This window comes from Antechinus flavipes, chromosome 3 (assembly GCF_016432865.1).
Source record: "Antechinus flavipes isolate AdamAnt ecotype Samford, QLD, Australia chromosome 3, AdamAnt_v2, whole genome shotgun sequence".
Taxonomy (NCBI): Eukaryota; Metazoa; Chordata; class Mammalia; order Dasyuromorphia; family Dasyuridae; genus Antechinus; species Antechinus flavipes.
The window spans coordinates 5,520,204-5,592,292 of NC_067400.1; the positions used below are offsets into that span (position 1 = coordinate 5,520,204).

A 72,089-nucleotide genomic window follows, 5' to 3' on the forward strand; every position below is an offset into this window, starting at 1 on the left:
CCATTACCACAGTGAAATATATTTTTTTTCCTTTGTCCTCATTTATCTCCCCATTTAAACTCACTCCTAAACTTCATTGCTCATTCTCTAAGAGATTATAGGAGATGTTTGCTTTTATTGTTAACCTCTGAATTGACTAGGCTATATACCATATCCCCTTCTATCATCTTTTGTTGTTCCTTTTATTTTGTCTTCCACCCTACTATCGATTCCCACAACAAAAATAAAACAAAATACTGATTTATTAAAATGTAGAGTTTTGTGAGTTTTGAGGCCATGATTATTCAGGCCTGTTCCTCCACTATCACTTTTATGAACTTTTTCCCTTTTTTTTCTCCTTGTGCATATTTAGAAATAACTCTCTTAATATTATTTTATGTTGTTTTTGTCATCTATCATTTGCAAATCTCATAGATGTAGTTTTTTTTTTTTGGCTTATTTTCCCTTTTATTTAAGAGATAATTTGTTTCATTCTTAGTCCTTTCCTTTGTTGTTTTATTTATTAATTATCCTATATTTATATTTTCTGACATGCTTACAAAGCATTCATTTGTTCAATTCTTATTTTCTTTGTAAGATTGATTTAAAAGCTTCTTTTTTACTGTATACCCATCATTTTCACTAATGATTAGCGTAAGATGTTTTGAACATGTCACTTCTGCTTCTATCTTGAGACCTTTTTAATTTATTGTAGCACATTATTCCCTTCTTTCCTGTGGTTTCAGTGGATACAGAATAGTCTTGCATTAATCAATTCATCTCCTCTTAATATTTGTAGTTTTCTTGATCCATTATATAATTTGTTGCTCATTATTGGAATTACTAAGCTTAACCAAGATGTTTCTTGAAGTTTCTTGACATTTACCAAATGATTTTTTTTCAGTAGGCAATATATAGATTATTTCAATACAATTCCTCCCATCCAATCAGTAATTTGACAGCTTCCTTTTATTATTTCTTGCAAATTAATCTTCATTTTCCTCAGTTTCCTCCAACATAATTTGGAGAAAATAATAGTGTTGTAGTGAGGTCAAAATTAATTTATACCTATAAAGTGCTTAGTGCAATTCTTAGAATAGAGTAGCCTCTGAATAAATGAATTTTTCTTTCCTATCTTATAGAACTTAGGGTTTTAGACTTTGGTTCTTTGGGGAGACACAATCTTAAAATCATTTTTATTTATTCTATCATTAAGGTCAATAAGTTCTACTCATTTAGAGTATATTTTGTTTTTAAATATTATTGCTTTTATTTCTCTTATTCCTATAAGTATATTAACTAGCATTTATTAAATTCATATTTCTCTAGGCACTGTACTATGTTTTGAGGATGTAAGAAAAGTCAAAAAGCCATCCTAAATTTCATGGAGCTTGTTGTGTAATAGGGGAGAAATCATGCAAATAACTATGGAGAAACAAAACTGTTGAGGAAGAATGGAGGTAGCCTCAAAGGGAAGGCCATGAAATTAACAACATCTGAAAAAAAAAATCTTAGTGAAGAAGGTGAGACTCTAGGTGACATTTGCAAGAAGCCAGGAAGTAGAGGCAATTTTGTGAGAGAGAATTTTAGATATGGGAGATGGAGAGAAAAATCTTTAAGTCAAGAGATGGAGTGAAAAAAAAAAAAAACAAACAGTAAAGATTCCAGTCACAAAACTTCAGAATAGTGGGACTGAGTATAAGATTGGAAAGGTAGTAAAAGACCAGTTTGTGAAAGGCTTTACAAGTCAAACAATGAATTTTGTATTTGATCCTGGAGGTAATAGGGAAGAAGAATTTATAGAATTTAGTAGTGACATAGTAAATTCTTCATTTTAGGAAAATCTTGATAACTGAGTAGTAGATAGATTGGACTAAGGAGAAAAAACATCAGGATTTAGCAATAGTCCACCTTGGAGAAGAAATCATTATCTTATAGATATATCTTCCTCTTCTAAAATCACCTATTATTAAATTACATCACTATCCTCACAGTCACTTAGATTTACAATCTTGGCTTAATTTTAACTCCGTGCTTTCATATTCACCCTGTTATTAAGTATAATTCTATTTATTTTCACATCTATATCTATCTACCTATCTATATCCCCTCTCTGATCAAGACACCTTACCATGAATCTTTTTCCACTCAAAGCCTTCCTCTACACAGCTGGCAATGTGATTTTCCTACATCATAGCATTTATTAAGTCAGTAAAATCCAAATGCTACTTGAATCAAATATCATGTTGCTGTGAAGATAAATGATGCCTTCACTTCTTTGTCTTAACAAGGCCCCTGTTTAAATGAAAAGGGGGGGATCAGACAGAACACTTCAATCTCCCCATTGTTTATTATTGTTCAGTGATTTTTCCACCATGTTTAGCTCTTTATGATCCCATTTTGAGGTTTTTTGAGCAAGGATATTCAAGTTCTTTTTCCATTCCCTTTTTCAGAATATTTTACAAATGTGGAAATTGAGGCAAACATAGATAACTTACTTGCTCAGTGTCCCACAGTAGTAAATATCCATTTTGGATTTGGTCTAATGAAGAGAGTCTTCCTGACTCCAGGCCTAGCATTCTATCTACTACACAATACCATCTAGCTTCTAAAAACTATAATTCCAAATTGGAACTCTCTGTGCATCCTCCCATTGAATCTGAGCCACACTTGATGTTTAGATTCAACAATAGCCCCTTGGTGGCAACTTCAACTGCTTTGTGGGATGAGGAACTTTTGGGGGGTGCTCTGGGCTGGGTCTGACTAAGCCTAGTCTCCTGATAGTGTAGATTTGATATTGGAGACATAGGTCAACAGCTCAGATGCAATCATGGAAAAATTCTGGAGCCAACACTACTCCCTTCTCACAGTTACCCTTCAACCAAGCATGAGAGAGTACTCAGAACATCTTGGGGCTCTATTATCTTAAGACATTAGGCTACCCGGCTGATTTCAAGTCTCTTGAGCCATCCAATATTAAGGAATACATGTTGATACATTGGGATGAAAGAAAAGATAGTCTAATTTGCATGGAGGTGATACTATTAAATCTTCTATGTGGACCATCCAGGGAATATGCTCACCATTTACCAAGTTGGGCCAGTTAGCCAAATGGTTTCCACGTTATAATAGCAATGGCAATAACTACAACTATGACCACTACCACAATCACAATGATTGTGACCACCACAACCAAAGTGGCAACCACTGACACGACCACCACCATTACAACACCCAGGAAAGCAACAGATATAATAAACAACTCTAATGCCACAGCAAGTACCACAAATGAAACAATGACAATCACATCTCCTCTCGTTATAAGATTCATAACAAGTACAACCATCACTCCTATTTCTACACTATCTTGAGGTTTTCAAACCATGTATAAATATATAAAGACCATTTGCTTCTAAGACAGCTTAATGTGCTTGGTGCCATATTACTCCATTTCACAGAGGATGGAGCTATCTTTCAAATGAACTTTTGGAAAGAATTCTGTGGAAATGGGAGGCTTCCAGGATTTTTGACAAGCAAAATCTTGTGAATATGGAAATGTAGGTGTAAATAAATATTGATGTTTTTGGAAGGGCTAACATTCTTTATGATCACACAAATTTAGGGTCTTGAATTTTAAAAGTTAAACTCACTTAATTCTACTCATTTGACACCATTTATGTGTCTACATATAAATGACTACATTTATGACAGATCTTCTTTCTTTGCTTCTCTCTCTCTCTCTCTCTCTCTCACACACACACACACACACACACACAGCCCACATCTATCTCTAGGATTCAGTTTTCATATCTATAAACTATGGATTGTGAGATCTTTTGTTTGTGGTTGACTAATGGTCCCAAGGATCCAGGTCTTTAGTTTTTGTCCAGATTAGAAGAATTACCTTCTAACTCTCCAATTAATCTTTAGAAGGACAGCATTATGTGTCTTGGGATGAAAAATGATAGATTTCAATATTGTTTATAGTGATATCCCAAAGGAAAAGGCAGCTCACTGTTTTAACAAGTTACTCAGGATGTTGACCTTCCCACAGAGGGGTCATGGCCAGCTCTGGATGCCTAAGGTGACATGAAGTCCTTTCAGAAAGGAAGAGGTCAGTGCTCATAACCTCAGGGCTACTTCCAGAATTCTTCAGATTTTCTCTCTCTTCCTAAGAGCAGAGATGGGGAATATTCCAATAAATTTTCAAAACTGACATTTTTTGAAAGTGCACATTAATCATCAGCCACATCCTTTTTTGGATATTAATTCCCATTCACCTTCAATCTTAGCTACCCTTGCATTTATTCTTACATCTCCCTTCGTGCTGTTGTTGATACATGGGGATGAAAGAAAAAATAGGCTTAGTCTGACTCATGACCATACACATTCAGAAAATTAACTTATTCTATGCTCATGATAACTTTGGCCCATAAACTAAATATATCATTTTAATCCTCTCTCCCTTCCAAACTTATTTCTTTGAAATAAATTAAAATAATAGGAGGAAAGTTCCACATGTGTCTAATTTAAGATTTCAACACATGGTAAATAATGTTAGATTTGGAGACAGGAAGTCTTGGATTTAATCTTGCTTCAAGTCACTTGGTGACCCTGAGTAATTTGCTTTGTCAGCTCTTTATTGACAAATAGCAAATGACAAATTTTTAGTAGCTATCACTTCCTAAGAGATATTTTGTGACATATGTGTGTGTTTGTGCATGTATGTATTGGGGAGAGACATTGAAAGACATTAGGAGAATATAAATATAGTGTGTATGTGTGTGTATATATATATATATATATATATATATATATATATATATATCCTATAAAGTTTTCAAAGACATATATATATACATATACACACCCACACAAACTCATATATAAACATGTGTATCTGTGTGTGTATGTCTTTGAAAACTTTATAGGATATTATTTACAGGTGTAGATAGGGATAATGTGAATCTGGGATTTCCATGCAAAGAATAAACTACTTGACCATGTGAACACAGTCAGTATGTGACAGGCTGAGGACATGAAAGTCTTCCAGATCTGAAGACTGGTAAAATTTATGTGTAAAGTATTTTGTAGTTTTGCTCATATAGTTCCTAACTTTCCCTTGGCAGATAGATTCCCAAATATTTTATACTATCGGCAGTTACTGTAAATGGAATTTCTTTTTATAACTCTTGCTGTTAGATTGTTAGTGATGTATAAAAATGTTGATGTTTCTGTGGATTTATTTTGTATCCTGAAACTTTGCTAAAGTTGTGGATTATTTCTAATAGCTTTTTAGTAGATTCTCTGGGGTTCTCTAAGTATATCATCATATCATCTGCAAAGAGTGTTCATTTGGTTTCCTCATTACCTACTTTAGTTACTTTAATCTTTTTTTTTTCATCTCTTATTGCCAAAGTTAGTGTTTCTAATACAATATTGAATAGTAATGGTGATAGAGGGCAACCTTGTTTCACTCCTGATCTTATTGGGAATGGTTTCAGTTTTTCACCATTACATATGATGTTCATTCTTGGTTTTAAACAGATGCTACTGACTATTATAAGGAAAAGCCCATTTATTCCTATATTCTTTAATAGGAATGATTTTTCTGCATCTATTGAGATGATCATATGGTTTTTGTTAATTTGGTTATTGATATAGTCAATTATGCTAATAGTTTTCCTAATATTGAACCAGATCTGCATTGAATTCAAATCTTGCTTCAGTCATTAATTAGCTGTTTGATCCAAGGTGAGTCATCTAATATTAGCCTGCTTCAATTCCCTTACCTGTAAAATGGGGAAATAATAAGGCTTACATCCCAAAGCTGTGAAAATAAAATAATTTTTGTAACAAATTTCATAAACCTTAAAACAATAAATATTATCATTGTTTTCTTTTTTGACTACACCAGTCTGACTCTCAAAAGGACCATACAAATGTCTATTTTTTCTTATATCAATCTTGTTAATTTATGTTGGCAGTTCCCATTATGATGCCAAATTAATGATGAATAAGAAAACTAATGAAGTGGAAGTTTTTTATTTGTTATTGAAGGTCAAATCAGAGCCCTGGAGCTGGAAGGGTTTTTAGAGATCCTGTGATTGAGAGCTTTTTTTTTTCTTTTTTCTTGAAGAAGAAACTGATTCTCAGAGGAGTAAAATGCTCTGTCCAATGTGATGCAGATAGAACTCACCTGAACGGAGGCTCAAAACCATATCTTCTGATTTCAATTCTAGACTCCTCATAAGGAGTAATTGCCAGAGCTAGATCTATAAAGCCTAGAGCTGGGATGGAGCTTAGAGATCACTATACCAATCCTATTGATATACAGGTGATCTGAAGCACAGTCAAAGTCTCCCACCATCTCACTGGGAGGGCCCCTCTGCTCCCCAAAAAGAATTGATTGATGACTTGCTATGTAACATGCACCATGAAAAGCACTAGGGATATAAAAACCAAAGCAAAGAAAGCCTCTTCCATTCAGAGGTCAACTTATACATCCATAACAGAATACAGAATACAGTGGAGAGCAAGGAAGAGTTCTGTCAGTTTGTAGGCTCAGTGAGGGAAGCGAAAGGAGGTATACCATCTCTACAGAATAGGACAAACCTGAATTAATGGTGATTAATGGCACCCAAACTATGGGGAGGGGAAGGTTTGTGTGGCTGTCCTGAGGAGGGAATGAACTGAGTAGACCTTTCATGGAACAGAGGCTTATGTGTGTGTATTACACATACACACACACACACACACACACACACACACACACACACACACTCACACACGTGTAAGCTCCTTTTGTGTCTGTTTTGCCATCCTCAGCACCGAGTACCCATTTAGTCTGCCGCATTGGGGCTTAATCAATAACTGTCAAATGAATAAATATCTGCACTTGCAATGGCTCCTGCCTGTCACTCAGTGTGAAGAGGAAGGACACCATTTCTCAGTTAGTCTAGGGTCTTCCCAGCTGCAAAGCAGTGGCAAACAGTGACATTTTCCTGGTTTTTGTGCTCTTGGACATTGTTGTGCTGCCTCCTGGACTGTTTTCGGTTCAGCCTAGCAATTAGCACCCACATCCCCGGCCACTTCTCCAAACCATGCACATTTCAATTAGCTGAGCATAACCTTGCGTTTAGAATTACGAGATGAGACCATCCTCAATGGTCCCGCTGCTTCTTCAGGTAAAAGCTTACCAGACACTGGCCCAGGGCGTGGAAAGAATCTGCTTTTTGGGAATTAAATGCAGACATTTTATTCTCCTTAGACATGGTGCTTCGCTTACCAAAAAGGGGAATGGTAGAGGATTAAAACAAAAGAAGGGAACTGAGATTATCTTTTATGCCCAAAATTTAGCAAAGCCAGTTCTAAGAGAGATCCAAAGTATGACCATGCAAACTAGAGGGTTATAGGGCAGGAGAAGCTGGGGAGCCCAGGGGACAATGGGCTGGACTTGGAGGCAAGAAGAACGGAGTTGAAATCTTAGACTTGTGTTACTTGTATGAACTAGTTGAAGGTAAAGAGGATTTATCCTCCTTAAGTTTCAATTTCTTCATCTGCAAAATGGGAATAATAATAGCAAAAACCTCTCAGAGTTGTTGTGAAGACATACTTTATAAATGATGGCTGTTAAATCACTTATAGTAGAGAGCATGGAAGATTGGGCACCATGTGTAGACAAGCCCATGTATCTAGAAGGGGTTCTTCTTTTCTTGTGGCTTGAACAGAGAAAGCACAGATATCTCTTGTCTTTGCAGCCCCCCATCCTTTTTCAAGAGAGATTTCTATTCCTGCTGGGGTAGGGGAACAAAAGATTGGCACCAGGGACTATAATTCTGCTCTCTGCAGACACAGGGGGACCAGGTTAGAATTAGATTGATCTGCTCCCGTCAGTATTATTCACCTGGGGATATGATGGAGTGCCATCCAATTTTGATTACTTTGTAATTTCAGGGGGAGAAGTCAGGGAGGAGGCTTCAAGTTCTATATATCTAAGGCTTGAAACCATTCTACCTAATACCAATTCTATAACAAACATGTAGCCAATGGCAAATCAACCCATTTACCCAAATCAGAGCAAAAAAAAAAACATAAGGAAAAGTAAATGTAGGCAAACATGTATCAGTCTACACAGAGTAAAGGATTTCTCCCATTGGGAACAAGATAATCCAGCTCAACTAAGAGAGGGCTCAGGATCAGGTCCAAGGGATTACTCCCTAACTCTATTAAGGAGCATGTTGAGGTTAGACAAGATGAAGATGACCCAGGCCTTTTACCTCTTCCTAGAGTCTTGTCCTTCTTCAACCTTAAGGGGATTGACTTCCATCTTTTCTCTGAAAGTGGAAGTCAAGAGCACCTCAATGACCAATCTGCAAAGGAAGGCAGAACGGAAGCTCTCTCCCACCCTTCCTGAATGAGTTAATCATTTCCTATAAGGAGAACATACTATACCAATAGATTTTGAGACAGATTCTGTATCTGTATGTTTAAATTCAGCTTCCTTTGCAAAACTCTACACATTATCCATTTTAAAATATTCTGAGATCAGTAGGCTTCACCAAATTACCAAAAGGGGCAAAGACACACACACATACTAAAGGAAAAAAAAATCCCTTTGTAATTTAATCTTTCCCCATTTAAAAGATAAGGAAAGTGAACGCCAGAGAGTTGCCCAGATTTATGTAGTTATTAAACATTTCTATAGTCCATACACATAACTTGGAAATCAGAACTCTGTTTGAAATTCTGTCCACGTGGTAGGGAATTTACAGTTCTGCTAAGATAAAATCCACAGGCCTTCTTGTTGTTGTCTCCCCACATAAATCTGTGTCTCTACGATGATTTTTTTAAAACTAGCAAACATAGAATAAATCTAGATTCTATTTCTGTCTAGGCTCCTAGCAAAGAATGCCATCTCCAAATCCCATTAATGGAATTCTGAGGCAATCCAGTGCCCTTACAGGTCAGAGGAGGAGAAACACATCATCCTCCCCCTATCAGAAAAGCCAAAACAAAAGCAGCCTCTTTCCCCAGCTTTCCCTCTCCCCAGTCAAGTAACTCAAAGTCAGAGGAGCTTGAACCTTTTCCTAAGGTACAAATGGGAGTCAAGAAGGTCCCCCAAAACCTTTCATTTCTCAGGGTCAATTTCTTCCCTTGTAAAGTGAAATGCCCTGAGAACTCTTTCTTTTCCAAATTTCTAAGAGCAATACTGAGATTTACATGTGTATGTTCATAAGGGAATCAAGAGGACCAATAACTTCACTTAAATAAGCCCTGAAATTTAAGAGAAATGAATGTTCACAAGTTGCAAAGAGTCAAGGAGGCCATTAATCAGCTTTGCCTTTTATTTATTTATTTTTTTGGTATTCCCAGTTTTTCACACTTTCCGTCATTTAGTAGGCACTTAATAAATTTTTGATTGACAATTGATGAAGGACATTGAACATAGGTCATGAAGGAACCTTATGGGAATGAGCCACATTTAGGTTGGAGGAGAGAATATTGTATAGCAGAGTATGCTAGTCGCTTTCAAATTTTTGTATCTAACTCCTAACTAGCCCAGTTCATAGTTGGTTTTTAATAAGTGTTTGTTGCCAATTTTGAAGAGATATCAGAAGCGAAAGGTTTTTAATTTATTCCATTTGACCTCCAGAAGCTGAAGATCAGATGATGGATAAAGACTGAAAAGGATGATGCCAGGAAAAAGCTTCCTAACAGTTGAAACTGCCGCAGTGAGGATGGGTTTTCTGGGTGGAGAGACGGGGGTCTGAATGGGAGAAGCAAGAAGGGTGGTCATTCTGTCTCAAATCTCTGATGGTTTCAAGGGCAAATATGTTGGTTGAGGGCAAAGAAGTTGGTTCCTCACTGAAACTGCTTTCATTTGTTTAATAAACCCTGTGACTGAGGAAATGAAGTTCTTGCATTTCAAATCCCAGAACTTGCTCTCTTTCCCCCTTTTCTTCACTAGTCAGCGGAGCTTTTTGGATCTCATTTTTTTCTCCCCAATGGAAAAATTTTTATCGATTCTAATCAAAGTATTTCTTTGTCATCTAACATAGGGCAATCATTTCATAAAGGGAGAGCCACTTCCTAATGCTAAATATATGATGTTTATATACTATTAACAAATATATAACATTCATACATAATATAATAACAAATATATAATGTTAAATATGTAATAAATACGATAATTAAAAACATCCAGCATAAAGACTTGAGAAAGTTAAGAATATGAGCCTACTTCCTCAAGGCTCAAACGAGGGCCTGGACTCGTCAGGGTTATTTCACCAATTTTTGTGACCTGGATCTTTTTGGGAATCAGACTAGTGAAACCTGTGGACACAGAGGGCTGGGTTTCTTGCTTCTTGCCTTTGCCTGCATTCCTGGTGACATTGTTCTAAAAGTCCTTGGATGTCAGGTCACATATTAGTACTTCATGCATGTTTACAAAATGGATTGAAGTAACAGGAAATCTAAAGGAAAGGCTGTTTCTGTACCTAGGAAGACCAATTTCCTGAGCTGACCCTCACCTATGGCCTCTCCCTTGCCCTCCTTTGTTCTATGAGAGAAATCACTCCTCCACTCTGTTGGGGAAGAAAGACCCTGACATACACCTGACCAAGAGAAATTAATGTAAATATATGTATGTAAGAGATATGATATATGTGTATGTATATTTAGGATATATATTTTATTTATATATACAGAATATTTTATGTATATTTAGGATATACATTTATTTAGGATAGTTAAACACATTTAAGATATATATATATATATATATATATATATACACACACACATATGTGTACTATACATATTTAGGAAAAATACATGTTTCTATACATAGAAATAACAACACACATGCATATATGTATACTTATATATACATATACACAGATCTGTATACATGTGTGCACATGTATGTGTATATGTGTATGTGTGTATACCACAACATTTTATTTTTTCTTGGCTCCCCAACACTAAATAGAGAAAAGAAAGAAAGAGGTACAGAAAATTGAAACATGTACAAAAAAAATCAGTGTGCCATTTTGTTAGTAAAGAAACATTCTAGTTTGTTCCTAAAATTATTCTGTTTGATAAACTTATTTAAGACATCCAAAACTCTTCAGCTCCCCGAGGTGGACCCGCTTTGTGCTAGAGCAATTCTTCCACTCCTCCGTATCCTATCATCTCGGGGCCATTCCTCTCAAGCTTGCCAATCTCTTTCAATTCAGTATAACAAGGATTTATTAAACAACTAAAATGTACAAATAAGACACTTTACCAGAGGCTGGGATAACAAAAATGAATCACTTTGTGTCCTCTAGAAACTGCATTCTAAACTTAAATTGAGGTAGGGAGGGATGAAATCAAGGGCCTCCTGGTAAATGCTTAACAACAGTTTCTCTGAAAAAATGAATGCAAAATAGACTTTTCCATTTTGTTAGCATCACTACTATTTTCTCCACCTATTTTTGAATTATAGATTATCAACCACACAACAACTCAGATCCTGATTTTTATTCTTTATTTGTGAGAAATGGAAGTTTACACTGAAATTTAGCAATTTTCTTTCTGGAATCAATGAGCAATGCACCCCTGGTTGGAATAAAATATTAACCCAGGTATGGAAATTAAGAACGTTGACATATAACACACAATTATTTCAAGAGAGAGAGAGAGTGTATAGAACTTGAAAGATCAGGATATGACTTATATTGAAATTGAAGAGCAAGGGAGGACATTTTGGAACCAAGGGCAAATGTCCTGTGCAAAAGTTCAGATGGGGAAGGTGGGAAGATGGCATGTTCTAAACAGAAGACAGCTAGTAGGTCAGTGTCTGGAAAGGTCAATGTATTTAGGACTAGTGTGTCAAAACAACACACAAAAAACTCAACTCCAAAAAGGCTGGTGGGAGGCTAAAGGAGATGTTAAGTGATAAGCTATGAATGGACATTCTATGTGAAAAATAGAGGGAAGTCACTAAAGACTTTCTTTCAGGGGAGACCACTGTGGTCAGATATTTGTTTTAGTAGAATTCAACAGGGTGTTAGGTCATTATCAGGGGAGCAGGGTGAGTTCCAGAGCAGAGAAACTGGAGACCAGTAGATCAAGTAGGACCCAATTGCAATAGTCCAGACCATATTTAGTAAAAGCTTGAATTTGGGCCAGGGCTTTGTGAGCTTCTGAGAAGTTAAGTAGTGAGAGATAGTGGAGAGAAGAGATCAAGTGGATTTGGCAGGGAATGAAAGAGAGAGGAAAAAGCCTTAAGGTTTCTTTCAACGTTCAAGGTCAGAAGTGCTGATTATTTAAAGGATGGTAGTGCCTATGGTAAGAAAAGGGGAACTTTGAAGGAGAAATGGGTCTGAGGAGAAATACGAGATGACTTCTGAATCTGAGAAACTGATGGGACAGTTCCCTGTATTGTCTAGTCATGGAGTAGACAACATGTCAAATAGATTTCCATGTCTTTTTATTTTATTTTGAATTTCCTAAATGAGCATTCTCATTAAACATGAAATAGAATATGTTTTCTGTATATGTAATATAAGCAATCATCGGTCATGTTTTGCAACCCATTCAAGTAAGCTTACTCTTCATGTTCCCATTTTTCTTTGGATAAAGTACAATTTTGATTCTCCTGAGAGGTGATATTCTATGATACATAGCACAACTCCAAGAGATTGGGAAAGATCACAGATGTTATTATTACTAGATGTTATTATTGGGGGAAAGGAGGGAAAGAGAGAGATAGAGAGAAAGAGAGAGAAAGAGAGAGACTTTTATTTTACCAGCCTTAATTGGATTTCTTCTCAGAAATGGCAAACTTCATAGAATCCCCAACAGGGCACTGGAGCCTGCACAAGAAGTTGTGAATTTTCCATTATTAGTTGGCCATGATAGTTAGGAAAGGTCTGTGCGGGAGGCCAATGAGCAGCCCCTTAGTGGGCTCAGTGCTCCAATTTGTTCTCACTATATAAAATGAGTTGTCTATTCTAATCTAACTTTCCATTCAAATGCAGGAGCAATGCTACCATCGCTTTCCATGCTGTCTTTTAATCTCAACTTTCAGAGATTCAACACAGCAGGAATCAGCAGGCAACGAAATTCTTCTAATTCCTAAGAATGTCTCTAAAAGTACACCATTTTACATTCTTCTCTTTCTACTTTAAGGTAGTCTTTGAATTCGGGCATTTGAGTTTTAGATCCCTTCTTCTTCAGTATCAAGTGGACTCATAATGAGAGTACCAGGATCTGTTCATTGTTCTGTGGCCTTGGTCAACAAAGGCAAGTTAAGAAATAATAACTGCTTGACAAAGCAGGTTTTTGCTTTATTATTTTTAGAGAGATCACGTGTCTCCAGAAGGCAGAAAACATTATCACAAAATGAAGAGCTCCTTTATCATTTGTGATATGGCACAACAATAGAGTTTCATAACCATATTTCATGACAAAAGTTTAGTGCTAACTGTTCTCTGAGTTTCATTAATTCCATTTTTCTCATTCTTGAACAAATTGAATGTATGTAGTTCATACTTCAATTAGGGTTAATGTAAGTAAAAGCAACGACGACCATGACAACAAAACTTCCTAACAAAGAAAGCTATTTCAAATGAAACTGAAAGGTGAGAAACTCTAACTCATCAAGATCCCTGAGCTGCAAAGCCCCTTGTTACATGTGTTTTCTCTGAGCTTTTCCTTCCGTAGCTTAATAAGTATGAGAGTTTCTTTTCAACTTTAGGGAAAAAGTGTGATACTGAAAGAACCAGCATGACTTTACCAAACACAAGTCATGCACACTGAATTCATTTACCTTTTTTCTGACAATTTCTAAACGTAAATCAGGGAAATGTCAAAAACATGAGCTAATTGTATTTCAGAAACTCATTTGACAAAAACACTTCTTCCATCACATCTTTGTGGCCAACATAGAGATATGTGGCTTGGATAATAATACAATTAGTGGATTCAGACCTAATTAAGTGACCCATTCCAAAAATGGGTTAATATTACATGGGCAGGGGAATTCTAGTGAAAAGATCCAATAATGTATCATTAGCCTTTGAATGTTAATTTTTTTTCTTTGTTAGAGAGAATATGAACATACCTAGCAAGATCCTGAAATTTGCATTTTACACAAAACTGAGAATAATACCTAACAACCATGGGGACATAGATTCAAAATTACCTTCACAGCTTATACCAAAGTCACAGTTTTGATATTTATATACATGTTATTAGTGGAGTTGTGGACTGATTCACTGCTTCTGGACAGCGATTTGAAACTGTGTCCAAAAGGCCATAAAACTGAGCATACCTTCTGATCCAGCAATACTACAACTATATCTGCATCCCAAAGAGATCATAAAAGAGGGAAAGGACCCACATGTACAAACAATTTTGTGGCAGGACTTTTTATTGCAGCAAAAAATTGGAAATCATCAGAAATGTCCTCAGTTAGGGAACGACTGAACAAATGGCGGCATATAATGTAATGGGATATTATTTTTTTAAAAGAAAGGATAAACAGGTGATTTCATAAAAGCTTGGGAAGATTAGAATGTACTGAAGCTAAGGGAAGTGAGCAGAACCAAGAGAACGTTTTACATAGTAAAAGCAAGTTTGTGTGTTGGTCAACTATGATAGACTTGACTCTTCTCAGAAATAGTGATCCAAGACCAGTGATTCCAAAAGACCTAGGATGGAAAATGCTATCCATATCCAAAGAAAGAAATATGGAGATTGAATCCATATTGAGGCATACTATTTTTACTTTCCCCCCCTTTCTCATGCTTTTTCTTTTTTGTTCTGATTTTTCTTTCACAGTATGACTAATATGAAAATGTTTAAAATGATTATACACACATAACATAACAGATTGCTTGAGTGTCTTGGGGAGGGGAGAGGAAATGAAAGGTAGGAGAAAAAATGGGAACTCAAAATCTTACAAAAGTGAATAAAACTATCATTGCATTCAATTGGAAAAAATAAAATACTATTAAGTGAAAAATACTTAGGCACATAATTTATCTTGAACTTAACCATAAATTATGACATGTAGAGATATTTTTCCCTTTTTGCATATGAGAAAATTTCAAAAGATGCAGAATTCCTTCAGGCCTCCCTCAGTGGTATAAATCATGACCATCCACCAAGCCTCAGCAGAGAGACCATCTGAATTGGGATGGCCTAGAACCTGGTCATACTTAGTAATAAATTCTAATAGAAATAGGATCTATTTATCTGTATATAAGGGTCTCTGCCTGCCCTGTATTGACACTTTTAAAATGTGACATTTTTGTTTTATTATATTTTTATTTGTTTTGTTAAAAATATTATTTCATTTTAGTTCAATTTGGGCTACACTCAGGAGTACTGAGGGGTCTCTGTTTGAAACCTTTGGTCCATAAAGTGCCATAATGTAAGCAGGATACATATCAAGAAAATAAATAAAGAGAAATAATAAAAAATAATGATTATGGATTGTTAGATATAATGGGTCATGTGAAACAGTAGCCAATCAGAGCAGCAAGGACCTAAGGGCAGAGATCTTTGGAAGTCCCCAAGTGCTTTTCTTTCATGTTTTTACCTAGTGGTCCATTGGCTGCCTCTTTGTGTCTAACCCATTATCCATTCATGAAATTCCTTTAAAGCAAAGCTTCTTACAGGGTAGTTTAAAATTCCCTGTGGGGTCATGTAACTGAATGTGAGGGTCATGAAATTATGATTTTTATATCAGTAAAGGTTTGATTTTCTATACCTCTATGCCTGGAGACACACAAAAATGTCTCTGGTAAAAAGAGATTGCAAGTATTAAAAGTTTAAGAAGCCCTGCTTTAAAGTATTTGCTCAAAGTACACATGATTAACTCAAAAATCATTTTAGATATTTTCATCATTTCTACCTATTTGATAAATGCAATGGTGCCTTAGAAGAATTCATTGTTTTTCCCAGAGGTTGGTCATTTTTTCCCCTTGATTTTTGGGTAGTATCTTCTGTAATCATTCAATCAATATAATTTTTTGGTACCTTGTTTCCTTTGAGATACACTTGGGGATGTTGTTTGGACAGCCTGTAGTCATGATGCCGTGTCAGGGCAAATCAGTATCTAAGGGAGAACTTCTGGATTGAGCTGAAAATAGTTTCTAAAACATTCTTTCTCAGATACTTCTTGTCTGGCATCCAAAAATGAAATTCTGGATGACTTCAGAGCATTTATTAGAATTCAGAATTTTCTATCCATTCAAATGATGGCTATGCAAGGTTCTATCAGGGATGTTGTTAAGGGTTTTGTTGTTGCTTGTTTGTATAGGTTTTAGCATATAGCAAATCTTGTCCCTTACAATTTGAGTATTCAGCAATAGTTGCATTTAGAAGGAGATGTTACGTTCCATTTCCTATGGTCAGTTTCTCTGATGAAGTTGTATTAGAGGCATGTGTCCCTACAACAGAAGGTGTATTGGCAATAGAAGAAGAATGTCGCAAGTTCATGCTATTTTCCTTGTATTTATCCTAGCTCTCCTTTTAAAACCCAGTCCTTTCCCAAATATGTTTTTCTTCTGATGACTTACCTCTCTGAATCCACTCTCCCTTCTATCAGTACCTCCCCCTCTCCTCTTATTCCTTTCCTCTACTGCTTTCCTGTAGGGTAAGTTAGATTTCTAGCTATGCTGAGTGTATTTATTAGTCCTTCTTTGAGCTAATTCTAGTGGCAGTAAATATCATGTTCTCCAGCCTACCACCCCCATCTACTGCTGTTATGTCAACGTTATTTACCCTATTCTACCTGTCCCTTTTTCCTTCTCTCAGTGAATCAATTTTTCTCACTCATTAATTTTTTTTAGATTAGCATCCCATTATATTCCATTCAAACTTAGCTTTCTGTCTAGGTATATTCCTTCTAACTGACCTAATAATGAGAGATTTTTTGGCATTACAAGTATCATTTTTTTCTGCCATTCTGTAGGAATGTAAATGGACTATCTTTATTGAATCATTTATAATTTCTGTTTCCTTTTTAGTTTTTTTACTTCTTTTGAGTTGTAATTAGAAGTCACATTTTTGTTCAGCTCTGGTCTTTTCATCAGCAATGCTTAAAAGTCCACTATTTCATTGAATATCCTCCCTTCTCTGTCCCTCTCCCCCCCCCCCAGAAAAGGATTATATTCATTTATATTGAGAGATGATTCTCCATTGTAATGCTAGCTCTTTTATGCTCCAGAATATTGCACTCTGAGTCCTTGATCATTTATTGTAGAAATTGTTAAATCTTGTATTATCCATGATATTTGAATTGTTTCTTTTTGGTAGTTTGAAGTATTTTCTCCTTGATTTGGGAGCTCTGGAATTTGACTATAATATTCCAGAAAATTTTCATTCTGGGATCTCTTTCAAGATTAGGTCAATTCTTTCAACTTCTATTTTATCCTCTGGTTCTAGAATGTTAGGGTAGTTTTCCTTTTAAAATTTATTGAAAGATGTTTGGGCTCTCTTTTTTTTTTCATTTTTTAAAAATCATGGCTTTTAGACAGCCCTATAATTTTTAAATGATCTCTCCTGGATTTATTTCCAGGTCATTTTTTCTCCAGTGAGTTATTTCACATTTTCTTTTTTCCCCTTTCTTTTCGATTTGTTTCATTGTTTCTGGATGTCTCATAAAATCATTAGCTTCCACTTGCCAAAGTCTAAGTTTTAAGGAATTATTGCCTTCAGCTTGGTTTTGAACTTTCTTTTCCATTTGGTCAATTTTACTTTTTTGAGGAGCTATTCTTTTCAGTGCATTTTTGCACCTCTTTTTCTATTTGGTCTATTTTTAAAGTGTTATTTTCTTAATATTTTATGCTTCCTTTACTAAGCTGTTGATTTTTCATAATTTTATTGCAACATTCTCATTTCTCTTCCAAATTTTTCCTCTATCTCTCTTTATTTAAAAAAATCCTTTTTGAGATCTTTCATGACCCAAAACTAATTCATATTTTTCTCTGAGACTTTAGGTGGACTAATTTTGATTTTGTTGTCGTCCGAGTTTCTGTTTGTCTGTATCATAACTTTCTGGGATCAGGATCTTTCTCTGTTCTTTGTTTATTCCCCATCCTCCAGTTTATTTCTTGACTTTTCAACTTTGCTAAAGTAGAACTCTGCTTTTGGAGTGTAAGGGGAACTGTCTCAAGCTTCAGGCATTTTTATGCAACAGTTTTCAGAGATAATTTGGGGGAGTTGTAAGTTTTCTGTTTTTTTTCAATGTAGCATGATCTAATTAGGGGTGGGAAACATCTGGCTTGTGGGCCTGAAAAATCATTTGGAAAGACAACTACAGGCAATGATGAGCTGAAAGCTAGGTACAACTACTTGCCACTGCTTGAGTTCTTTAAGTTGATGTTATAATTATCCAAATGGTCCTTAGCAGAGAAAAACTTTCCTTATCCTGACTAAGGAGAGATATGTTTACTGCTTTCTGGGCTTGTGTTATGGTCTATGAGCTACCACAAGCACTCTTTTCTGTCCTGTAACTGGGACTAGAATCCCAGTTTCCCTATGGCTGCAAGCTCTGGTGTACAATTTTTCCTTCTTATTCTGATACCACTCAGGACTGATCATCAGTGCAAAGCACCAGAGTCCTGTCCCCAATGCCAACAAAGTGACTCTGTAATTTCCTTCTGACCAGTTACCTGACCTGCTTATTATCTGTAGGCTTAAAGGTCCAATAACTACCTTTAGTGCCACTCATTCAGATGCTGCCAAGGTTTATTACTGGCTTGGTGGGCCACAGTCTGGTCTGTGCCAGACTGCAATATACTCTCACCCTAGTGGCCTTTTTCTGCCAAACTTCCAAGTTACCTTGGGATAAAAACAAAAACGGTTAAACTACATCCTTCTGTGGACCTGTGAATTCTACCACTCCAGAATTTCTTTTGAGGCATAATATAAAGTTTTTGGAGGAGTTTGAGGGAGTGCTTAGATGAGTCCCTGCCCTCCCTGCTCCCAATCATGGCTCCACTCTCCACATCTCTAACTTACCCCCTCCTTCCAATCAGCACAAATTCATGAACTACTTTCTGGATGTAATGTTGTGTGCTAGAGAGAGAATATGAAAATCAAAACAAAGCTTTCTAATCTCAATGAGTGTAGTTCTACCAGGAGGCAGAGGAGTTCCTCCAGGAAGAAATGGACATCTTTTGCCAAGGTTCCCATTTCACTTTTAGCAGTCTGAAGTCTCATCTAAAACAATATCCTATCCACTTTGCCATAGATTAATAGTTAACAATTAGATTGTTTTTTTTTTTCTGTTTGTTTTTGTGTGGGGCACTGGAGTAGAAAGGGAAAGCTAAAAAAAACCCAATATTTCCTTTAAGAAAAAAAAAACAAGATAAAAAAATGCATTTCTCATGGGAAAAGGCGTATATACTGCAGCTGTGGAAAGAAGACCAAGTGAATGGCTCTCTTCTCTGTGGCATTGAGGCAAGCTAATGGGTAAATAGAAAAAGTGTTCTCCAGGGGAGAAATGAAATCACATTCCATATGCCAGCCTATTTGCCCCTCCAGATCACTTTTGCCTACAACTATAGTCTGTTTGCAGGTCAAGTTACTACCTATTTTATCTTTGCCCTGCTGGGAGATAGTACCTAGATTCAGCAGCTCCTCTGTTATTAGTCCCCTTTTTATACTACCTTCTTAAATCACAATACAAAAGGCAGTTTTTAAATGAACCCTTTTGTTCATAGGGGAGAAACCATCATATAGGACCCAATCAACAAAGAAAAGTATGTCAAGTCTGTTACTATATTTAAAATCTAGAATTTTATCACTACATAGGTATTGTGAAAATTGGAGGTGGTTCATAAACTATTGATTTTTTCTCCATTTTCACTGTTGATTTAACAAAATTAGGCAGGTAATGTATAGAGGAGGTGTTGAATTAAAAGATGTGTCTATATCTTGTTTCTCTTTTATTCAGTCTTAGGAGTTTTCAGTTATACAATTATGGGAGTAGTTCACTACTTGTTGGGTGAATATTAGTTATGATTCAAGTGGCCAAAAAGCTTGTTGCTTCTAAGATATAAGCTGGGGTTGGGGGGTGGGGGAAAGAGACAGATTATTGTGGAAAATTTCTTCTGTCCTGTGTTTCTACCAGAAAGCACAAAAGGAATTGGCTGCTATCTTCCATTTCTTACTACTGGCCAAGGTGTTTTATAGCAAATATTCCAAATAGTAGGAGAGTCAGGAAGAGAATGATAATCAGGGCAGCAAATAAATTGAAGGAAGACGACTTTTAAAAGTAGGGAAAATGAATAGTTATAGATTTCTAAGTGAAATAATTCTTGCAATAGATAGTAAAGTTGCAAAGAGGAGCAAAACCCAAGGAAACCAGTGGAGTGATTGTCCCAGAAGAGATACTGTTCTACCTACGTAACATGGCACTATAAGAAAGGAAAGGCTATATCAAGGCCTTAGTAACAAAATGGTGAGCTGCCTTGGCCATTTGAGCCTCACATGTGGCTACTGTTTCCTTTTATGCCATATGTATTTGTTGGAGAGTAACAGTACCCATTTATGGACAGGAGGCTATATCTATTAGCTACTTTTTATTTTTCTATGCCACCTTTAATAGATGTTTCTATTGGCTGACCATTCCAGAGTGGAAGTACTCATTTCAAGAACATTAGTAGGGGTTTCAGAGTACAGATCTATCCACAATGTTTTCTGAATCTGTGGTTAGTCACACCATTGGAGGACACAAGAAGAGATTCTATTTAAATAAATTTCCTGGAGCAGCTCGATGGCACAGTGGATAGAGCACTGACTCTGAAGTCAAGAAGACCTGAGTTCAAAGACACTATGTGACCCTGGGCAAGTCACTTAACCCCAAATGCCTCAGAAAAAAAAAAAAATCCTTCTCTCAGTGCCAGAATTATCATATGTAAAAAGGGGCAGATTAGTTCATCTCTTAGGTTCTTTTTGTTCTAAATTTGTAATTTTATAAATTAATTTTAAATAAATTTCATTCATTTCTGGTATCAAATCTTACATGGCTTATTCTTATTCCTGACTTGTTTTTCAATGTCTTTGATCCCAAACCTTTCAATTTCAATTTCAATTTCAAGGTTATGCTACCCAGTATCCTTCTATGCCAACTCAACCCGGGCAAGTCACTTACACCCAATTGTCCCCCTCCCCAAACAAATTGTGCTATATAAGTCTTAGCCATTACTAGTTTAGAATTAGAGGCTTCAAGATGAAATGGAGGACTAAATGTTCTCTGAATCCTCTTTCATCTCAAAAGCTATAATCCTATACGAATAACGGCTGCCATATATTGACAGAGTGTGTCACATTTATCTCCATTTCGTGGTTAAGGAAAATGAATTTCTAAGTAGCTTGCTGGAGGTCACAAACCTATCACATTTTCTAGGCAGGATTTGAACTCAGACCTTAGTTTTTTTTTTTTTTTTCCATGACTCAAAGTCCCTGCTTCTATCCATGTACTCTAACCATGTACAAGGTGGCAACCTCTTCTCCTTTCATTTATTTATTTATTTTTAATTTTAAAATGATTGAATCTCCTTCATGTCTCCCTTCTTGATGAAACTGTTTGAGATGAGTATTTTTTCCCTCCTTTAATCAGGATTCCTTAAAGAAAAGAAAAGGAGTTTATCAATCTCCAGACAATTTTCTTTTGCCCTCTTGGAAAGATGCACTTTTTTTTTTCTTTTACCAATTAGATTAAAAGCAAATATGTTCTCTTATCTTCCACCCCATTCCTAAAGTACAGGAATATACTTAAGATAGTGTCTTAAGACAGCCTTGAATCCCTTTTCTTTGGTAACATGTGCCTGAAAATCACTTTCCATTTATCAAAGGAGTCTAAGTGTGATCCCTGAAGGCTGAAGAATTCAGAATTATACCTGGAAAATCTTTTTCCTTCTACTTCATTACTGCACTCCCCTTTTAGTGGGATCAGTCAGCGTCTTCAGTAATGGGAACATGTTTGTGGACTGTTTCAGGACCGAGCATGGAGAGGATCAGTTTGATCCTGTAAATTGGAAGCGGACATCTCGGTCCCTACTCTGGTTGCTTCCAGAGTTCGGGGCTTACTTGTTTTGAGCCGGGCAGGGACACTGCTTCTCCCTCTCTTTTTCTAATTTGTCACTTTCCTGCCCTCCTGTCTGGGCAGATCTGAAGACCCCCTCCTGGAAAAACTTGGAAAGAGGTTTCTCCCGGCGTTGTGTGTTTGCAGCTTAGCTCCTGCATGTGGACATGGATGAGGGGATGAATGAGAAAGGCCGAATTTATTAAGATTTATTAATTTGGGGACGCAAAGGCAAAGTCCTGTCCTCAGAGAACTTGCCTTCTGCTAAAGAGAAAGCTCACCCAGGGCAGTGCTAGCCACAGAAGGGCGCTTTGGACGAGAATGTTGGAAGCGAGAGTGGGTCCAAGAGGTAAAAACCTGAACAAAGAGGGGGTGGGGGAGAAGGGCCCTGGGCTTCCCCAGGTCCCCTGGGGCTGTGGGGTGAACAGTCCATGAGCAGATATTGCCTCGAGTTAAGAACACTCGCTTTAGTGCAATGGAAAATGGAAAAGAGAAGGGAATCCCTTTCCCTTTCTTTTCAGGTCTGGACATCCTCTGGTCAGGGAGGTCCAGGAGGGGATGCTTCCTCAGAGAGAGGTCGGATCCCACGTCTCAGTTTCCCCTTACAACCTTAACATAAAACAACCTTTGACGCACATCCCAAGCATATGCATAAGAGTGTCTGTGCTAGTCACTCCTACCCAGCGGTAGTGACTTGGAACATGAGCCTTCCACTTTCCGGCCTCAGTTTCCTCGTCTTTCCCGGAGGGGGTGGGATTAATTCTGACCAGATCTAAAGCAGAGGACGTTCCAGGGCTGCAGGGCACGGCAGCCGGAGTTGTGGCTGCTCCAAGCTGCTCAGCCTTCTCCACGCGGCTCCCTCCCTCCGCTTGGCCACTCCCCGGCAGCCAGCGCCTTTTCCACTTTCCCGGCTGCTCTCTCCCGATGGCTCGCGCCCCTTTCCCCCATCTCTGGCCTTGACTGTTCCATCCAGGCTCTTCCCAGGTGGGCTCCCCGGCTCAGTGAGGAGCGACAGAAGAGGTTTGCTTAGTTCTCTGGGAACCTGGAATCCGGCTCCGCGCAGTGCGCTCCGTGGCTTTCGGGTCCGCGCCGACGGGAGGGGCACGGTGGGGGCGCAGCTGACTGACCGGAGCGCCCATTTTGAAGCGCCTCCGAGCGGCCGTCATTCCGCCGCTGGGCAGCCTTGCCTGGGACTTGGCCTTGGTCCTGAGCGGCTCCTTTCCCCGTGTGTGCACGGGCCACAGTGACCCTCGAGTAGCCGGCTGCCAGGCTGTGCCCTCACGTCACAAGTTTGACAGCTTCGCACCAAATCAGATCGCTGCGTTTCCAGAGAGCCCCGAGGCGTCACTGGGAGCTCCTGGGGATTAGAACTCGCCTCCCCAGGCTCGCCCCCTCCCAGCGATTTAAAGCTCTTCTGTCGGGCCGGACTGGGGAAAGTGCGCTCCGGGCTGCGGCTCCTGCGGCCCCAGCCTGCAAGATGGTAAGTGGGGAGCGGGGAGGCAGACGCCTTGGCTCTGGGCCGGGAGAGAAGCCGGAGCTCGCGGACTCCTTGAAGCGAGGAGGCAGGCGTTCTCGGGCACCTGCGGCTTCCATCCCAGGGGCGCTCGCTCCCCTCTTCCTTTTGGCCACCTGGCTTTTTCCTTCCTCTGAAGCTTGCCTGCCCTCCCTGCCCAGATCAGCTGGCTCCCTGCTCCCAGGATTTCTTCGACCTCCAGTGCCTCCTGCCTTCCCCCACCTCTCCTACTTTGGTTTGTAGCTCGCTGCGCATCCCAGCAGAGCTGGAGTCTGCTGAGGGCTTTTCCTGGCGCTTCCAGGTATGGGTTAGATAAGGAGGGAGGCTCTTCTCAGCCCAGGAGTGAGCTTGCAGCCGGTGTTCTTGCAGAAAAAAGTCTTTCAAAAACTTGGCTGAAGTTCCTGGGGCTGCGGCATCCAAGCAGGGTTCGCTTCCAGACGGGAACCTTTTGCAACGAGTGGCAGAGAAAGTGAGCAAGGATGAGCGTCCTTAACTCCTCGCTTCTCCCTGTTCCGTGTCCTCCTTGCTTATATTTTGCCTAAGGAAATTCGAACGTGGTGAGAAGCAGAAGCTCTTTCTCGGCTCTAACCTGCAAAGATAGGTGACTTCTGGAAGTTTAACCATTTTCCAATAGAGACTATGAGTTCCTGACCCATTTACCCAGACAGGCTGAGCTCCCGCTAGCCTTGTTTTGCCTTGCTCTGTGGATGGCTCTAGCTGATAGAGAAGGGCTCCGTGAAGAAGGGGGCTTCCTTAGGTTAGCCTTGGAGGAAGTGCTGAATGATAGACAGGTGTGCTGGAGGACTGAGATCCCAGAGTGAGGGATTAGGACTGGGAGTTTTCACTGGGTCTATTTTACATCCAAATGGAACTGCACATGGAAACTGGAGTCAGGAGTTATTGAGTTATTGATATTATATACCAGTATTATAATGATATAATAATAATATGTTATTATATAGTTACTGAGATGCAGCTGAGAGAACTCACTATGCAAGTTAACACTTAATTTCATTACAACATGCATGTATGAATGTCTGTGTGCAAGTGTCAATCGGCAGGTGCAAAAACAGCCATTTCCAATGCAAGAATTAAGGTCGCAGCCAACTCAGTCCTTGAGTATGGGAACAATATTCCTCAATTGGACAAGTTGGTCATGAACTGCCTGTGGGGAAACAAAAAGAGCACATTCTATAAATCCCTAGTTCTTGTTCTTGTTATTGTTGGGGGATTTCCATCTCGGGCCAATCAAGAAATGTTTCATTTCTTGGGGTCACTCCATCTATTGTGGAATCCTCAGACCAAATGGGCAAGGAAGACAAGACTGCAGTCTTACTGGTTTGGCCCTTTCTCCACTTTGTACTTAATTGCATGAAGTGAAGTCTGAGCAATGTGGGTAAATTAATCTCAGACATTGTGTCTACTCGTACATCTGGAGATTTATTTCACTTTTTTGTTAGAAGAGAATGGAATCATAGACTAGTTTCAAGAACAGGTTTAGGTTGTCTACAACAATTCAGTGAGAATATACTAAAGTTTTAGGATACTTCTTAGAGATTCTGAATTATGTTACTTTCTTATTAGTCTATTAAAGAGCAAGACAAACTAGAATTGGGATGGTCAGTCTGTGTTCAAAAGGATTGGAGTTGGATTTTACTTTCTGGTCAAAGCAAGAAATAGAAAATGATATTAAGTGCACTTTGGCCACTCACAAAAGAAGCCCACAACCATTTCTCCTACCGTCAGTGTTCCTTTTAAGTGTATCCAATGTCTCCTTCCTCCTGCCACCTTTTCTGTCCTGTTTGGTATCACCCACATGCCTGGACCCCACCCCTTGTGTTGTATTTTACAGAGCGCCAGTCTCCCCTGCCAAGATCAGCACTTTGCAGGGGGCCAGAACTATAATTGCCCCCATTCCACCTCAACGTCAGCATCCAGTGTTGACGTTTCCAGGGAAACTTGGGTCTCTTTTTGGGCTGCTGGTCTCCTGGACAACAGAGAGCAGCAACAAGAACCACAGGCAGAGGGTAAGTCTTGCTCTTCTGCTTTCCCCAGCACTGCTCTGGGAGCTCTCCGGCACCAAAATCCACCAATTACACCCAGTGCTGGAAAGTCTCTGGGAAGGGGGAGGGAGTTCTGACTAGCCGGAAAGGGGGACTGCTGGTTCATTTTCAAAGAAACCCAAACCATCATGGATCCAGGAACAAAGAGACCTGCTGGTTTTTCTCTGACAAAGAGGAAACTTAGGGCGGTCACCTTCTTGTGCAACAACATTTGTTTGTTTTTTGGGCCACCATGTGGGATTCTGGGGAAAGGATGAGAGCCATTGTACTCACTGGGGGATTTTTGGTGGCTAGCCAGTATGCACTGTCCAATTTCACTGAGGTCTTTTGGAGTCAAGATGTCCATTGAAGCTCACCCTTTCCTATTAGGGGAGACCTGCCTGGTTGGTTTCAGAGGAGGAAGGGATGTATTCTTGGAGATGTTATCTCCAGAGTCTAGTAAGTGGTAAGTGGTTATTCTCTATAACTAAGAGAATACTTGTATCTTTGGGGAGTGGGCATGTAATGGATGAAGGCTTCCTCCCACATGGTCAAGGTATGGATTTGATGTCTCTTCCTACAAGGTCAGGGTATGAATTTGAATTCTCCCACTATGACTCCTTAATCCCTAACTGCAATAAATATTCAGTTAATGTTGAAAAGCCTTCAGTAATGATATTTATTGCAGAGACATTTTAATTTCTAAGAAAAGAACCTTTTTTTAAATTTTTCATACATGGTATAGAGCAGTTAAAAGACACTGAGATTTTAGTGTTAATGACAGAAAGGGAATTTGTTTCAGCTCCCTACCACCATATACTTTGATATACTCAGATTAAATCAAGAAATTGAGACTCAAATCCCAAACTCTTCTTCTTCCCACTCCTTAAGATGACAGATGACACCACACTTTAGCACAATGAGTTTTTTTTCTTTTTCTTTCTTTCTTTTTTCTTTCTTTCTTTTTTTTTTTTTTTTTTTTTTTTTTTTTTTTTTGCTGAGGCAATGGGGATTAAGTGACTTGTCCAGGGTCATCTAGTAGCCAGGAAGTGTTAAGTGTCTGAGACCAGATTTGAACTCAGGTTCTCCTGACTTCAAGACTGGTGCTCTATCCACTACACCAGGGGTCCTCAAACTTTTTAAATAGGGGGCCAGTTCACTGTCCCTCAGACTGTTGGAGGGCTGGACTATAGTAAAAACAAAAACTTTGTTTTGTGGGCCTTTAAATAAAGAACTTCATAGCCCTGGGTGAGGGGGATAAATGTCCTCAGCTGCCGCATCTGGCCCGCGGGCCATAGTTTGAGGACCCCTGCACTACACCAACTAGCTGCCCTACAATGAGTGTTTTTGGAAAGACAAAAATATCTATTTTTGAAAGGATGATAAGAGAGGGGCATTGTGTGCCCATGTGACCCAGGGAATTTTGCTGCTTCTAAAGTAATTAGTACTTGTTTAGGGGACAAGAAAAAAGACCTAGAGATATTACAGGTACAGCCAAGTGTGACACCAATAAGATGAAATATCACAGGAAAAGGTCCTTAGACAGATGTTCTAATTTCTATACATCTAGCACTATTTACCTAGCTGCCAATGTAATAATTGCCCATGGCAGATATACCTAGAAGGGGCATGATTTTTTTTTTAGGGCACATTTCCATTAGTACCAGAAATTGACCAACAGCCATCAAGACAACATCTCTTCATTGTTTTGTGGTCTACGACTGGCAAAGAAATGTGGAAATGGCCATTGTTCTCAACGGGAAATTACATACACACTAACACACTCTGTGTGTGTGTGTCTATATATATATATAAATATATGTATATATGTATATACATAATCACTAATACATATAGTATATTTCATTAATATATGCCAATATAAACCATAAAGACTTCCTGCATTCGTCCTTTTGAGAATATATGTGTGTGTGTTTTTGTGGGCAGGTGCAGCTATTATTGAGAATATTTTAAAACCAATGTGTGCACAATAGCCAAGTCACCTTTGTGCCACCAGAAGTCAAATTCTGTGGAAATTTTCCCATCATGGACTCACCTGTCTGAAAATGGTAGAAAGTGGCTCAGCCATCTTTCCCTATAAAATCCCTGGCTGGAGTAATTTAGATAATGGCATCTTCACTGTATTGTCCCAAAACCCTCAGGCAGATTCTAGAGAGGGCTAACAATGTGTTGTTCCCTCTATATTTTCCCCCAGAGCAATGCGGTGATTTGGATTTCTTGGTCCGTGAAGATTATGCCAGCGCAGGCAATCAGCTGTCTTCCCAACTCTACAGAAACAAGCAGGTAAGTGTTGATTTTGGGGGATAAGGCAGTCTCCTGAAGCTTTTATAAAAGGTGATAGCTTCTCATAGCTACTCTCCCTTTCACTTCCCCATCTCCTTCAAATGATGGCTTTCATTAAGGGATCACACCTATCAGCAAAAGTCCAAGAAAGTTCATCAAATGAGAGAAGTCGAGGCAATCTTGTCTAACTTTTCTATCATGGGGCTTTTCTTGTGTATTTGTTTGACCTCAAGCCTCATAAAACAATCAAATTGAACCCAGAACCCATGAGAATGGCAGAGAGCAAGGTTCCAGGAGATCCTTTTCTCCGAGTGCCATTATTTCTGTTGGAGTAGTTGTGGGTGGTCCCAGCTTTCCCGCATACATGTCAGTTATTCTCTCAGAGTGGCCATTTTGGAAGTGTCCCAATCTTGTCAAATAGTTTGCAAAGCACAGGCTAAGTTGAAAGCTGAAAACTGAACAATCAAGTGGGGGATGGGAAGACCGGCTGAATGCAGGACTAGAATTTCCTGAGATTGTCTTCAGAAAGCAAACAAAAGCCTAATGGAGGCTAAGCAGGCCCATGAGCCAATTGATGAAGTTACAATGTCAATATTGGCGAGCAGCTTTCACCATTGTGGGCATCTCCTCCCTAGCTTCAAGACACCCTGCTGCAGAAGGAGGAAGAACTTGCCAGGTTACACGAAGAGAACAACAACCTGAGACAATACCTGAATTCGGCTTTAGTGAAATGTCTTGAGCAGAGAGCCAAGGTATGTGATGCTTTCATTATGGAGCCAGAAGGGAGTTTGGGGGTCAGGGAAGGGTTGGAGACTCTTCTGAGTTCCTGGAAGAAATGCACAATGCTGTAAAGGTACTCAGGCGATACACTTTTAATACCTTAGAGTGACTTTATAGCATAATCTAGCTTAATTAGTCAATTAAGAACCTGGTTTATGCCAGGCACTCTGTTGGGTAGTGGAGATACAAATGTGAACTGAGGGGGAAAAGTCCATGATTAAAAGGGCACACTCATGTACAGAGAATTATGTGGGGAGGAAGTGTCACCCTAACTCCTTTATATTATTAGCACATTGGAATCAAGGCTGGATCTCTCCATTCTGCTTAACAAGTTTATATATAAATTTTGTATTTGAGACTTTTAAAGTTACAAGTCCCCTTCAGCTCCCCATTTCTGTTCTTTGTCCTGTTTTTATTTGTGTGATAATCATGATTATCACTCTTTTCATTAACTAACCTAAGATGGCTCCATGTGTTTGTATACAGGAGGAAAGGGAGTTACTCTCATGTGGAGACAGTCAGAAATGACCTTGCTTCTTAGGTCCAAACTCACATGCCAAAGGAGATGGAGATGAGCATGGTGATTCAACAGCTTTTCCAATGGGGAAAATTAGGGCAAAGAGTAATCCATTTTATCTCTATTCCCTTCTACCCTATTTAGAAAGACACCAAAGGGATTCTCCCAACATCCCGGGATGCTTTTCTCTTTCTTTTAGATCTCTTGACACTGAATGGATATTCTATCCCAACAAAATAACCCATTGGTTAGCACTTCTCCTTTGTTCTTTCTTATCTTATTTTTTCTAAAACACTGCAAAAGAGGGGCTTAATTTAAGATAATTTCTATAAAGAAAAGGTTTCAGAGTTGGTTCTTGTACATTCCAGTGATCTCTATATAGAAGGCCTTTTACATTGGTAGATATAAAGTCCCAACTCTAGTCGCTTCTCTCAAAATATAGATGGCTCTTTTCCAAATTTTGATAAATTGTGCTCATTTTCCTCCTTATTTTGGTGTGTCAAGCCAAAAAGGATTTGGTTGTAATACTAGAAGAGAACATTGGGTCTCTCTCCAGGCTCCATCCATGTGGTAGGTGCTATTCTGTTAGGTGACATTTTGAGAAGAGTAAACACCCGAGGTTGAGTTGAAAAGGCAGCTTCAGTACAAGAATGAGGGAAAAGGCCAAGGAAGGAGGAAGTGTATGAAGAAAAGCGAACAAAAATCAATGAAATTCTATGGCAGTAGTGCTTCCATTTTCCTTGTGCCATCATCTTTGGCAGTCTTATGAAGCCTGTGCACCCTTCTCCAAATCATGTTTGTAAAGGCATAAGATAACATATGTAGAATTAAAGAGGCAACAATTATACTGAAATACAGTTATCAAAATATGTTGTTTTTAATGCACCAATGTTGTTTTTAATGCTTCTGTTTTAGGTTGATCAGAAAGTAGTTGAGAAGGAGATGTCAGGGCTGCAGGTTTTGCATTAGGTCTCCTGGGCTGAAAAGATGGGTACCACATGCACCCAAGACTTTTTTTCGGTCCCTCTTGTATCCTTCTTGTTTTGGTGGGCATCGGACATCTGAAAGGATGCTGCTTGGTCATATAAACTGATTTTCACCTCATCCAGTGCCACTTTCATTCTCAGTTTCCTGCCTTGGATTCTTGCCAAAGTTCAGATTTATTTGGATTTAACGTATAATGTTAAATAAGGTGTGTCATCCCGCTAGACTTAAGGATTTTGCTTTTATTTTTTTTTCTAAGTATGAAAAATATCATTTTTGAACATTGTGAAGGCAAATCCAAGGTGTTCTTTAGACGTCATTACTTGCTCCTCCTTACTCCAAGTCTTTTTTTAATAGCTCAGGTGGATTGTTTTCTTTTCTTTGATATTTTGCTTGCTTTATTGAAAGCCACCGAAAAGTTCCTGTGTCATGTGATACAGTTCAAACAGTCCAAAGCTGAAAACTCTGCTTTCCTTTATTGTTATATAGTTCCCTGAGAGGTTGTTAGGGGACGTGGAACCATAGTTTTGGAGCTGGGAAGAATTTTAGAGGTCATCTGTTTTAAGCCAGATAAGGAAATGGAGCCCCAAAGACATGACTGGTCCCTTTGGCTGGATCCAGTTTTGAATCTACCTTTCCCAGCTCCAAGGATAGTGTATTTACCATTATTTCATGCTATTCCAACTTTCCTGAAAGGAGTTATCCAGAAAGCAGTCAGGAAGACCCTTTTCCTGTGAACTATAAGATGAATGACCTAGACATGACTGTTAATGTATATCAAAAGTCATCAGTGGTACTGGGCCTCTGTACTGTATATAAACATGTATTTGAGAATATCAGACACCTCCAATCTCTCTGTTGATTGAACGTGAACAAGGAGTGTCCCTTTTTCCTAAGGCTCTTCATTTTCTGATCTCTTTACCAGTATATCCAATTTTGTCTCCTCTAGAAACTGCTGATGCAGAATGGATCCCCCCACATCTACGGATGTACAGAAAATGGGAAGAGGAAACCAAAGGAGGGCAGGTACCCTGCCTTGGATACGCCCCATCCCAAGAATGCCAAGAGAAACCTCTTTAGTGAGTTTGCTGCCTGTGAGGGGCAGCCGGGTCCACCTGTGGACTCATGGGTCCTGAAAACCCTTGGATTAAAAGACCTTGACACCATTGATGATAGTGTGCCAGCTAACTACAGTGCCTTGCTCTCTCAGCCTGAAAGAAGCACATTTCCACAATTTGCTAGTGAGGAGTCCAGCTACGAACATGGTGGCATTGGGGCTGGCGTTTCTTATGAGAGTGGCCAGGTGGTACCCTTACAGAACACAGGCAGCCAACGGGAGGAGGACTTAGTCTTTTTCTCTGGGGTGCCCAACCAATCACGTGCTTTACAAACCGTGTCTAACCTTTCCCCCAACTCTTTCCCTCCTTTCATCTCACCTGGCTATACCCCTGATGTCTCGCCCAACAAAACAGATGTGGTCTTTTCCACATCCCTGACCCCCCACTGCCACGTGAAAACCCATTCCTTCCAGCAGGGACAAGCTTTTGTGCGGCGAGATGAAGAAGGCTGGAAGTTTACTTGGGTTCCTAAACAATCTTAGGAAGCCCCGGGCCCAACTGGCGAGCACTGCCACAAACCTGCTGTGTTTACAAAGAGCTTTCTCGCACTGGACCCTCATCTTTTGGGACTAGAAATATCCGAAGTCTTCCCTCCTCCCCTCAACTTTTCTACTTTGCTCCTTCCCCTTCTCAGTCTTTAGGGGATCGTTTTACAGAAGCCACACTGAAACATGTCTGTTACTCTTTCACATGCTCCTCGGTTTGTTTACACAGAGGCACTTATGGTCCACTTCCTCTCTTAGCCCTTGGACTTGAAAAGGTATTTTCTTTTTAGTTGTCTATAGGTTGAAAACCTAAATACACAGCTCCCATGATAACCAGTCTGACTACTTCTCTCCTTTAGTTAAGCAGTTTGCACATTTGTGGTTTGGACTTTTGTTCTTCGCCTTGTTTTCTCCCTAAGCTGGCTGTCAGAAGGTGTGCAAGTATGTGGAATGTGTTTCAAGGTCATTTGTCTACCATTGCCCTCAGCCTAGGCCAGCAGGGCTAGCAAGGAGCCCTGAGCCACTGAAGGGCGTTGTGAACAAAGGGTGTGCTCAGGGGGGAAGCTGCCGGTTGGGGAGCCTCTTCATGGGAAGATCAGCTGCCACACCATGGACAGCAGCCACCCCCACCTCCCACCCACAGGAAAGTGATTAGATTTGCAAGCAATTGGGCACTTTCTTAGAGGGCTCCAGCATTTTGTCTCTAAACAGCAATATTCAACGGAGAGGCTTTGCATGAGGGAGTAAGCATCCCTCTCCCCCCACTCCCCAGTAGAAGATAAATTCTCCTGCTTCCCACCCAGGGACTGCCTCTCAACAGCTTTTCTCTTTTGGTGCAATTTAGTTCCAGAGATGCTGCATTGACTAAATAGAAAGTCTTTGTGTACAGAGAAATCAAGACTCTTGCCTTTAATGTTATAAATGTATATTGTGAAATAATCTGAAAGACAATGCAGTCTCTTTAACCTGACAATAGCCCACTTTCCAAGCTAGCTGAGCCCATCATTTCACTTGGAGGTGGAGACTGAATAATTAAATATCCAGAAAATATAGTTCTCTAGGATTAGACTATGAAGGAATGCACAGATAGGCTTCAGATTAAAAGTCAGTGACCCTGACGCTCCCTCTCTTTATTCAAACAAGCAATATTCGTTTGCAATAACATCCATGTTTCTATCTCGCCTTCTCTTAAAGATATTTTCAAAAAAAAAAAAAAAAGGTAAAACACGTAGAGAAAAAGGTATCTAAAGGCTGGAATCTAAATCCTTAAGGTTTAAATCCTTAATCATTCTGCTTTCTGGTGGCTATTGATTTTTCTCACCTGTAAAATATGTAGGAAAACAAATGATCTCACAGACAGATACTAGAAGGGCCTCCGAGCTAGTATAAGTCTAATATGCCAAGAAGAAACTTCATTCATTTTTCAAACTCTATTTCTATCAGACTGAGAGTTCTCAGAAAATTCAAACTACCATAATCTAGATCAGCCTTTACATCAACACAGGGAAATCTCCAAAATCTTTGCATTTGTTGGTATAATATCTGAAGAAAAGAGAGAGAAAGAGGGGAAAAAGGGAAGGAAAGAGGGAGGAAGGGAAGGAAAGAGGGAGAGAGAGATATCTCCTTCAGAAATGACTTTTTAAAGAGAAATTTATGGGGAGAAACAGAAAAAAATAAACTAGACTGAGACAGTGATAGGAAAAGAGGGAATTCTTGTGACCAGTTGCAAATTTTAAATAAAATGTCAAAAATAAGTCAGGTATCAAATTCATAGTAATAAATCACTATTCAGTATGTATTCACTGCATTGGTGTTGAAAGAGAAAAACTGAGTTACTCTCCATGCAATGGAATTATTAGAAAACATGAATTGTAACTTTTGAAATGATTTAAAATGAATTCAGAAGCATTCTGACACACACAGAGAGAAGGAACTGATGGAATATATATATATATATATATATAGTTGAGAATTCTAAGATAAGACTCATCCTATGGGGGCAATGCAAAATAGTGTCTTTTTTTTCAAGAGCCAACTAGAAGGGATAATATACACTGAATTGTGTAAAGAAAAATGATTAACGAAATCAATTTTTTAACAATAAACCCTAAAAAGAAATTGCAAAATAACAAGCCATTCAAATCTTAACAACTTTGCTTGGAACATAGAACAGCATAATGATCTCAGATCTCCAGAATATGGCCACTGCCTTGAAAGGTATGGCTAGTATGACACCATCACTCCCTTGTGCAGTTCTTAGCAATGTCCTCCTAGAAGTTCTCCAGAAATGAGCTATTAAAAGGGGTGAGTGGCCTTCTTCCAGATTCATTAGTATCTCCTGCATATGAAAGAACCACAAAGGTTGTTCATTGGCTGTTCTCACTCCATAGGGTCGGACGGACTTCGTGGCCTTTATTGCTAGGTACATTTTACTAAAATGATTGTTTGAGATGGCCTTTGGTGGCTATTTTATATGGTTTGTTACATCTTAAGCTTTCTTCCCTTTGATTTGAATATAAAATCAATATATATATGTATCTTTCACTTTATCATGCATTATTAATTATGAAGGGGTCCAAATGATAAATTCTCTAACAGCTTGAGAGTGGCATTTAGGTGGAAGCCCTGCTCTCTAAATTAAACATCTAACCTAATCTCTTAACTATGGAATCATTTCCTTGCCCTCTGTCCTGGTAGAACATGCTTTGTAGCTTTGCTACACCATTATTTCCTATGTCAGTAGTCAGTTGGAGAAAAAGCCAACTTGCTCAAATAGTCAGCCACAAATTCTGCCACCCATCTCATCCTTTATTTTTCATGTGTAAAATGAATGACAGGGAGATATAGTAGGTTGTGAAAGAAGTGGTCTGGGCTAATGCTTATGAGAATGAGGCTAAAATTGGATGGGTGAGAATCCCAAGACTAAGTCTGGAAGCATGAACACTTTGAAATATGCCCCCAAATCTCTAGTATGTAACCCAGTGCTGAGGAGTTTTGAACTTAGAAGTTTTTTGGTTTGTTTTTAAAGGGGGTATTAATCAAATTATGAAATAAATAATTGTCATATATCTTAGAGACAAACATGGTTTTAAGGCAAATTTTTAGATTTTTAAGGATTTATGTCTAAAGGGGACTTTATGAATCATTTTACTGATTAAGTGTGTGTGAGAGAGCAGAAGTGGTCTATTTAAAATCACCCAGATAATAAATGATTGGGCTAACATTCAAACCCATGTCCTCAAACTTGAAAATTCAGTGCTCTTTCTATAAACAAAGGTTCTCATCAGGACCTTGGCAATTTTCATGTTTGACAATTATCATTTTCCTATAGGACTAAGACAAAACTACATTTGTTCCTCTTTACCAAAAGAACCAAAGTCGTGACCAATGTTCTTGTTTAATTCTAATTAGATGTAAGTGATCCTGCAATACCACCTGCTGTGAATTGTGTCAATATCCATCTTAACATTCTCTGATTCATTTTAAAGCCTGTGGGATTTTGTTTTCATTATGTGGTCATAACACAGACATGCAAATAAATTCTTATATTTGCTTTTCTTAAAAAAGTGAAATACAAGCTTAATTTAATATTATTTTGTATAGTTTTGATTTGTGTGTGATATTAAAAATCTCTAATTATATGTGAGTCAATCCTGTAATATGTTATGCCTAATAAAAAGAGAAATAATCCAAACCAATGGGACACCATTTATTAAAATCAAAGCTATATTGATTTGTTTTGTATGACAAATGTTTCTAGATTAGTCTGTGAGATGTCTCTTGTAACACAGTAAGCAAATCAAGTAAAACAAATAACAATTTGTTTAAAAAGGTTTCAGTCTTTCATATTTGTAGTATCTGCTTCTATCTTTAAAGAAAATAAAAGTCTATTTTCTCTTCTTCCTACTGCATTAGGGGAATAAAAAAAAAAGAAAAGAAAATTCCTTATAACAAATATGCTCAGTCATGTAAAATAAGTTCCCTAATTGACTGTCTACACAAAGATATATGTCTCATTGCACATGCCAAACGCATTTTCTTTCTGTCAGGGGGCAGGTAGCTCATTTTATCATTGATCCTCTGGAATCATGAATAGGGATGGTGTTGATGAGAATCTTTCCAGCTTTGTTGTTTGTCTTCAAAAGCACAAGAAGAAGTTGTTATTGTACAATTTGTTCTACTGGTTCTGCTCATGTCATTTATCATCTATGTATATAAATTATCTTAATTGTTCGCTTTTCCCAGTATTAGTATATTATAGATACTATACTATTTATATATAGTATATATTAGTATAGATCAGCATTCTTGGCTACTCTTCTGTCTTGGAGAATTGCATGGAGGTGAGGAGGATAAATAATAAAGGATCATACAGATAATTAAATTTGGTTCTACTTGTCTCCAAGGGAGACTCTGCCTTTTTTTTTTAATCCACTCTGCCATGTTCCTTCTAAGAAGAGACTCATGTTCATCTTTCATTATGCAAGATTAGTACTAAAGTCTCTCCTTTAATGTGCTCTCTTTTGCAAATCTTCATTCCTAGCTGTTAGTATTCTCTCTTCCCTTATACATTCTAAGAAAGCTCAGACTAGGTCTCTCTGGTTCCTACTGTACTTGGTAGCATCCAAGTTATTATGTGTAGTTGATGTGGCCCTTTTATTAGATATTAAACTCCTTAAAAATAAGAATTACTTCATTCTTACAATGTTTTCTTTTTGATTTGAAGCTTTGAAACTTGACTGTCACGCTAGTAGTTGTATTTTGGAATTTCCTTAAAAGGGATCTTTTTAAGGTCCAGGCATTTTGTTGTATTTTGCTCATTTTAATTAGAATTTATGTTTGATTTGAACTCTCTTTACCTCTGGGGATGTGTGGATGTTTAATCTGATCTTCTGATTTTATATTCATGGCTACTCCTGGGGGTTTGCAGGTTTTCACTGATTCAAAGATAGCATGCTTCTGGGAGAGTTTCTGTCCCTTCCCTCCAGTCTATACTCTGATATTTACCAAGACGGAACCCTTCGCTCTTCTGACTACAACTGTTTAGAATAACACAAGATTAGCAATTTCTATCTTAAAGGATCAAAGAATTTGGAATACAATATTCTGTAAGTCAAAGGAGTTAGGATTACAAACAATAATAATTTTCCGGCAAAACTGAGTACAATATTTCAGGAAAAAAATTGGTCTTTTAAAGAAATGGAGGACTTTCAAACATTGCTGATGAAAAAACCTGAACAAGGATCAAGAGAGTCATAAAAAGGTAAATAGGAAATAAAAATCATACTATATTAAATAAGGTTAAAAACCATTTATATCCCTACATGAAAATATGATACTTTTAATTCCTAAGAACTTTCTTATTTTTAAGGTAGTTAAGAGGATTACGCCACAGGTATGTGTTCTATATGATTACATGATATTTAAAACAAATCAAAGGGTGAGGAAAAATACACTGAGAGAGGGAAAAGGGGAAAAGTAAAATGGGGTAAATTTAATAAGAGGCATGCTAGAGCTTTTACAGTGAAAGGGAAGATGTGGAAGAGAAGAAAGTACTTGAACCTTATTCTCATTGTGAGAGAAAGAAATAAAGAACTTTTGGAATAAACAGGATAAAAGGAGAGGAAGAGAGACAGAGACAGAGTGAAATAGAGACAGAAAGAAGAATATGAATGAGGTAGTGACAATATTGAGAGAAACGCACAGTAATCACAACTGTGAAAAAGAAATTATAAAACATTTCTCTTAAGACCCATCTCTTAATTGCATAGAAAAATAAATCAAATTTATAAAAAAAATAAGTTCTATTCCCAAGTTGATAAGTGGTCAAATGATATGTACAGACAGATAATAAAAGGAATGCATAGTCATATGAAACATTCCTGTAAATCACTATTTATTGTTGAAATGCAATTAAAAGAACTCTGAACTAGCGTCTCATATATAACATCTTGATTACTATATCATAAAAGCAAAATTACTGGAGGACCTATTGGAAAATTGAAGCAGTAATGGGTTGTTGGTGAAGTTGTGAACTGAGGCAACTATCCTAGAGGGAAATGTAGAGCTATGAACAAAGAATTACAAAACCATACATAGATATGACTCATCAATATGATTACTAGGTCTCTATTCCAAAGAGTTAAAAAAGAAACAAAAAGGAAAAGGACCTATATTTACATAAATATTTATAGAAACTTTTTTTTAGAGTTGGCAAAGAATTGGAAATTGAAGGGATAACTATCAATTGGGAAATGATTGAGCAAGCCATGGAATATGAGTGTAATGAAACACTGTAAGAAAAATGATGAACAGGATTCTTTAAGAAGATCCTTGGAAAAATTTATTTATTTTTCAATTATTTGTTTATTATTGTACTATAAGAAGCTATGAACAAGATGTTTTCAGAAAAATCTAGAAAGAATTACTGTATTGTGCTGAATCAGAAGATGGGTGTACACAGTAATGGGAATATCACACACAGCACTATTGTATGAAGATCAGCTTTGAAAAAATCAGCTACTCATTTTTAAAATGAATGCTAAAATCATTTTTATGTGGAATTGGGAAAGGATGCAATATGAGATAAATATTCTTAAAAATAAAAGTGCAGTATTCAACCTGGTGATGAGCTTCCCTGACATTTACTTACTGGACATTGAGCAGCAGCTATCATCAGCCCACCACGATCAGTCATCAGAGTTGGAGTTAAGCAGTAGTCCTATTTCCATATCTCTATTATTTCAGTTCTTTACATGAGAAGTTTGATAATATCATTATCCATTTCAAGAATTTGCAGTGCCTTCTTGCTGCCTCTATAAGTCTGTCCAAGCTCCTTTAGTATTTTAAGTTTCTTTTTAATCTACCTCCTACCGATCCGAGTATAATTTCACATTGCTTCCCCTCTCTTACCCTATATTCTCCCCAAAAGGCCAATTTATGACATCATCAGACCCACATTTTAAAACAAATAAACTTGACCATTGGGTATAAAATGGCCTGGAATGAAGAGAGGCTTGACCAAACAGACCAGTTTGAAAGCCATGACAATAATCCAAATGAAAGATCATTTGTGTCTAAATTTGCCTAGCTACGTGATAGAGAAAAGGAGGTATACATAAGAGATGATGCAAAGGTACAAATAATAGTACTTGGGAAATGATTGAGTTGTAGGAGGAATAAGGGTGGGCAGTCAAGGATGACATGAAAGTATGAGTTCCATGAGAGTGAGAATTAGATTTTCTGTTTGTGAGCCCAGTGCTGAACATGGTGCCTCATACATAACAGTCACTTATTAAAATTTGTTATATGAACATCATTGAGATTTGTTCCATGGCTCAGTTTCTCAATATAATTATTGCCATGATAGCATGGGCCTGGCTCCATTTCAATGCTTAGTAATTTCTAGCAGTAGAGACTGATTTCGATGTCTAGAGAGGACCAAAGGCTCTTTTCTTCACTCCAATGTGAGCTGCTGGAATGGTGATTGAGGCAAAAGGCCTTCCAGCAAATCATTCCTAGATCAGCCCTCAGTTCTACTCTATGCAAGCAGGTGAATGGATATACTTTGCCAATGTAAAAAAAATGACAAATTTAGAGGAATTAATGGCCATTGTCCAGCTGCTGGCACCAGTGTAAGAAGGACAGTTAGCAGTTTATAGTCAATTATTAATATTGAAAACACATGAAAATGTATATCCATTTTTTTAAATTTAAAATGCCCCAAAGAATAGTCTCTGTGATTTCTCAAAAATCAAACAGAAGATAAAAATCTAATTGAGGATATGTATTTTTAACTACAGCCTTCTATAGATGTGGTCTGTGGTTCACTTCCTGATCTCTGAACAAGCATGCTGAATGAAAGGTCTGACAGGGGAGCAGTTGTTTCACTGCACCTCTGAACCAAGTTTATGTTCTCAACAATGAAACAGGGACAGCATTTTTTAGGCTGATTCTTTGGTTCATGAGAATCCCTTTGAAAGAAAGCCTGCCCCTTTAGGGGAGGGTCCCAAACCAGCCTCATTGCTTTCCCCTTGAATTTTCTACATTCAAGGCTCCCTCTGGGCCCTACAATCCATGGCGGTACAGACTGGGCTAGGCGCTCGGTAATGAGAGAGTACAATGAAATCCCCTCATAAGGAGTGGGCCCCAAGCCAGAACACCCCCTTTCCCACTGGCCCTGTATGACTCAACATCTCACAGGAGCTCCGGGCATATTCTTTGGCCGTCTCAGGCCCCCAATGGGCCATTATGAGACAGAACATGGGAGTGACATCGGTACAATGCAGACAACTGTCACATACTTCAACCAGACTGTTTGTTGTCCCTTGGGTTTTCGGCCTTCTCTTGGAAGTTAGCCTGTTTAGTTGGCTGGGCTTTCAGTATTTTCTGCCTTGGGGTTTGAGGAGTTGGAACAGCCAACGCCCCCTCCCACTTTCCTTGCATAATTTCCAATTAACATGCTGTGGCTAAAGTGTATTACCCTGTCAACATGATGTTGGATTAATTGGGACTCTTGCAACCCAGCCCTTACTGAGGATGCAAGTCAAAATGGCTGGGAGCCTGGAATACTGACCTGACAGTTCTTGCAATCTTCAAAACATGGCATTCTAAAGCAGCTAGAGACAGCCCACAATTGTTATTAATTTTTTTTGCCTCATCTTTTGACACATGGCCATATAGATAGGATACACTGATATCTCTTCCAGATCTGAATATCAAACTATCAGAAGAGGTAACTAGGTAATACAGTAGATACATCACGGATCCAAACTCAGGAAAACCAGAGTTCAGAAATAGTGTCAGACTTTATCTAGGTGGGTGACTTTGAATAAACCATTTAACCTTAGCTCACTTCTGTTTCCTCTGCTGTAAATGGGGATAATAACAGCACCTGCTTCCAAAGGTTGAAGTGATGGACAATTAAGATAAGATTTATAAAGTGCTTACAATGTCTGGCACAAATTTGGTGCTTATAAATGTAATTTATTATTGTTATTATTAATTATTATTACCTTTAAATAAAACAGGGTCTGTTTCAATTTAGTTTCAAAAGGTCTCAGATGTTTCTATTCCACTATAAAAATGCTCTGAGCCTCAAGTTAAGTTTTTTAGGAAACCTAAGAGGTCTCTAGAGTCAGCATTCCTTGTGTTTCACTAGGTTGGCCCCTTAATCAAGGGTGTCCCTGCAGGAAACACTAAAGTAAGATTTAAGTCAAAGCTTTATTTTCACTACAAAAAACAAATCAGAAACAAAAAAACAACAACCACAAAATCCAACACCATAAGATTCAAATCTTTTTCTTGCTCAGTATTCTTCTATAACTCTTTATTGCCTCTAGATTGCAACACAAGATGCTTCCGATGCAAGATCACAGAAACTTATAGAAAAGAAAAATAAATGTTGGAGGGGATGTGGCAAAACTGAAACACTAAAGTACTGTTAATGGAGTTGTGGACATATCAAACTATTCTGGAGAGCAATTAGGAACTATGATCAAAGGGCCATAAAACTCAACGATACTAATGTGAGATCTGTCTTCCAAACAGATGATAAAAAGATAAAAGAACCTACATGTGCAAAAATATTTATCACATCTTTTTGTGGTGACAAAGAATTGAAAATTGAGAGGATGCAGATCAAAATGGGAATAGATGAACAAGCTGTGGTATATGATTATCATGGAATACTATTGTGGGATAAGAAATGAGGAGCAGGATGGTTTCCAAAAAGAAACATTAAAAGACTTACATGAACCGATGCAGAGTAAAGTGAGAATGGTAGGACATTGCACAAAGTAAGAACAATGTTGTGCAATTAACAACTGTGAATGACAACTATTCTCTGTAGTACAATGATTCAAAACAATTCAGAAGGACTGATGATGAAAAACATCATCCACCTCTAGAGAAAGAACTAATGGAGTCTGAATTCAGCTGGAAGCATACCTTTAATATTTTTTCATATGTCTCTTGTGTTTTTTATGGGTGGTGTTTTATTTTGGAGCATGGCTAATATAAAAAATATATTCTGCACGAAGGACCCACATATATTTCCATATGAAATTATTAATTTTGTCAAGTTAAAGGGCAGATTTAGGAAGAGAAAAAATTTTGAAGACAAAATTAGAAAAATAAAGTTGAAATTTTCCCATGTAATTAGAAAAATATTTTTTTAAAAAAGAAAGCAAAAATATCATAGCAATTATTGGATTGCCTCCCCCCTTTTTTTCTGGAATTATTTGTGCTCATGGCTTTTCAAACTTTTCTATGGAGGTTCATTTATCATGTTGAAAGAGTAAATTTTATTCTTTAAAAACCAAAGGGTAACAATGGAAACCCTGGCCCCTTCATCCTCTGTTGTATCTCCTTTATACATACATGTGATCTAGTTATTATTTTTCTCTCCAACCCCACCCCAATGACACCCTTTATTCCACCTTTGGTACTAAATTATATTGTAACTTGTTCTTGACCATGATGAGACTCAATTGTCTTTTGAGTTGTGTCTCAATTCTACCTCACATTTTCCCTCACTCCCCATCTAGAGATCCATTCATTTTTATACATTGGGAATATTGTCAAAGAAATGTTTTGGGGATTGGGAGGAGAGTAAGTGGCTTCAGATTATCCAAAATATAATTTTGTCCATCTGATGATGAATCCTTAATTTTGTTACTTTTGCAATTTACGACATTGATCTTGTCAAAAATCTACATCAGAACCCATCCCTTAGAGGAAGGAATTATAACAATAGGGTAGCATTGATGAGTGGTACCCGCTTTTTAAAAAGATATTATATTTCATTGAATATTTTCTAATTACATGTAAATTTTTACCAATTAAAAAAAATTAAGTTTAATTTCTCCTTCTATCACACTCTTCCCCCTACCTTGAAAAAACAATTTTTATCAATTATACGTGTAAAGTATCAAAGATATTTTTTCCTATTAACCATGCTGCAAAAATATAAATAAATAAATAAAACAATAAAAAAAAGTTAAATATGCTTAAATCTGCACTTAAAGTTACTTGGTTCTTCCTTTGAAAGTGAAGAATATTTTTTTTTGTCATGGCAAGTGTCTTTGGAATGGCCTTAGATCATTGTTTTGATCTAATCAACTAAATCTAATCACAGTTGATCATAATTATAATATTGCTATTACTGTGCAGAATGTTCTCCTGCTTTTGCTCATTCCATGTTGCTTGAGTTCATATACCTTTTCTTTTTTTTTCCTGAAATCATAATTTCTTATAGCACTATACCATTTCATTATGATTATATACCATAAATTATTCAGCCTTTCCTCAATTGTTAAGTATCCCTTAAATTTCTATTTTTTTTTGTTCTCCTTTCTTGATGTATCTGTTATCATTGGATCAATGCTCAATATGCTTGAATCTGTTCTTTAAATTCTTTAAGCTTTTTTGGGGGAGGAAGGACTGTTTTGTGATTCTGTATCTGTTATGTCTCAACCCTGTCATCCCACCTCTTATTTATCAGATATTGCTTGGAGAATAGCTCTTATGCTGAAAGGTCTCATGAGGTAGTTGATAGAGTACCATCTGGTAGTCAGGAAGAACTATATTCAAGATCTGATTCACACATGTTTGATATGTGATTGATAATAGATGTTACACATTCTCTCAGTTACCCAGGCATTTCTCATAAGTTACAGACAAATTATCTTGGCCAATCTCTCTACATGTACTTTTAAATCTCATCCCGTCTTTTTCCAAAAGATTGCCCCCTCAATTATCCTATGCCCCTCTTAAATATTCAATCTCTGCCTCTCTACTGGATCTATCCCTGTTGTAACCAAACATTACTCATGCTTAAAAATCCCTCATTAGATTTCATAATGAATACCATCTCTCATGTGTCTCTTCACTTTCATGAGATTACTTTAAAAATGTGTTTATCCTCAGCACCTCTACTTCCTCAACCCATATTCACTTCTTAGCTTGATAACCTGGTTTCCTACCTCCTTCTGAAATTCATATCACTCTCTTCAAAAGTATACATGTTTTTTATTGACAAATCTGATAATTTTCCCTCTTATCCATCTGGATTTCTCTTTAGCATCTGACAATACCTGTTCCTCCTGTATACTCTCCCCTTTTTGGTTTCTTAGAATAGGGCTTTTTCTTGGTGCTCCTCAGCGATCAGACTACTCCTTCGTAAACTCCCTTGTTGGGTATTTTGTCCAGGCCAATCTCAGAAACTCTAAGGGCATCTTGGCCATCTTTTCTGGGCTTTATTCACTTTTTATGACCCTTTGGTTGATGATTGGATGCATAGTTCGCTATTGTCTTTAGAATAAAAACGTTAGGTTCCCTATCTTGCTTAAAAGCTTGTCTCCTTCTGCCCTCTTCTCCAGTATTACATGAGAGTCTCCTTCACCAACTGAATGAGCCACTACCTCTTTTTACTATCCCCCACTTCTAATAATCTATCTCCTATCTCCATGTCTTGTACTGGCTGTTCCCATTCCTGGAATGATCTTTCTCAAGACTCAGCTTAAGTGCCATCTTCTGTAGGATACCTTTCCTGGCCCTGCCCTTTAAGGTTACCTTGTATCTGTTCTGTATGTATGTTCTATATATCAATTTGCCCACATATTCCATTCCCCATTAGAACATAAGCTTATACCATTTTTGCTTTTTCTTTCTATCTCTAACATAATACAATGACTGTTACTCCTTATCGCATGACTGGATTATTTCAATAGCATTTTAATCTCTTTTCCTGCCTCAAGATACTCTGAATTCCAAGATATCCTTTACTCAATTGCATTTATTTTTCTTATAATACAGGTCATTGTGTGGCATCCCTTCTCCCCCTGAATATTTGATATGACATTATTTTGAAAAGTACCTGTTTATATCCTTTCACCATTTTTCAGTTGAAGAATGATACTTTTTAACTTGTTTTTTTACATATCTGAGAAATAAAGTCTTTATGAGGAGAAAAAAAACTTGTAAATGTTTTTGTTTTTTACAGTAATTATCAACTATCCTCTCTCTCTTCTCCCTCTCCCTCCTCCCTTCCTTCCCCCTCCCCGTCTCCTTTCACTCTTTTTTCAGAAGTGTTTATCTTCCAATTTTTACCTCCTCCAATATGACCTCCTTTTTATCAGCCGCCTCCCTTCTCTTATCCCCTTTCCTTCCTACTTTTCAGTGTGATAAGACAGATTTTTACGAATAAATGACAACTGAATGTATATGTTATTCCTTCTTTGAGTCAATTCCAATGAGAGTAAGTTTTATACATAGGCTATTCCCTCCATTTTTTCCTAGCTTCCTTTCCATAGTAAAATCTTTTTTGGATCTCTTTTATGTCAGATAACTTATTCCATTGTCCCTCTAGCTTCGCCCCTCCCTCAAGGCATTAACCTTTTTCATCTTTTAAATCCATTCATTCATGGATTTAATTATTTATTTTAAGATAAGCATCCAATCTTAATCAACTCATACCCATGATTTTTATTTAAGAAAGCCCTTCTAACTACCCTAATAATGAAAAAGTTTTTAGAAGTTACAGGTATCATTTTCCCATGTATGAATGTAAACAGTTTAACCTTTTTGAATCCTTTATGATTTCTCTATACTATTTGATTTTTGAGACTTCTTGTGAGTCTTGTAATTAAAGTCAAATGTACTATTCAACTCTGCTCTTGTCATGCTCTATTTCATTGACTATTTTTCCCCTGAAGGATTATACTCAGTTTTGCTATGTAGGTGATTCTCAATTATAATCCTAGCTCTCTTGCCCTCCAGAATATTATGTGTGTAAATGTAAATGTATATATGGGTGCATGTATATTTGTATATGTGTGTGTGTGTGTGTGTGTGTGTGTTTCCTATGACTACTATTTATTGATTCTTTCTCTGGCCAGAAAATCCCTTAGGATTCAAAATATATCAATATTATCTCTGCTACCTCAGGGTCTTTCCTAGCACAAGGTCTAATTTGTCACTATTTATTCCCTTTCCCTATTATATGTCACCTACTAGGAAAATTCCCTAGGAGTTGTCAAAAATCACACATATGCATTTGAACTAATTGCTAAAAAGTGAATAACCAGAATGCAAGACTCTCTGATTGAGACAATCTCTAAGAAAATAAGGTAGATCAACTAGGTTTTCATTCTGCCTCTGCCACTCAATTGTTGGTTAATAATCTTGAGTCAGCTCAGTGCTCTTATCAAGATGTGAGGTAGTTTAACTGTGGGATTTCTAATGTCCCTTCAGCCTTTTGAGCCTATGGTATGAGCAAGCCTGAACAAAGTATAAGTTACTAGGAAAGCAATATAACCTTAAACCAAGCACTTGAGTTACTCAGGACCAAGTTTTTGCCTGTCTTTTCATCCGTAGTGCTTAAATTAGTGCTAGCACCTAGAAAATAATAAATCTTCATTATTTTAGGATCAAATTTGAATGAGAGTTTAATGTAACCCTGCTTCTTCACTAAACTCGAGTCACATTAAAATTGGATAACACAAGAAAAAAGAATTTGACAAAAAACACCCATTTCTATGAAAAACATTAGAGAACATAGGAATCAATAGATTTCCCTTAAAATGATCAGTAGCATCTATTTAAAACCATCAGCAAGCATCATAAGTTATGTGGATAAACGAGAAGCCTTCGCAATAAGATCAGGGGTGAAACAAGGTTTCCCAACATTACAATTAATATTCAAGATTGTTTTTGAAATATTAGCTTCAGCAATAAGAAAAGGAAAAAAAATTAAAGGAAGTAATTAATGAGAAAACAAAATTATCACTCTTTGTAGATGATGTGATGGTATATTTAGAAAATCCTAGAGAATCAACTAAAAAACTACTAGAAACAAATAATAGCTTTATCAAAGTTTCAGGATAAAAAAATAAATCCACATAAATCATCAAGATATCTATTTTCCCAACAAAATGCAGCAGCAAGAGATACAAAAAGAAATTACATTCAAAATAACTGTAGATAAACATTTGGGAATCTGCCTGCCAATATGAACTTAAAAACAAACAAACAAAAAACTTTCCACACAAAATCCACAGATTTAAACAATTGGAAGAATATTAAGTGGTACTTCAAGCTATTATAATCAAAATGACAATTCTAGCTAAATTAATCTACTAATTCAGTGCCATACCAATCAAACTGCCAGGAAATTAATTTATGGAGCTAGAAAAAAAAAAGTTCATTTGAAAGAACAAAAGGTCAAGAATTTCAAGGGAATTAGTGAAAAAAAAAATGCAAAAGAAGGTGGCCTAGCTGTACCAGACCTAAACCTATATTATGATGCAGTGATATTCAAAATCATTTTGTACTGTCTAAGAAATAGAGTAATTGATCAGTGGGGTTAGGTTCACAAGACACAATAGTCAATGACTGTAGCATTCTAGTGTTTGATAAAACCAAAGACCCTGGCTTCTGGGATAAGAACTCGCTATTTGACCAAACAAATTTTGGGAAAAATTGGAAAACAATATGGCAGAAACTAGGCATTGACCAACACCTATTATCCTATATCAAAATAAGGTTGACATGGATTCATGATTTAGAGAAAAAAGAGTGATGTTATAAGCAGATTAGGAGAACAAAGGATAGAATATCTATTGGGTCTGTGGATTGGCAAGGAATTTGTGGCCAAAGAAGAACTAGAGTACATTATGGAATGTGAAATAGATAATTTTGATTATAGTAAGTTAAAAAAGCTTTTGTACAGACAGAACCAATTTAGACAAGATTAGAAGGGAAGCAGAAAACTAGGGAAAACAATTTACATCCAAGAGTTCTGATAAAGGCCTCATTTCTAAAATATTTAGAGAAATGATTCAAATTTATAAGAAGACATTGTTAAACTGATAAATGGTCAAAAGATATGAACAGAATTTTCAGATGAAGAAATTAAAATCATTTCTAGGCATATGAAAAAATGCTCTAAATCACTATTGATCAGAGAAATGCAAATTAGGACAACTCTTACATACTACTACATACCTCTCAGATTGACTAAGATGACAGGAAAAGATAATGATAAATGTCGGACGACTTGTGGGAAAACTGGGGCACATATATTGTTGGTAGAGTTGTAAATTTATCCAACCATTCTAAAGAGTACATGCCCAAATTATACATAAAGGGTTTTCAACTGTGCATATCCTTTGATCCAGCAGTGTCTCTATTAATTCTGTATCCCAAAGAGATCATAAAAAAGGGAAAAGGACCCACATGTGCAAAAATGTTTGTGGCAGCCCTTTTTGTAGTGACAAAGAACTGGAAACTGAGTAGCTGCCCATCAGTTGTAGAGAGGCTGAATAAGTTATGGTACATGAAAGTTATGGAATATTATTGTTATGTAAGAAATGATTAGCAGGATGATTTCAGAAAAGACTGGAGAGACTTACATGAATTGATGTTAAGGGAATTGAATAGAGCCAAGAGAATATTGTACACAGCAAGTTTTTTTTGTTGTTTTTGTTTTGTTTTTTTATGTGATGATCAATTCTGATGAACATAGCACTTTTCAACAATGACATGATTCAGGCCAGTTCCAATAGAATTGTGAAGTAGCGAGCCATCTGCATCCAAAGAGAGGACTATGGGGACTGAATGCGGAGTACAAAATAGTATTTTCTCCTTTTTTTTGTTACTGTTTGCTTGCATTTTGTTTTTTTTTCCTCATTTTTTTTCAATTTTTGAGCTGATTTTTCTTGTTCAGCATGATAATTGTGGAAATATATATAAAAGAACTGTACATGTTTAACCTATTTGGATTATTTGCTGTGTGGGGAGAGGATAAGGGGAAGAGAGGGAGAAAAAATTTGGAACACAAGGTTTTGCAAGGGTGATTGCTGAAAATTACCTATGCATATGTTTTTAAAATAAAAAGCTATTTTTTTAAAGAAAGAAATGAGACAGTACAGTGTAGGGGGATATAATGTCAAAGGCCATCAGTACAAATCCTGGCTTTGCCATGTAATAAGCATGTGACTTTTGTCATGCCCTGGTGTCCTTCTGGGACCCTACTTCTTCATCTATGAAAGGAGAGACATTTATTAGATGAGCTCTCTATTTCATTCTTGGTTGAAATCTACAATCCTGTGTATGTGTACATGCAAAGAATGGAGGAAATCATATATTCAACAGTTGTCAAATATATTTATCCTATAGCCAAATGCCCTCTTCCTTTAAAAAATGATATTTGATTCACAGACAGCAAGTCCTTTTTTTTTTTTAAATCTTTTCAAATCTATACCAAAACTCTTTGAATGTATGTTTCAGAAAGGTACCCTTTCTACCTTATTATGGGAGAAAAATAGAAGGAAGAGATTTCACTTAAATCTACTTTATGAACAAGTCAGGCTCACAATGAATCAAGAACTCTAGAAAACTAGTGCTGAGCATCCCATTCATCCTCCCACAGCTTACAAAATACACACGAGGCCATTAAATGTTTTGGAAGAGGAAATGATAAAAATAAAATGGGAACCATAATGATAAAGAATTCCTTTACTGGAGGGCCATAAAGTCATACAGTTGTTATATTTGTGTTTTGGGTTTTGCTTTTTTTTACCTGTGATTTCCCAAGTGTAGAGAGTATCCAAAGAGAAAACTCCCTCTATCAAAACAGATCATCACTTGATCTGTAATTTATAGTCTGAAAGTTTCATCAGGAAACTTACATCCTTTTCTCCAGACTGGAAAAACTCTGAATAGAAAATATTATCTCTAGTATTTTTTCATCTGCCCATGAAGAATGGTCCCATCAGACTGGCCCAAAAGCAGGTTCTGCAATTCAGACAGATACAGATTCCAAGCATCTTCTGTAAAACACTAACCTTCATGTCTAAGGGCACTAGCCAATTAATGGTAGGACCATCTCTCTGATTGTCATGGTCATCCTTTGGAGTACCAGATATTCCCAGCCATTTGGATTGTAAGCCCAAATCTGTCCAGGATCACCTATTGATTCTAGCACCACCTTCCTTGTGATAGATAATGACCCTTTACAAAATCCCATGTGAATCTGAATGCATATAATGTCTGCTATCTCTTGAAAATATGCTTCATTTTAGGTACTTGGAGAAATGGAGAAAATAATTTCAATTAATTAGTGAGTTTTTTTTAAAACTTATTCAAAGTGGAATGTCTATATAGTGCTACTATTCTAGCAGGATTTGATCTCTTCAATTTATTCACTTCATTCTGTTAGTTAACACTGTCTAGAATTCTCTGAAATTGTTTCTTTATACATTTCTCTTTTTAAAATTTATTTAAAACTTAAATACAAAATAAGAAAAGAAAAAAATATTGTCATAGACATAAAAGAACTCAAAATATCAATCTAGAAATTTCTATTCCAAGAAAGCCTATATAATGAATTCTATATATTTTGTTTAGAGACATCCACTTTTTCTTTGCTTCTTTGTAGATTTTCTTTCATTCTCATTGTGCACTTTTTACTTTATTCTTTTTTCCCTGAGTTCCTCTCTCCAAAAAAAAAAAAAAAAGATTGCAATTAAATGTGGATATATTCACCTGCATAAACACCTATGCTCATACAGATATACTTATATGCACATCAATATACACATATATACAAACATATAGATATCTAATCATACACATATAGACATATACATTCATGTGTATCTATATAAGGCCACATAATGCATGCTATCCTCTGTTGTTTTTTTTTTGAAGATGGGTAACATCTTCCTTCAAAAATCCAAGTCTTTTGATATTTCACCAATTCATTTCCTATACCATAGCAATATTTCAACCCTATTCTATCTGGTTATTTTAAAAAGTCTAAAATATATTGATTAATAGGGCCAAATATAGTGTAGTTTTCCAACTTCTCTTTTGATTAAATATATTTTAGCTTTAACTTTTTTTTTGACATCATGATTACTTCCCCTAGTCCTTTGTAAATAATCTTTGATGTTCATCTTATGTTTCTTTTGGATCTTGTATACCAAATTTTCTATCAAGTTTGTTTGCAACAAAATCCTGAAAGTCTGGAAATTTATTATGTGTCCATTTTTCAAGATTATGCTTAACTTAAATTCTTCCTTCTGCTCTGTAACCAAGATCAAGAAGTCCAGTCTCCTAAAAATGTCATAGCCTATAGAAACCCTGCTCTACTGCTTCTGTATTCAGTGTGTGTGTGTGTGTGTGTGTGCTGGTTCCTTCTTGCCCAGGGCCATATTTGGACAGTATAACTAAACCTGGTGTCTCTTACAGCAGAGTTTGCTTCAATATTCCCCTGCTCAGACACCAAACTCCCCACACTGTGTTCTGGACTGCCTACACCATGCAGAAGGTGAAACTCCCTGTGGCTGGGGCTGAGACTACCTCACAAAAAGTTAGTCTTGGGGATCACCACTTGCTATTTCATCAGAGAGCTACTCTGGAGGAGTTTATATTTCACACAAGCCCAAATTTCCTCCTGGGATTTTTTTTTATCTTTTCTGGCTGTCCCAGGAGGGCTACTGTTCTTTCAGAACTCTTATCTACTTCACCATTCTACTTTCACCCTGAGATCATATTTGTCTTGTTTGTAGGGGAGATTTGTAGGGGAGATATGGAGAGTTTAGAATTTTCTGACCTACTCTGGCATCTTCCTAGAATCCTTTCTTCTTTATTAATTTCTAGCAATTCAATCCACTCTCTATTATCTATCTACCTATCCATCTATCTATCCATCTAATTTTATATAGCTACATCACATAATTAGGATCTAAGGGGGGAACTTTAGGTTATCTGTTAGACATCTAGGAAATGGTTAAATCAGGTTACAGATAGACATATGGATAGATAGATAGAGATTAAATTCTAATTCTTTTATTTTATTTTTTACTTTATTAGTCTTTTAAGAATTAGGAAATTTGTTTTATTTTGCAAATGGTACTTTGCTGTTCCCTCTACCTTCTCTGCCACCATAACAACCTTTCAGTTTTGACAGAACTACTACGAGGACTCAGAGACTACGATCAATTGATAAATAAATCTGGATCCCTGTGCCTTCTTTGTATCCTGTTTATGACTTCCTACTTTTATCAAGATTGTGTGACATTGAAGAGATTTGCCAAGCACTTTCTACATCAATTCCATAAGAAGGGAAACATTCTGAGAAGCTGATAAAACTCCAGAACCAATGAGGTGGCTTGATCTTTCCTCAAGACATCAAGAAACTGGAACATAATGGCTAGGACAGTGGGCTGAATGCAATGGAGTATGCTCTGCAGTTGGAAAAAAAGTCAATCAGTAATTACTGGAATTGCACAAGTTGTCAATGGGCAAAAATTACACCCATTTATGTGATTTCATAAAAACCCACTACCTGGATGAACAAGTAAAGCTCATCAAACAAGTGGACAATTATATAAACAACCTGTACGAAATAATGTCCATCAATTTTTGACATAGCAGAGTATCTTTTTGGCAAGTCCACCCTTAGAGAAAGCTCTAAGACACATCTGGCTTTCAACTCCTATTGCTTTTCATTAAACATATATTCTGGTTATCTGACCTTTTAATAATCTGTACCAAAACAAAGGGAATCAACAACAAACAAACAAAAAGCTTCCATGATTTATATCCCAATAAAATGACTTTCTTCTAAAGAAAAAAAGAAAATCAAACTTTGAGTGATTGAGACTAATCATCATCCAAGACATACCAAACATTTATTCAGTTCTTATTATGTTTTAACCAAAGCACCAAATCTGGTGATTAAAAAAAAAAAAGGTTAAACACATTTCTGCATCTTGAAGAAACAACATTTTAATGTGGAAGATCACATGCAGCAACAACAAAAAGTTATAATGTAAATGTAAATTGGAACTAATATCAGAGAGAAGGCACTAGCAGTGTTCTAACTAGAAAAGTCCCCTTGAAGAAAGTAGCATTTGAGGTTAATATAGAGGTCAGGAAATCATTGATATTATAAGGCTCTCCCAATGAAACCATAAGGTTGTAAAAATAAAAACAAAACAAAACAAAAATCCTTTCAGTGCCATGACTCTGGCCAAGGTGCTGAAACTATTAACATTGAGCTTTTGAAGTTTCAGGTAATAAAGATTGCTTATTTTCCCAAAGCAATGAGATTTTCAGGTACCTGATATTTCTCTCAAATATTTTCTCATTTTTCAAATGTCAATGAATGGCTTTAACGAATCTTTAGCTTTCAATTCAATATGTTTTATTAGTGCTAAAGGAGAAGATAAATCATCAGATTAACTCAAAAAATGCAGAAAAAGCTTTTTTATTCATAAAATACAACAACCAATGCTATTAAAGCCACTATTAAGCATTATTTGAAATAAGAAAACATTGAACCCTTCCAAATAAGATCAGGGGTCAAACAAGAAGGCCCATTATCACCACTATTATTCAATATTGTACTAGAAATGTTAGCTTTAGCAATTCAAGAAGAAAAGGAAATTGAAGAAATTAGAGAAAGCAATGAGGAAACCAAACTATCATTCTTTGCACATTATATGATGGTATACTTAAAGAATCCTAGAGAATTATGTAAAAATAAAAGCTACTTGAAATAACAATGTTATCAAGGCTGCAGGATATAAAATAAGCCCATTCAAATAATCAACATTTTTACATATTACCAGCAAAGATAAGTAAGAGGAGATAGAAAGATAATGGAAATTTAAAGTAATTGTTGACAATATACAACATTTGGGAATCTACTTTCAAAGACACACTTAGGAATTATGTGAACACAATTATAAAATGTTTTTTCATACAAATAAAGTAAGATCTAAATAAAAAAAATAACCATTGCTTATTATTATGCCAACTAATATATATAATTAAATGGACAATTCTACCTAAATTAATTCATTTGTTCATGGCCATACCAACAAAAGTACGAAAACTTATTCTATAAAGAAAAAAAAATAATAAAATTCATTTGGAAGAACCAAAGGTCAAGAAAGTCGAGGGGAGTAATGGGGAAAATGCAAATGAAAATATCCTAACAGATATAAAACTATGTTATAAAGCAACCATTATCAAAACTATTTGATACTGGCTAAGAAATAGTGTGGTGGATCATTGCATAGGTTGGGTAAACAAAATACTGTAGTAAATAATAATCAACTATTTCTTAAACCCAAAGACTTCAGCTTCTCAGTAAGAATTTACTGTTTGACAAAAGCTGCTTGGAAAACTAGAAAAGAACATGCCACAAACTAGACCCAGAACAACATCTCACAATCTATACCAAGATAAGGTCAAAATGGATACATGATTAGATATAAAGGATAAACAGATAAGCACCTTAGGAGAACCAATTACAATTTATCTTTCAGATCTATGGGAAAAGGAAAATTTTACGACCAATTAAGAGGTAGAGAACATTATAAAATGCAAAATGGGCAATTTTGATTACATTAAATTAAAAAGCTTTTACACAAACAAAGTGAATGCAACCAAGATTAAAAGGAAAGCAGAAAGCCGAGAAACAAATTTCACAGTCAGAGTTTCTGAAAAAAGCCTGATTTATCAACCATATAGAGAATCAAGTCAAATGTAGTAGAACACAAATCATTCTCTAATTGATCATCAAAAGATACAAAGAGATAGCCTTAATTTTTTCACCTAAAAACTATAGTTATATCAAAAATGCTCTAAATCATTATTGACTAGAGACATGCAAATGAAAACAACTTTGATGTACTACCTCACACCTATCAGATTGTCTAATATGACAGAAAATTTGAAAATGATAATTGTTAGAGAAGATGTGGGAAAACTGGGACACAATTCATTATTGATGGAGTTAAGAATTGATCAATCATTCTAGAAGCCAATTTAAAAGTAGTCCCAAAGAACATTCCCAAAGGACAGTCAAAATGTATGAACCTTTTAATCCAGCATTATCACTACTAGGTCTCTTTCCCAAAGAGGTCATCTTAAAAAGGGGAAAGGACCTACACATATGAAAATATGTGTACCAGATCTCTTTTGTGATAAATAAACAAATAATTGGAAATTGAGGGGATGCCCATCAATAGGGGAATGGCTGAACAAGTTGTGGTATACTTCTAATGGAATACTATTGCCCAATAAGAAATTATTAGCAGGTAGAATTCAGAAAAACCTGGAGAGACTTACATAAGCTAATATTGAGTGAAATGAGCAGAACTGGGGGAAGATTATTCACAATAAAAGAAATATTGTGTGATGATAAATTATGATTGCCTTAGCTCTTCTCAGTAATACAATGATCCAAGACAATAGTAAGACTCAGGATGGAAAACACTCTTCACATTCAGAGAAAAGAAAACAAGCAAAGAAAGAAATAGACTAAAAAGAATTCTTTAATATTTTTTCTGGTTTTCCCTTTTTGTCCTCTTTCTTCTTTCAAGACATGATTAATAGAGAAATATATCACATGATTGCACATACATATTTGTTGGGAACACAATATATAACTTTACTTTACCTCTAGTAGATCTTTTCTTCTCTTCTTGTGAGAGGATGAATGGTGGTGATTCAAGGAGGCAGTTGCTTTTCTCTGACCTCTCTCTTTTTTCCCTTTGAATCCAATTCATTTTCCCAGTCAACAAACAACACCTGTTTCAGTAAAGGCTGCTTTGCAACTCCTTAAGATGTTCACAGCTGTGGAGGCTCTCGAAGAATTGACCTGCTCCTTACAGTGCACTCAGGCATGGTCCTTAGCAACTTCCCCGGTTTTTGTTTTAAACTAGATGATCAGTTAAAGCATGATCAGTAAGTTTCTGCATGCAAGGGAATGCAAACAGCACTTTATCAGGTGTTGAATCTTGTGAAATGTCACAGAGGCAAACTTTCAAATGTTCTGTAGTCAGAACAGGCATTTAAGTCTCTCATCAGTCTCCTGGCTTGACCCTTTGATATACTGGCCCATTTAATTACCCGGACTACCGGGTCTCTTCTGCTTTTCCTTCCCTTCAGTTTACTGAAGGAACTCTGGGAGGGTGATGTGAAGGGATCCAGAAAGTGCTGAATGGAAGGGACCGGATAGGTTAACTGCTTGGGGGAGAGGGTTTGCTTGTATCTCTACAGATGGAAAAGGAATCAGATGGGTACCAATGAGCTGTATTCACCTTGTCTATCGGAGAGAGGAGGAGAAGAACCAAAAAACATCAGATGGTTCCATTGCTGACTATGTCCATCACTGAAAGAGCATGGCAGTTATGACAATTGACTCATGAACATCAAAAAAAAATGTTGATAAGACTGTTGCAGGACTTTAAAACCAGCAGAGATCATTAGATTCCCTGAGACATGATAAGACTAATACAGGGGTTCAAAATCTGCAGGAATCATTAGATTCCCTAACACATGATGAAACTATTGCAGGACTTCAAAACTTTCAGGAATCATTGGATTCCCTGACACATGAAGTAATGGACAATAGATTGGTTTTGCACTATCGCTTGGCTGTTGAAGGACATGTATCTGTGATTGTTATTTATATACCCTCCTTCTAGGACTTATGAACATGTATATTCATATTGTTTGTTGTATCTTTACTTGCCTGTGTGATTCCTCTCATGCTGATTCATACTGTTTGTTACATCACTACTTACATGTATAATTCATGTTTGTTACACCACACTGAGCTATGGAGAGAGCCATTATCTCACACTGAGTAGATACTTAACCATAAATACCCTGCTGTCCTAGATTTAAGTACACCTTTTCAGAGTTCCTGCCCTCTACACATATTGCTTGCTATCTTGAGGAAGGGGAATTGTGAGGGAGAGAAGAGAAAATAATTGAAACTCAAAATCTTATAAAATGCATATTGAAAACTATTTTTACATATAATTGGAAACAATAGAATACTATTTATCAAAAAAAAGTGGAAGGAAAATAAAACAAGAAGATATATTCTAGGACAAATTTTAAGAGGCAAGATTTAAGATTTTTTTTAAAACAAATAGAAAAGCTCTGTTATCCTTCAATAAGTTCATTATTACACTGTGGTATTGCCATTTGTAAAATTGTTCAAAAGTAATATCTATACAATTATACTAGACTAATGGTAATGATTTTGACAGCTACAAATGAGTTTATCTTTTTTTTTTATTACATTTGCCTGATGTGGGCTCAGAATTGGCAGAGGAAAAAATGCTAAATGAATTTCCATTTTGTTTTCCATTACATGCATATTATGTAATCTCAATCAGTGGATATTAAGCTTCTCAAATCTGTTATCAAGCTATTTTATGCGGAATATCCATTATTCCATAGCAAATACTTAGCTGTTATCTTGTCAATTGATACCTAGCCCAAATTTAAGAAGGAAATAGATGGTGGAAATGAAATGACTATGGGAAATTACATTGCAAATGACTAATTTTTTTTAATGCCAATATATATTTTGTGTTTATATGGGGTCAAATGAAATTACAGCTTCATCAACAAATAAATTAGTTAGGCATGGGGATGATTAGTTAACATATCTGTTATTACTAAACTTCATCAACCACCTCTTTTATTTTGATTATTTCCACATTCAAATTGTTGTGGATTATTGTTGATATTCTAAAAAAAAATATGGATTATGAAGGGGTTTCCAATTCAAATAAGGGCATCAGTCACATTGCTGGGAAAATAACCTACATCTGCAATGGGTGGATTCTACAAATAGATCAGGACTCTAGCATTATTTTATTTGTCATACCTTTATTCATACTGCAAGGTAACATTAAAGCAATCAAAGATGTATAAAATAAAAAAAATGTATAAAATCACCTAGTCTAACCATCAGATGGACTCGGTTCAAATGGACTGAATTCAAATCTAACTTCTAGTACTTCCTATCCATGTAACCCAAAGTTAACCATTTACCCATTGTTTGCTTCAATCTCCACATTTGTTAAACGGGAATAATAATATCATTCCCTTTCAAGAACTATTGTAGTTATCAAATGAGATCATATGCTTTCTGGATATGGCAATTCAATCATTTACACAATGTCTGGCACATAGTAAAAACTACATAAATGTTAGTTATTATTATTGTTTGCATTTTTGGTATTCTATGAATCAGAATACCTATTACAATATGCTTGTAATTACCGCCGTCTACTCACCAAGCCCAATTGACACTTGCATTTACAGTTTGAGTCCCCAGAAAGTGGGTCCTCTTAGTTGTTTGTTTCCCATTATAATTTTAAGAATAACCATCATGTACTGCTAATGTCCCTCATAAGCTAATATTAGCATTTTTTCATTCATTATCAGAACAATCAGTACAAAAGGTTTCACTTCCCAAAGTTGGGACACATTCTACCATAAGCAGACACTGAGACTACATGAAGAATATGATTCAGTGTAGAGTAAGAAACACTTGGGACAAAGTGAGTGAAGCATTGGCCTTAGAGTCAGGAGGACCTGAGTTCAAATCCAGCTTCCTAGTTGTGTGATCCTGGACAATTCACTTACTCCCAATTGCCTCAGTAAAAAAAAAAAAAAAAAAAAAAAAAAAAGAACATAACCCCCCTGTTTAGAAAATAGGTCTGGCTGGTGTAAACACATAACTACCAGGTGCTAGAATTCCTTCTATCCATGATCACCACAACTTGCTAGTATCAAAATTTTTGAAGCTGATTTATCTTTTGCTCATTTCTGTTTTGTATCTATGTTCATCCCTGATAAGTCTTTCTACTTTGGTTCAAGTGCAGATGATTCCCATATGGGCTTACTTTTTTTTTCATCCAATGAACCAATATCCTTATGACTTATTCAAATGGATTAAAATTTATATATACCTATTCTACATTTCATTTATCTGATAGTTCCACATATGGATGATGGAATACCTATGTTTTCTTGGTGTTAATTATTAGGCTTATATTAGCATAAGAACCAGAAAAGCAACGATTTCTTGCATCTCAGCTTTGGAGGTTGCATTGAGTGCATAATCATCTGTACGCGGAAAATCATGCACTAACACTTCCTCCACTTTTCATTTTAGCTTATAGCCTTTTCAAGTCGAAAATTTTTACCATCAGTGTGGTAGCTGACCTTGATAACTTTTTTGTCCTTATTGAAGACATTTGTCAACATAGATGTAAAGATCATGCTAAAAGCATGGGAGCAACACACAGTCTTGTGTCCCTCCATTGGTGACTAGTAAGGCACAAGAGCATTGTCTATTGTCTAAAACTTGAGCAAGCATGCTATAGTGTAATTGACATAAAACACTGATGAGATTTTCCAGGCAACACAATTTTAACATAATTTTCATGATTGGACAGATCTATAAATGATTTGTTCATTCATTCATTCTTGAATTCTAGGTCTTCCTGATTCACATTAAAATTATGAAAACAGAAACTCCACCCTCTTACTTATTCAATAAATAGAATCTAGACATTGCACGAAGAATTCCAATTTTGGAAAATCTATACCTTTCTGACATAATGTATTCAACTTTGGATGGGTCTAATTTTTAAGCACCTCCTCCTTGCCTCAAATCTAAATTTGCTTCTCTGTAAATTGTTTATAATTTGGACCTCTGCTGTCAAATAGAAAATCCCAAGCCCACTTCCACATCACAAGCTTCACAATACAGTGTGATAGACATTTGGTTAAAAATGTGCATGATGTTTGGAGTTGTTGCTAAGGAGAAAAAGATAAAACAAGAATGAAAGAACAAAGTGAACTTGAGAGAAATTAGATTTGATTAGTATGTGTCTTCAAAACATTATCATATTCAAGGTGGCACATGCTGTTCTAACAAGTGCTGAGGGGTTTATAAAATTGCAGATGTGATTCTTAATGGCAATGTCATTTGAAGGGCAGATGGAAAAAGCAAGAAATGGTAGCAATAATTTAAGATGTTTTATTTCTGTTTGTATTGTTTAGTATTTTTTTAGAATGTGGAAAAAGAGAAATAGAATCAAGACTTTTTAAAAAAGGGAAATATAAAATGGGGAAGTAATTATGGGTTTTCTTATTAAGTAGACAACCATTATGTTTGTGTATGTGTGTGTGTGAGAGAGAGACAAAAAGAGAGACACAGAGAGAGGATGAGGGAGGAAGGAGGGAAAGACAGAGAGGAAGGGAGAGACCATTGAGTTAGCTCAATAATGTAGTGATCAAGAAATCTAATGCCGTAGTACTGGAAATTGTGAGAATGCCCATCAATTGGAGAATGACTGAATAAGCTATAGTATAAGAATAAAATAAAATTCCATTATGCTATAAGAAATGATGTGCTGATGGATTTTAGAAAATCTTGGTAAGTTTTACATGAATTGATGTTGAGTTAATGTTAAGTTGATGTTAAGCAGAACCAGGAGACCATTGTCTTCAGTAACAACATTGAGTGATGATCAACTATGATAGACAGCTCTTCTGAGCAATACCATCCACATGTAGAAAAAGAACTGGGGAGTCTTAATTCAGGTCAAAGCATACAATTTTCACTTTGGTTGTTGTTTTCTTTCTCAAGGTTTTCCTTTTTTGTTTTGATTTTTCTTTCACAACATGACTAATGTAGAGAAAAGTTTAACATGGTTGTTCATATATAATCCATATTAAATTGCTTGATATTTTGGGGAGAGAAAAAAGAAGAGTAAGGGAGGAAAAATTGGAACTCAAAATCTCATGAAAATAAATATTAAAATCTTTACATGTAATTGAAGAAAATAAAATACTATTATGTGCAAAAAGTAATATATGGATTACATGAAGAGAGTCAGAATTTACAAGAATAGGGAGATAATAGTTGTTCTACATTCATCCATTGTCAGTCCACATTAAGAATATTTTGGGGTGTTATAATGTAGAAAAAAGTTATAAGACATAAAGTTTCCAGAGAAGGATTACTAAAATGTTGAAGGATCTCAAGGGATCTGGTCACTTATAGCCTAGAGAAGCTAAGACTCATAAACAACTTCTTAAGACTTCTGTACCTATGTGAAAGGTGATCGTGGAGGAAAGGGGATTCCTCTCCTTTCCAATCCATCCTTCTTAAATTACTCAAATGATATTTCTAAAGCATAAGAGAGCACGCCACTTCCTTACTTTGTATACCCCAATGGCTTCATATTGTCTCTGGATTTAGAGACAAGCTACTCTTTTCATCATTTGAAATCCTTTACATTTGGATTCTCCCTCTTTTTTCCAGGTTGATTGCACTCCTCTACCAAAAAGAAGAATCTCTCTCTTGAAGAAATTATTCCAGCATGGACAAAAATTTTTTCATGTTCCATATTATCTAATATTTTTCAACTCTAATTTCCTGTAACAATCTTGTGAGAAGTATGTGCTATTGTTACTGCTCCACTTTATAATTGATGAAATTAAGGCTTAAAGACATCTGCTCATTTTGAGTCAATCAATAAGCACTTATTAAGCTTTTGCTGTATGCCAGGCACAGGCACTGTGTGAGCTCTAGAGACACATAGAATTATTGTCACCAAAAATGATTCATGAATGAAAATGTGTAGAAAATGTAGAAAATAAAGATATTTACTTTTTCTTTGACTCATCTCCACTGACACACTGTTGTGAGTGCTAGCAACAGTCTATCTGAAGGCTTGGTAAGAACCCTTGAAAACCCAGAAATGACCACTGCAAGTAAAAGGAAGAGTCTTTAAACACCTTTTGCCTCTCTTCAATTACTTCGTCTTAAGTGACTCCATTGTACTGGAACTCCAAAGTGCCCTTTGCCATGAAGAACAATTTAGCCCCATAATATGTTTTATCTTTGTTGTCAAGCAGCTGCTTAAAAAAGAAGGTTTATGCCAGTAAACATGGCATTTCCACACAATAATTGGCAGAATATAAATAGCCATGTCAAGTTGAGACCATTGAATAGAAATGCTGCTTCAAGGTTGTGAATGTTTAACAAGACTGGAGCACACTCTTGCCAACTGACTCTGTACCACTTCACAGCAACCAACAATGTAAGTTCCTCCAGTTCAGTGAGAGACATTGGAGTGGAGTGGTCTTGAGTCAGGAAGACCCAGACATTCCATATTACTGTGAAGCTGTGTGACTATGAACAAGTCACTAAACCACTATGAACGTTGGTGTCCTGAATTGTAAAAATGGGGAGACCTATTCCCCCCAAAAAAAAAACAATCCCTGAAGTGGTGAAGCTGAAATAAGGTGAAACATGGAAGAAACCTCATGATTTCAAAACTCTGTAAAAATGAGAACTACTATTTGAGAGGATTTTTTTAGAATTTACTCCCATGATAGAACTATTAACTTATAGGAAATTACCTATTTTTAAAATGCACATATTAGAATACCTTCACTCTTGGATTCAATGATGACAAACATTGCCAGAAAAATTCCAACATAAAACTGGTTCATAAAGAAATTATAAAGAGAAAGAATTTACCATCATCTGCCCAGGGCAACATTTTCTGAGAGTCATTGCAGGGAACAGCCTAACCTTGAGGCTGACTGATTAGCCTCAGGGATCTCTGTGGCTGGCCATGTTGAACAATACTTTGGAGGAACATAAATATTGGCCACTTATCTAGTAACTGTTCCATTGAAAAATCTGTCACTCATGTGAGCATTTTACTTAGGCAGGTTTGCTCTGACCTAGTTAAATGATCTGCTTTCATTCCAAAGGCTCCAATAAATCACAAATGTGCAGTTGTGGGCCAACTCTGGGCTCAATCCGAGAGTTTACTCAGCACTTTCACTTGCTAGACTCAACAACTTCTGATATGTGCTCCATTTGAAAGTCATTATTCATATGAGCATTTCAGTCTACTTAGAAGACGCTGTTCTCCATTCAGCGCAGAGGGGCAACATAGGACACTATAAATGGTCCTGAATTTGGATTCAAAGGATGAGGGTTCAAATCTTGACTCTACTATTAACTATACATGTCACCATTGGTAAGGGATTTGATCTTAGTGTATAATCATCTTGAAAAGGCAAGAATTGTAAAATGTTACCTATGTAGAAAATAAAGATATTTATTTTTTCTTTGACTGACTTCCATTGGAGAATGACACTTAGATTCCATACCAACTAAAAATCGATGACTTTATAAATTTAACTGAGTTGAGAGTTCTGCAATTCCTGGGTTGCAGCCATGTTAGCTGCCTTAATTAAACAATAGGCACCAAGTGGCTATTATGTGTCTGGAACTGTGCTAGGCACTTGGGGTCTTTAAAAAAGCAATATTTTAATAAATAAAAATTAAAAAGCAATATATATACTCAAAGAGATGACTTTCTATTGGGAAGAAAATAATTGTTGTTGTTCAGGTTTTTTTCTATCACATTCATTTTTTGGTGGCCCCATTGAGGTCTCTTGAACCAGATACTGAAGTGATTTGCCATTTTCTTCTCCAACAAGACAATAATTACATATTTTAAAAGATGTAACATATGTGTGTATACATTTAGATATAATTAGCTTCCTTTATAGAATGTCATATTTATGGTATATATTATATACCTTTTCAAATTCCAAGATTATACGTATGTATATTATACACACATATATGTGTATGTATACATATAATGTTTATACATGCACATAATATGCATGCATTTATATAAAGAGTGCAGCAGAAATGCATAGTATATTAATGGTTGGGGGAATCGAGAAAGGTCTGGGTAGAAGATGGAGCTTGTAATGAAGGCAGGGATTCTATGTAGCAGAGGTAAGGACGGAATGCAATTCAGGCATGAGAAATGGTCAGGGCAAAGAAATTTGGATGGGAGACAAAATGAAATGTATGAGGAACAAAGAGGAAAACCAATATGCATAAATTATAGAGTGGGACAATGGAAATGGTATATAATAAAAGTGGAGGTTGAGGCAGGATTGTGAAAAGTTTTTTTTTTTTTTAAAGTAAGTGATTAAGTTTAAACTTAATCCTAAAAATATTTATGAGCTAGAGAAGTTCATTGAGTAGGAGAGTGATATGGTCCAATCTTAAAGAAAATCACTGTTACCATGTTGTGGCAAATTGCTTGGAATGGGTAGAATAACTTGAGTGTAAAAGATTATTTTGAGGCCGTTACAATTGTCTAGCAAAGAGGCAATGAGTGTCTAGACTGAGGTGGTGTCTGTGTGAGTATAGAGGACACTTTAGAAGGGAAAGGTAGATGGGATAAAAAGAGAAAGGTTGAATATCTTAATAGATATTCTGTGGGGGCAGGAAAATTAAGTGGTAAAGATAAGCCTGGAGCTACAAACCTAGAATACTGACAATATGAAGATGGTTTTTTAAAATAAATAATGACATTTTGGTGGCGAGGAGGGTTAAAGGGAAAATAGTGCTTTATTTTTGATGAATTTATTAATTTTAAACTTAAATACAAAACAAGAAAACAAGAAAAACATTTTCATATATACTGCAGAACATCAGAGAAGATTCAGTTTAACAAATTTGCATTTTCATTTCAAGAAAAACTTATATAATAGATACTACACATTGTTTTTCAAATCTACCCCACTTTTTTCTTTGCTTCCTCTTCCTCATTTGTTCTCCACTGTGGAATTTTTGTTTTATGTTTTCTCTATTTCTACCCCAACCCTAAAGAAGGTTAGAATTAAATTGAGGGAAAGAGAGAGACAGAAACAGAGAGAGAGAGAGAGAGAGAGAGAGAGAGAAGAGAGAGAGAGAGAGGAGAGAGAGAGAGAGAGAAGAGAGAGAGAGAGAGAGAGAGAGAGAGAGAGAGAGAGAGAGAGAGAGAGAGAGAGATACAGAGACAGAGAGATAGAGACAGAGACAGACACACAGATTGCATGTATCTTGTCATTTTTTTTCTCTGGAGGTGGATGGATAGTATCTTCCTCCATAGAGTCAAGTCTTGCCATGTTTTTTTTTCCCCTTTCTAATCAATCAGCTCATTGTTTTTCATCATAATTTATCTGATATAATGTTGATATTCCTTCCATTCTTTAATAAAAAATGTTCATTTTACATTTCAACAATGCTCTCACTTTATAATATACTTTAGTCTTACTTCAGAATCTACTTGCTTTTCATTTCCTTCTGATTTCTTTGAAATTTCTGACATTTTGTTTTTCTAAATGAAACTTGTTATTATTTTTATAACTCAGAAAAATTAAGTAATTTAATTGGGATATCACTGAATATTTAGTAAAATTGTTGTTTTCTTTATTATGTTGATTTTAACTGTCCATTAACTATAAATATTTCTCCCATTATTTAATTCTAACTTTATTTGAATAAAAAACTGTTTTGTATTTGTGTTTACATAGTTCCTGTGTCTCTTTTGTCAGGTATACTTTCAGATATTTTATATTGTCTGGTTATTTTAAATGGCATGAAACAATATCAAATAATGTTTTTGTTTCATGGTATAGTTTTGCTATTTTTTTTTTTGAGTAAATCTGCTCAGCTTTAACATTGTCTAAGATCAGGTCTACTATGGCTACTGTAGCTACTTATTTCAGCTTTGTGTTTTTCTCTCATCTTATTGATTTTTTTAAAAGCAACAAATTGTCAAATTCAAATTATTAGTATGCTGTTTTCATATTATGAGTAAATTCATTACACACACACACACACAGACACACACACACACACACATATATGAAGTTCCCACTTTAACCTATAATTGATGAGAATAAGGTTCTAGCACTGCTTCCCACATTTTTTTACTGCAGTAATTCTTCTCATTCCTCATTTATGTGAGATAATTACTCATTCTTATCTCTCCTTGCACAGCTATTTTTTCCCTTAGAATCACTCCTTTATACACAGTTTATTCCTAGTCTTTCTTTTAAACTTCTCAAACAATGATGACAGTCATAAGAACACTGACATTTGTGCATATAAGAAGTATACTATTTGGCCTTATTGAGTCCCTTATAATTGGTCTCTAATGTTTACCTTATATTTCTCTTGGATCTTGTATGCTAAACTTTTTATTATTTTTCTTTTTTTAAGTTTTGATTTTCTATTTCAAGTTGATTGTCTTTCCCTTAATCATTTTCTCAGTTTTCTAGGATTATTCTCATTTTTCCTCTACTTTTCTTTTTCTTCATCTCTCCTAATTGATTATTAAAAACTTGTTATAGGTTTTTCATTTTTGTTCTTGGGACCATTTGCTATTTCTTATTGAGAAATGAATGACTTTTTTTTTAAATTTTCACTGTTACTTTGAATATGGACCAAGACCTTATTTATCCCCATAGTAATTATATATATATATATTTTTTTCTTTGCCTATTCATTTTACTTTTCATTTGTTTTAGGAGCTATTGATACAATCAAGTTCTGGCCCTGAGGTGTATGGAATGATACTCCAAGTCTCAAATTCTTCTTACTTTTTATTTCTGAGTTTTGACCCAGATTCCAAACTTAGAAGAACAATGTATAGTTTACCTCTCAGATAAACAAGGATGGGGAAAGAGGAGTCAAAAATATGGAGAAAAAATATGAGGGGATGGGGTTAGAAGTACATGAAATATATATATATATGACATTAATAGCAGAACAAGTATTAGGATTTCTTACTGGTTTGACCTGCTACCTGTGGTGTTAGTGGGGAGACAATAGAGTTTGAGAAATTGTTCACTTCTCTTTATTTGCTCTGATAGAGAATGAACTCCCTATAGGACACACTCCCGCTAAGGCTATCACCTCACCTCTCCAAATTCCAGTTTCCTCATCTACGAAATAAAAAGAGTAAATTAGATAAGTTCTGAGATTCCTGCCAGCACTTGAATTATTATCCAAATTACTCCTAAAAGTCAGAACCAAATGGACAAGCCAGAAAGGATGGCTGGATTTCAGTGTAGATGGAATCCAGTCCAATAATAGTTTTCTATTTCAATAAATGTCTTATCCACCTAGTGCCAGGCATTTTTCTGGACTCACTGGTGATTATAAGGTCCACATGCTCACCTAAAAGCACCTGGAATTGCTCAGCCTCTGTTGAGAAGTCCATTCCTCATTGCACACAGTAGCCAAGCATGTCAATAGTTGCTAGTGCTCCTTCCTATTGAATATATAGCACCAACATTCAAAATATCAATAGTCCTCACAAGATCCTTGATCAATAAAACAACTTCCCTTTTAAAAAAGAAGAACTCATTTTCCATAGTCCATTGTCCCTTTTTTTAGAGTATTATATATAATGAACAATGCATGATGAAAAAAAAAAGCCAAAAAATGTGGACTAGGAGAACAAAGAAATGAGTTCCATAAATGTAAAGTAAAGAGGGCATTTGGATTTGGATACCTGGATATCATATCTTTATTCTTTCCAATATAAGCCTGGGTCTAGGAGAGTAAGATATTTGAGTAAGGTCACCCCAGTTAAGTAAGATGGAGAGTCCCCAGGTCAATTTCCATGTCCAAGCTCCTTCTTATGAATTATTTCTGTGGCTAAAAGAGTGATATACCGCCAGTCACAAAAGGAAAGTATTTTTCTTCATATTAGTGATCATCAAGCTGCTTTCCAAATTTTGCTTTCATGCTGTTAGTCAATAGTTTGTGGGCAATTCTACAGTAATAGCAAAATTAGAGAAGGAATAAGGCCAGTAACTGAATCAAAGGCGACAATGTTCCATGGAGACTAGAGTACAGGCAATGGAGGCAGGGGGAGTTTAAATTTAAATCTTGCTGCGGATGCTAGACATTTTATTCTGGGAAATGCTATTTCATCTCTTTCATCTCATTTGCCTCATCTGTACAATGGTGATCATAATAGTATATACTTCGTAGGGATGTTGTGAAGATCAAATTAAATGATGTATGTAAATTATTAGTAAATCTTAAAGAACTTAAAAATGATAGTTATTTTTATCTGGTCAAGAAATATCAAATAGAAAATATGTAGCATTTCCATTTTAGGTCTAGAAAAAATCTTAGAAGTTTCTACCTCAATCAACCACATCATTTTACATTTTGAGGAAACCAAGGCCCAGAGACCAGATCTTGATTTATTCAAGATCACTAGGGTTGTTAGTGGCCATAAGGCCTCCTAATTCTCAGGCAATGCTCTTCCCTACCCCAGGATGTCTGCCAATGTGCCAAACATCCCCTTATTTCTCGTATTTATTCTTGTAGGAGTAAGTGATGGCCTGTTTACACCATCTGCATTCATCCCAAATCAGAGAGGCTGAGTAAACAACCGCTGCATATGGTTTGCTGTTTTCATTTTTGATGTTCTTGGCAGGAACTTCAAAGATCTCATAACCTTGTCCCATCATGTGGACATATGTGACTCCACCGTGTGAAGCAAGTGCTGGCCGGGAATCGCTAGAAACGGGACATTGGGCAACGGGGATGAAATCCCTGAAGATGCTGAGTGAAGCTCGCTGGATGCCAGTCATTTCTACCAGATGAGGAAAAGATCCCCAAGCCCATTGTCTCCACTGTTAGGAAAGGTTTGGGCTCTTTTGCCTTTCTTAAAGACACTGAGAATTTCCTTGGAATTTGCTGTTCATTTCAGCATGGATGCACTCAGCAGTTTGAGGCACGCTGGGCTGTTTTGCTTCACTGGCTGGGCCGAGCTTGCCAGCTTTTGTTGAGAAATAACAGGAGGTCATACATGGTGTCAAAAAAATGCTGGCACCATTATAGAACCAGGTATTGTATTAGTTGCAATGAATTCAGACCAACTGATGGTAGGATTAATGAAATCCGCGCCTGGCGCTCTGAATCTTGATGGAGCTTGCAACGGACAAAGGCAGAATGCTAGAAAATCTCAGCAAGCACACTGGCCACTGGCCCATGGAATCAGCAAGCCCGGCTTGGCCAAGACAGCTGGAAGTCAATTGCCTGGCTCCAGAAAAACAGAGAGAGACACACAGAGAGATACAGCAGTGACAGAGGGGTATAGAGACATTGAGGATGATAGAGACAGAAAGAGAGAGAAGAGAGAGGGAAACAGAGACAGAGACAGAGGCAAAGAGAGACACAGAAAGAGACAGAGAGAGAAAAGAAAGAAAAAAAGAAAGAAAGAGAGAAAAAAGAAAGAGAGAGAGAGAGAAAAGAAAGAGAGAGATAAAAAGAGGGACAGAGAAAGAGTGACAGACATACAGAGGGACACAGAAAGAAACAGTGACAGAGAGGCATAGCGACACTGAGAAAGACAGAGAGAGAACAGAAAACAGAGAAAGGAACAAAGGAAGGAAGGAAAAGAAAGAGAAAGAGTGAGAAAAAGACAAACAGACAAAAAGAGACATGAGAGAGAGAGAGAGAGAAGAGAGAGAGAGAGAGAAGAGAGAGAGAGAGAGAGAGAGAGAGAGAGAGAGAACATACAGGATTTTAGTGGGGATGAGAAAGGAGGAAAGAGGCAGTGCTGTATAGTAGATAGAGCACTGGATTTGAGTGAAGGTAGCCTGAATTTGAATTCTGCCTCAGTTAGTAGTTCTGCCACCTTGGAAAAAATCAATGAATCTGTTGGGCCTCAGTTTTTCTCATCGACAAAATAATAGGGGTTAGATTCCAATGTTCCTTTTAAATCTTAATCTTTGGTTCTATGATGTAATGAAATGAGAAAGTAGGGGAAAGAGGGAGAAATGGGAAAAGAAGGAAGAAGATTGTAGAAGAAATGGAGGGTAGAATGGAGATGACCAGAGAAGGAAGCAGAAAGATTATAGCTCAATATTTAAAAATTAATAGCACTGAAATGTGGATTACAGGATGGTCCCCATAGATACATAATCTATAGACACAAAGCAAGCGAGACAGGTGCTGAGATTTCTGGGAGATGGTTGTCTTTTTCTTTTTACATGTCTGAAGAATGTCTTTGTCTCACCACCCTAATAGTCACCTCCATTTTTCTTTCTTGTTCTAGGGTACATTTGGTGCAGAACCACAGGGCAGCTAGGTATACTCCAAGAGATCATAGCCTAGTCTTTTATTTTTTTATTCCACAGATTTGAAACTGGGTTTTCATCAGCAAATACTGAATTCAATGTAGCAAGTGCATGCATTTGAATTTACAATATTCAAAATTCATCCTATGGCAACTTTGGTAATTGGTTCCAGTCAAATAGAACTACGTAGTTTCAATTCAAAGAACACAAACATTTCACACAATTTATTATTTGATCTTATTGGGATCTACCCGGAATTGTTCTATCCTTTGGTCCTGAGGACAAAGTCAAAAATTATCCTTCCTATCCACAAGCTGAGTTCAATTTATTCCATGATTATAACATCCCCCTCAACCCTTTCTGAAGCATGAGCCAATGGTCATAGAGATCTTATACATGAAGAGGCTTGTGTGGACCAAATCCTTCATTATTAATATGAAAACAAACCCAAGTGATTATTTTCCTGAGGAAAGATTTACTTGACTCAGTGACAACTGCACTCAAAGAAGAATATTTTTGTGGCTGACAAAACCTAGTTTACAAACTAGTCTTCCATTGGCTATTCAGCACTTCTTTTGCAGCAGCTGAAAATTACCTCCTACAATATAAGAGAAATATCTTGGATAATCATGTGACTCAGTCTTTGGACATTAGGAAAGGCATCCCCTGGGATAATTCATTGCCATTGTTGATACTGGTTCTTGAAGAAATGAATGTATTTATAATGGCGGGAGTTAGAATGGACCTTGGGTGAATGCATGCTCACTCTTCTGTCCAGTACAGGGCCTATAGACAGAGCATGCTAACCATCTCCCAGGAACTTCAGTATAGGAAAAATAACAGGAAAAAAAGGAAGACAGGATGTAGAAGGAGCTAGCAATGATTCATTTTTCACTTTGCAATAAAGATTTATCAAAGTCCAGTCATTTGTAAGACACTGTACCTCAAACTATTGAGACAACAGGGTTGTTTGTGAAACAACCAAAAGAAAACACAGGGTATGGCCTCATTAATCCTGCTTTATGAAAGATTCCTAGAAGCCACAAATTGATGGAAATGGAACAACACTCGAGTAGTAATATTAATGGCACCTGTACCCATGGCTTCTGCTTCCATGGTTCCAGCTCCCATGGATCCTCTTCCAAAGCCTCCTTCTCTCATTGCTCCCTTCCCTAAGCTCTTGATATCATGTCTCCTAGTCCAACACATGACTCTTGCTCCTATGCCTCCTAGTCTGATACATGGTTCTTGCTCCCATGACTTCTATTGTCTTACATGGTTCTTTCTTTTATGCCTCCTAGTCCTTGCTTCCCCTATTTCTGTCCCTATGATCCCTGCACTCATGGCTCCTGCCCCATGCCTTCTATATCTATGATTCCTGCACCCATACCTTCTGATCCTATGACTGATGCTCCTGTGCTTCCTCTACCTGTGTCTCCTATTCTTGTGCCTTCTATTTTGATAAAAAATCTCATATTTAGAAATACTTCAGAGTTTATAGAGTCTTTTATATGTGTCATTTCACTGAATATCCCAAATTTGCTTGCAAAGTAGGTTCTATTTTCATGTTCATTCCACACGTTGGCAAATGGATGAAGAGAAAGAAAAAGGAACTTTTCCAAGCTCACACAGATAAGAAGTGAAAAGAAGTGAGCCCAAGTCTTTCTGATTCTCTGTTAACTAACTGTACCATACTGAACACTAATAACTTGACCACTTAGTTTTCTCATCTATGAAATGAGGAAATTTAAAAAAAAAAAGTTTATCAACGGACATTTACAAAGCACTGTAGGTACTGAGGTGAGTCAGGTGCTGTTTTGTGTACTTGGATACAAAGACCAAAATGAAAACAAAGTCCTTGCCCGCAGGATCTCACACTCTAACTCTAACTTATAACATGAGTGAATAGATGCTATAAAAATGAATGAACTATGTTAGGGAGACCACTAGTAAGTGGTAACTTTAACAAAAGTGTCCTGAAAAAGGTAATGCTTCAGCTTGGACCAAACTAGGGACCATATTGAATAGAGGTGAGGAGTGAGTGCATTTCCAGGGATAGGGGTAGAAAGGGGAATAAAGTAAAGAGAGAACCTGCTCAGAGATAGGAAGATCGTCATGAGAGCATCATGTGTGAGGAGATGCAAGTAGAGCAGTGTAACTGATCTTAAGGGAAGAAATATGTAAGACTGGAGGGTGAGAAGGGACCATGTAATGATGGAAGTCAAATGCCAAACAGAATGATTTGTATTTGGTTTGGGGGATCAGGAATAGCTAAATAAATAGGTGGGAGTAACATAGCCTCTAACTTTTCAATTCTAAGTCATTTAATTCTGAACTTCATCTTTTTAAGTCCAAGAATAGTGCTGACATGTGAGATATATTCAATTTATTTGGAATTAGAGAATATTTGACTGATTCTTTCTAATATCCCTCCTTAGACACAATCCAGA

At 36.7% G+C, this 72,089-nt stretch overlaps 1 protein-coding gene and 1 pseudogene across 1 annotated transcript; both read left to right on the plus strand.

The window, feature by feature from the left end:
* The first annotated feature begins 25,240 nt into the window (after positions 1-25,240).
* Positions 25,241-35,650, plus strand: GMNC (geminin coiled-coil domain containing). Its single transcript, XM_051991640.1, has 4 exons — positions 25,241-25,615; positions 27,846-27,934; positions 28,570-28,686; positions 31,165-35,650. Exons 1-4 carry the CDS (start codon positions 25,405-25,407, stop codon positions 31,813-31,815), a joined length of 1,068 nt encoding a protein of 355 aa, XP_051847600.1. The 5' UTR covers positions 25,241-25,404; the 3' UTR covers positions 31,816-35,650.
* A 15,492-nt stretch (positions 35,651-51,142) lies between these two features.
* Positions 51,143-52,367, plus strand: LOC127556963 (ferritin heavy chain-like; annotated as a pseudogene).
* The last annotated feature ends 19,722 nt before the right edge of the window (positions 52,368-72,089 follow it).

Excerpts from the sequence above, each read along its gene's own strand:
- GMNC (XM_051991640.1), top strand. The coding sequence starts at position 25,405 with ATGCCTGGACCCCACCCCTTGTGTTGTATTTTACAGAGCGCCAGTCTC. Across the intron at positions 27,935-28,569 it reads AACTCTACAGAAACAAGCAG|CTTCAAGACACCCTGCTGCA; the intron begins GTAAGTGTTGAT and ends TCTCCTCCCTAG. Across the intron at positions 28,687-31,164 it reads GTCTTGAGCAGAGAGCCAAG|AAACTGCTGATGCAGAATGG; the intron begins GTATGTGATGCT and ends TGTCTCCTCTAG.